Raw genomic sequence first — 72,089 nt, forward strand, 5'->3', positions numbered from 1 at the left:
ATTGTTTAACTTTCCTATTCATTGCACTCAAGGTGTTTGTTGATTTGCTCAAGTGAAAGCTTTTGCCTTTCTTCCTTTATTGCTTAATTCTCCCTTGGAATGAAAGTTTTTTGGGGGTCTTGATGTGTGTCTAGGAGGGGTGGGAGACTTAATGAAAATTAGTAGCCACCTTTAAGATAGCCAAGACATTGGTTCTTCATCTTTGGTTAATCTCTCACCATTGACCCTTTTTGATCTTCATGTTTGCCCCTAAACCATATTGATGACCCCGAAGGCCCTAGCTTTTAATTAACCGTATTCATTATCATCAACTTGTTTGTATTTTGCTCTAGTGATTATAACCAAAACCCTTTCTTTTAAATTTTGATTAAACTTGACTCCTAATTGAACTTCGTAGCAACCCCCACCATCCTTGAGTTCGACCCCGACTAAATACTACGCTTTTTCGGGTTTTATAAATAGTTTTGGTATAGGAAGTAGACGACAAATTTCCGACTATCAACACCACTCGAGAAGACATGCCTCGCTCTTGTGTGGGCAACGAAGAATCTACGCCATTACATGCTTAGCTACTCCGTCAAAATATACTCCAAAATGGATCCCGTCAAATACCTCTTCGAGAAACTCGTCCTCAACGGACGCCTAGCAAGATGGACTTTGATGCTCTTAGAGTTCGATCTCAAGTATGTGCCTCTGAAAGTTATAAAAGGGCGCGCCGTCGCCGAGTTCTTCGCAGAAAATCCCATTAATGATACACAAACAATAGACACCTGGTCATTTCCGGACGAGGATATACTCCAAACAGATGTAGACTCCTGAGACCTCTATTTTGATGGAGCGTCGGACTTAAAAGGATTCGGAATAGGAGTGTTGCTCATTTCTCCTGAAGGCGAGCATACACCACTCTCTGTCAAACTAGACTTTGAGGTGACAAATAATGCGGCAGAATATGAGGCTTGCCTCATTGGACTACAAGCAGAAGTAGGTCTAGGCATCGAGAATATTCGGGTACATGGAGATTCATCTTTGATCATCAACCAAATTACGGGATCTTGAAAAATTCGGAGTGAAAGCCTAGCCCCCTATCAAGCCAGGATAGACCAAGTTGCCCAATTCTTCGATCAAGTAACCTACCTACACTTACCTCGAGAAGAGAATCAATTTGCAGATGCTCTTGCAAAACTTGCATCTTTGATTAATATGCCGGATAATATGGTAGAAATGCCTTTATGCATCGAACGACGGTTAGAACCGGCTTATGTGCACCAAATTACAGATGAAGAAGAAAACCCAGAGGAACCTTGGTTCCAAGCAATCCTGAACTTCAAACTCAACGACACCTATCCACCGGATATGGACAAGAGGGGAAAACGTGCTATACGCCTACTAGCTTCCCAATACGTCCTCATGCAAGGAGAATTATGTAAAAGAACGCCTCTTGGCGTAATCCTGCATTGCCTTGATTATTCACAGGCACAGAAAGTAATGGAAGAAGTCCACAATGGATAATGTGTCCCTCACACGAGTGGACCAATGATGGCAAAGAAAATCACACGTTTAGGATACTATTGGACCACAATGGAATCCGATTGCATCAAGTATGTCAGACATTGTCATAACTGCCAAATTTTCGAGAATGTGCAACATGTCCCTCCTTCATTACTCTACACCATGACATCTCCTTGGCCTTTTTCTGCTTGGGGAATTGACATCATCGGAAAGATCACCCCAGCCAGAACATGAGGTCACTGTTTCATTTTGGTGGATATCGACTATTTCACCAAATGGGTAGAAGCGGCTTCTTATACTAGGCTCACAGCCAAGAACGTAGCAAAATTCATACAAACCAATATCATCTGTCGATGCGGTTGCCCACATGCGATCATCAGTGACAATGGATCCCATTTCCAGGCTGAGACTGAGCAATTGTTAGCCAAGTACAAGATCAAACATCACCATTCCTCGCCATATAGACCACAAACTAATGGTGCAGTAGAGGCGGCAAACAAAAACGTTGTCACAATCCTCAAGAAAATGATTGACAACTATCGAGATTGGCCAAGCAAGATACCATTTGCCTTATGGGGATATCGCACATCTGTTAGGACGCCTATTGGGGCCACCCCTTTCTATTTGACTTACGGCATAGAAGTCGTGCAACCAGTCGAGCTCGAAATACCATCCTTGCGTATTTTACTCGAAAGTCAAATCCCAGAAGCCGATTGGAAGAGGGATAGGTATGAAGAACTCATCCTCCTGGATGAACGTAGATTGCGCGCATTTCATAATATGCAAATGTATCAGGCACGTATCAAACGAGCCTTCAACAAAAGGGTTAAGCCAAGGAACATCAAAGAAGGAGACTTGGTTCTCAAATCAGTTAGAGCTCTTTTACCTGTCGATCCGCGAGGAAAGTTTAAACCCAACTGGGCCGGACCGTTTCTGGTCAAATCCATACTCCCGAGGGGTGCAGTTAGGATCACAGACTTAGATGGGAATGAATTTGCCAACCCAACAAACCTCGACCAACTAAAACGTTACTATGCATAGAAACAAAACGCGCCTCGCATAACCTCACGTGTCGCTCCTGTGGCACGGAATATAAACAGCCCCTGGCCAGCTGAAATAAGCTAATGTCACCTTGCTCTTGCATTTTGACAAATCGTCATCCTCATATCATCAAATAAACTGTATTGTGCTTTAAGAGTAAGTAAAGATCATGCTTATTTTCTAGTTCGTTACAAGCTCTTGCTTAGAACAATTATTCTTTTACATTTACTTGAACTACGCGCAAGGGTTTGATTTAATTTTTTAAAATGAATACGTAAGCAATCCTTCAGAGGATACAACCCATTTATCTTTTGAATGTAAATAGAAGGACATTTGCATATGCATTTGAAATTCGGCAAGAATAATAAAAGAAAATTACAACGGTTCATAACCATTTAACCTTTTATTTCATTTCTTTCCATAATAATAATAATATTCCGTATAATAAATAAATGCTAAAATAAATAGGCTAAAATTCTAAAAACCCCACCATAATAATAATAATAATAATAATAATAATAATAATAATAATAATAATAATAATAATAATAATAATAATAATAATAATAATAATAATAATAATAATAATAATAATAATAATAATAATAATAATAATAATAATAATAATAATAATAATAATAATAATAATAATAATAATAATAATAATAATAATAATAATAATAATAATAATAATAATAATAATAATAATAATAATAATAATAATAATAATAATAATAATAATAATAATAATAATAATAATAATAATAATAATAATAATAATAATAATAATAAATAATATCAAAGACTTAGGCTATTTTTCCATTTTCCCTTTGTCTTTGTCATTCTTATCATATTTCTTGTCTCGACCACGAGCCGGACGCTCCTGCGCTATCTCAGACCTAATCACCAACGGTCTCTCTCGTGGTGTAGCCTTGCCATTCTTATCCACCACCTTTTCCATGGCAGGAGAAGTCTTCGGTTTCTTCGATGGATGAACAACTCGAAATCCGGCTTCTTCCTCTCCCTCGGTCAAGTGCTTCTCTTTCTCTTTCTCTACATCACGAACCTTGTAGTCAACAGGCTCGCGTTTATTTAGTCTCTCGCATTCCTCAGGAGTAGTAGCTTTCCTCCACTGTAGGTAGGAATTTGATATCCATAGTCCACTAACAGAAGAGTTTAGGAACCACATGTTTCTTTGAGCCCATTTGAGGACCCACTCTCTTCGGCTCTCAGTAGTAAGCGCCATGGCAGTCTGAGGAACAGTATTAAGCTTCGGAATCGTCTGCTTCAATCCAACCTGCCTCATCAGCCTCTCTGGGAAGATGCATATCATGAATTCCAAGTCGGGAATGTGCACCGATCGGGTAGGATCCAAGGACGATACTCCAGTAACAGACTTAAGATGCCACCATGGTACGATCCATCTAATCAAGGGACCATCCTCGCTCTTCAACTTGTTCTCCCAGTAGTTGCAGACTCGAGTAAAGTCCACCATGTAAAGTCTAGTCCTCATTGCAATTGAGCGAGCATGATAAGCAGGAACATTAACTGGGGGCTCGATCAATCGAAGGCGCTCCATAAGCCAAACCTACCAAAAGCAGGTATTAGTATTCGAAAATAAAAAAACAAACAAAAAAAAAAGGAAGAAAGAAAAGTGTGTTCTTTTACCTGCAAAATGATGGGACTTTCCAAATAAGGAAGGTCGCGGTTGGCTTTCCTGTTATCTAACCCCAACAGGATCTCTCCTAAACATAGGCAAGCTGGGCTCCTGCGCAGCTCCATCTGCTCAACTAGGCTCAAATAGCGAGGGTCACCTCTCATATCATCATCAACATGCCCTTTGATACGTGCATTTTATATAGTCTTTTTAGCCTATTTTATGCACGTATTTCTATGCTTTTATCGTGGTTTTATGCTACGAAATGCCCCGAATATGCTACTTTGGGTTATTATGTCTTATTTGCAGGTATGGACCCGAAAGGAGTGAAATCAAGCTATTTACCGTCCATTTTTGCATGCATTTGGAGGAAGAGATGATTTGGAGCGGAATTATAGCTGTCTTGGGATGCGTGAAGGTGTTTTGGGAGCTAAAGGGACAAGTCAAGGCAAACTAACGAGAATTACAAGTCTTGATGTCAAGATCCACTCGATCGAGTGCTTTTCTAGTCGATCGAGTGGTTTAGGAGTCAATAATCAGTCGATCGAGCTCTATTCTAAGTCGATCGACCAGTCCCTTATGAGTAATCAGTCGATCGAGCACTATACATGGTCGATCGAGCTGTTTTCTGGCTGAGTTTGCTCGATCGAGTGATTTATCTACTCGATCGAGTGGATTATCTTGTGATTTTGGGCTTTTTAGGTTTAATTCCGTCATTAGGTTTAACCTTTACTCCTAATTTCTTATAAATAGGAGTAAGGGTTGTCATTTGTAATCCAAGAATCTGGGGGATCAACATACGTTACTTTCCCCTGTCACTTTCTCTGTTATTTGTTCTTTCATTTAGGATCATTTATATCGGTAATTTCTTCCCTCTTTTTTCTCTCTTTTATTTAATGTTTATTATTCCTCTCCCTCTTTATTTATTGTTCTTGTTTATTTCATGAGTAGCTAAATCCCCTTAGTATGTTAGGATTAGGGAAGCCGTGGTGGTAGCGATGCTTTAAGCGTATTAAATAGATTAGCCTTGCGATAGGAATTGTATTAGGCAATTTAATTGTTATCCGGTCGAATGAATGCATGCAGGAGACCAATAATTCTAGTTAACCCCGACCTAGATCGAAAGATTGGAAGGGAAGGCTTGCTTAATTACAATAGGGTATTGCAGTGAGGGCGAAAGTTAAGCTGTTTACGCTCTAGGGCGGTTTAAGGACCGAAAGGTGACGACCATAGCTCTTCTTATCAATAGTCTAATCGCCTTAGTATTCCCGATAGTATAAGATCGATAGCGCCACGGTGGACCGACTCCTAGCATACTCCCTTTTCTTTTGTTAATTTCTCTTTTTTATTTCTCTTGCTTTAGTCTTTAGTTTAGTTAGCACAAACCTTTCAAACCCCAAAGAGTGACATTAGACAGGATAAATAGACAAATAGATAGTACACCGCCTCCCTGTGGAGATCGACCCTACTTATCGCTGACTTCTGTTAGTTATATTTAGGTATTTATTTTTGGTGTAGAAACGACCGCATCAAATTTTGGCGCTGTTGCCGGGGAGGCAATCTATTTATTTATTTGTTTAATTTTATCTGTTTTTAGCCTCAGGGGATTTTTCCCTTGAGGCTGTTTTAATCTTTTGTTTAGTCTTTGTTTTGATAGGCCTTACAGGGTACTACCTAGACAGTTCTAGGTGAAAGACAGTCAAAGGGAAGGCTTGAGTACCTTTGACCCATCACCGATGTCCCATTATATGGAACAGTCGGTGATCCGCTACGGGAGATGTGGTTCTGCGAGCACAATGCACGTTTTTGTAGTTGTGCCGCCACATCCGCCCTATCAATGGCCACCGCAACAAGATTCCCCCGATATACAAGAAGAAGACCTTGCGGAGCTGAAATTCTTGATGGAGGCACTTGCATTCCAAGTGCAAGAATATGTCTCGCGATTTGATGAGCTCGAGTCTGCAGTTGCTCAATTAGCGGTGAGCTGGAGAGAGAAGAGATCGCGGAGTCGACATATTTAATGAGAATGCTTGTGTCACAAATGCAAGAGAGTGATAGGGATATGGATACTCGAATCCTTGCGCTGAAGTCACAAATAGCTCAGTTAACAGCTGAGATGCAAGAAGAAGAGGTTTATCTTGCTGAGAGCGGTTTTTCTCCTAAGGAAACCGTGTTGCCCAATGATGAGGATGACTTCTATGACTCGGACGACGAGTTCCTATCATATTTCACTACCCCACGCGAAGATTTCAGCGCTGTACAGGAGGAATCACTCGATCGAGTGACAATTATTGGTCGATCGAGTGATTTTCCAGAAGACAGTCCTCGATCGAGTAATATCCCTTCTCGATCGAGTGACATGCAGGAGGATAGTTCTCGATCGAGTGATGTTTGTACTCGATCGAGTGAAATGCGGGAAGAAATTGGTCGATCGAGTAATAATTCGATCGATCGATCGATTTGGCCATTGGGAGCTGTAATTCGTCATTTGGGCTTGATTTAGATGACGACTTTGACGATGATAACGGTTATGGTGAATCCCCCTTATTCAAAGCCGAGTTAGATGCACTTGAGGCTGAGATTTACGGGACAAATTCCACTGAGGATGACAAGGAGGTAGCTGAGTCGGTAGTCACTCCTAGCACGGAAGAGGTAATGAATTCTTTTATCTATGATTCCGTCATTGAGAGTGATCAACTTGAGGTATTGAACGATAATTTATTTATTGTTTGTTTTAATAGTAAATTGCCTCAGTTGACTTTTGCTGCGCATCCCAATGCTTTACCCCTTCCCAGTAGGTCGTACAATTTAACGATTTTTCACCATCCTTATCATTGTAAATTCGTTAATCTGAAATGGAGCCCTACTTATTTGACAATTGCTCCCTCGCTCCTATATTTTGTGGATAAATTTAGGAGCGCCCATAGGAAATTTGTTAGACTTAAATGTTTACATATCTTTATTTCCTACTTTGCTATTCCACTATGGTGCTACTTATCTTTGTTGTGTAGCACATGCGCGCCTATTTGTGATTCTGCGCGCTTTGAGCTGTTTTGATTGTAACTAATTATAAAGGCTCGAAGAAAAAAAAAAAAAGGTCGAGCTGGGACCTGACTGAAGCTAGCGCTACCCGGGAGGCAACCCGGCGATCCTATTTTTGGATTTTATTTCATTTAAGTTGTAATAAATGGTTTTATACCATAAAACTTTCTCAGTATGCTTGTTTTGGTTAGTTGCGGGCTGTTTCAATTGCATTTTGCAGGAATTCATCGAGCATCACTCGATCGAGTGGTTTTGCCTACTCGATCGATCACCTTTGCTGAAGAGTCCACTCGATCGAGTGATTAATCACTCGATCGACCACCTGCAGGATGAGAAACCCCTCGATCGACTTGTACCCTCTTCGATCGAGCAGTTTTAGATGGCCATGTCACTCGATCAGCCACTATCCCTTGCTATCGAGTGCCATTGACTTGCATTAGCTTCCTGAGACGGTTTTCCGGGCCCTTAGCAACCTCCCATTTCATGGTCGGTTTGGGGAGGTCCCCTCATTCGCGCATTTTGTGAGTTTTCCGCTTTTACTCTCTTTCTCCTTCAGTTTGCATTTCCTTTCCATGTTTTGGTACAATGAGGGCATTGTACGGTTTGGTTTGGGGAGGTTATGCATCCATATCTGTGTCTGCATTTTGTTTTAATTGCATTTCAGTTATCACGTTTAATTTTCTATTTGCATGGTTTTTTATTTCATAAAAATTCAAAAAAATTCCATAAAAATTGAAAAATTGTCAAAAAATTCAAAAAAATTTCACGTTTATTTTAGCATATAGGTTGAGTCGGAACGGTAGATTTCCATGATGATATTGCACTGCAACTGTCTTTTTGCTTAAGCCTTGCATTGAACTGTTATCTTTTGGCTTTGTCTTTTGCATAATCTACGAGTTAATGTTTAATTTAGCTGAACATATAGACTTGACCTGAAATTTTGGCAACCTACTTATAATTTCTAAGATTTAGAGCCTTATAAGCTGGTGTCATTTATGACCAGTTTCATGTAGGATTGTGAGTAGTATACTCCTTGCATAACATGTTCATCAATTTGCACGTCTATGAAATTCAATTGCTTTTTGCCGTCATACATTCGGGTTAGTGGTTGGTGTCACATGCAGGGAGGTGCTTACATTTCCCTTTCTTTCATTTTTACCCATAAACTCCACATTAGCCAAATTTGCCAGTTGACCCTTTAGCTACATCCAAATTCAGCCTGCCTTGTCAAGCTAGTTTAGGTTGTTCTGCGGTATATATTTCATCGCATCAAATTGTATCAAATATTGGCGCATATTCTATTGAATCGGAGTTGGTAATCTATGAAGAAAGGGAGGATGTTGAGAAAAAAGAATTCAAAAAAAAAAACGTGATGAAAAAAAAAGAATAAAAAAGAGAATTCGAAAAATAAGAAAAAGAAACCGAAAAATAAAGAAAGAAATAAATAAAAGAAATATGAAAAAAATGTTTGGTGAAACGGTTCCTGCTCCTATGTTCTATCTTACATCATATGAGGAGTATGTTCAGTTTGGTTTGGTGAGTTTTATGCCAAATGAAGGGCATTGTGCTTATTCTATAATTGCGTAAGAATGGATGTTGATATATGGTTTTGTTTAGGTACTAGCTTGATCACCTATACCTCCACATTCCCATAAATGTTTTGCCTTTTCGTACCCATTGCCTCACTTTACCATATTTTTGTAAGCCCTCGGCTGTGACGGACCTTGGTTGGTTGGAATGTATGTATGGTAGTTAGAATTGTCTATCATATTAGTTGCATGCATGTTTATGTGGGTCGTAGTTTAGGTGAGCGACTATTTTTCTTTCTCTCTTACATATATATGTTCACCCTTTGCTTCATGAGAGAAAGAGTGACCCGTGAGAGTCCATTATTAAAGGTCTTGCAAGGTCGACGGTTCAGCTACTTTTATAAACATCTTACAACTCGTTTGCATTTGACTGTCTTGCTTTAAGTGTTAGTTTGCTTGCATTAAATTGGCTTAAGTGGACATTTGTAGCTAGCTCTGAGTTATCTTTTTCCGTTCCATTAGCGTATAGTTTTGAGTTTACTCGAGGACGAGTAAAGGTTTGGTTTGGGGAGATTTGATACGTGCATTTTATATAGTCTTTTTAGCCTATTTTATGCACGTATTTCTATGCTTTTATCGTGGTTTTATGCTACGAAATGCCCCGAATATGCTACTTTGGGTTATTATGTCTTATTTGCAGGTATGGACCCGAAAGGAGTGAAATCAAGCTATTTACCGTCCATTTTTGCATGCATTTGGAGGAAGAGATGATTTGGAGCGGAATTATAGCTGTCTTGGGATGCGTGAAGGTGTTTTGGGAGCTAAAGGGACAAGTCAAGGCAAACTAACGAGAATTACAAGCTGTTGATGTCAAGATCCACTCGATCGAGTGCTTTTCTAGTCGATCGAGTGGTTTAGGAGTCAATAATCAGTCGATCGAGCTCTATTCTAAGTCGATCGACCAGTCCCTTATGAGTAATCAGTCGATCGAGCACTATACATGGTCGATCGAGCTGTTTTCTGGCTGAGTTTGCTCGATCGAGTGATTTATCTACTCGATCGAGTGGATTATGCTGACGGGCTGGGCTTTTTAGGTTTAATTCCGTCATTAGGTTTAACCTTTACTCCTAATTTCTTATAAATAGGAGTAAGGGTTGTCATTTGTAATCCAAGAATCCGGGGGATCAACATACGTTACTTTCCCCTGTCACTTTCTCTGTTACTTCTGTTCTTTCATTTCCGGATCATTTATATCAGTAATTTCTTCCCTCTTTTCTCTCTTTTATTTAATGTTTATTATTCCCTCTCCCTCTTTATTTATTGTTCTTGTTTATTTCATGAGTAGCTAAATCCCCTTAGTATGTTAGGATTAGGGAAGCCGTGGTAGCGATGCTTTAACTGTATTAAATAGATTAGCCTTGCGATAGGAATTGTATTAGGCAATTTAATTGTTATCCGGTCGAATGAATGCATGCAGGAGACCAATAATTCTAGTTAACCCCGACCTAGATCGAAAGATTGGAAGGGAAGGCTTGCTTAATTACAATAGGGTATTGCAGTGAGGGCGAAAGTTAAGCTGTTTACGCTCTAGGGCGGTTTAAGGACCGAAAGGTGACGACCATAGCTCTTCTTATCAATAGTCTAATCGCCTTAGTATTCCCGATAGTATAAGATCTGATAGCTGCCACGGTGGACCGACTCCTAGCATACTCCCTTTTCTTCTGTTAATTTCTCTTTTTTATTTCTCTTGCTTTAGTCTTTAGTTTAGTTAGCACAAACCTTTCAAACCCCCAGTAGTGACATTAGACAGATAAATAGACAAATAGATAGTACACCGCCTCCCTGTGGAGATCGACCCTACTTATCGCTGACTTCTGTTAGTTATATTTAGGTATTTATTTTTGGTGTAGAAACGACCGCATCACCCTTGAAGGACGTAAACATGCAGTAGGCAAAACCCGAATGCCCTCCGCCTCGCAACATAGGAGATAGTAGGATCTGCTCTATTTATGAATCGATCAATGAAATCCAGCATTCGGACTCCTTTTGAGATCACAAGACGGTCAACCTCAGCTCTTGTCAATTCAAGCAAATCCCTAAACTTGTTTTTATACCCTTGAGAAGTAGAGGGTATAGCAGGCAAATGTTCCGGGTCCCAACCACCAATTGCAGCAATTTCTTCAGGGAATGGGCAGATATCGCCTCTAGGAAAGGCAAATACGTGATAATTCGGGTCCCAATACTCAAGACAAGCATCCAAGAACGGTTTAACAACCTTAATTAGCTTCAAGCTCAAAATTGATCCAACGTTGTAGGCACCCATATCATGTTTCTCTACATTTGAGAACTCGTTTGTCCATTCTTTGAGACGGATTTCTAAAGTATTCATGATGTATGAACAATTAGAGAGTTTTATGTAATAAGAAGTAGAAAGACGGAAGAATTATGTGAATAAAACCTCCATCGACGTCTATATTTATACTAAAAGTTGTTTCCTAAAATCCGTCAGGACAAACACACTTAGGAAAGGGCGCAGCACTTGCTGCGCCTCTTCAAAGAGACGCAGCTCCTGCTGCGCCTCTTCCTCAGCTGTATTTCTGTGATTTTCCGCGTTGAATATTTCCTAAACCCTTAAAGCATAATTTCCTATTCGCATGGGTTATTATTTTTGGTAATTTCGTCGAATTACTATATTTCGAATTTCCCAATCTTACGGGCACGCATTTCGAGGCGACATCGAAATTTTCGTCATTTCAGCACACTTACCCATTTCTTTTTTAATTTTCTTTTTTGGGGAATCATTTCACCAATTTAATTATTTATTTTCAAACTTAGCCATTTCTTTTTAAATTTTCTTTTTTGGGGAATCATTTCACTCCCGTTTCCCGTCACATTTCAAACTTATATGTTTCCACTTTCATTTTTTAGGGGGTAACCCTCCCTACTGTCCGGTCATTTTCGATAATTTTTTTGCATTTTCTCGAGTCTTTGTCTTGCGCTAATTTAGGCCATGTGTACAAATATGTGTTTTATGTGCAATTTCTATGTAAATGTCGGCAGCATGACGGCATAAACCGTTATCTACTAAACCTGTTCAAAGCTAACCTGCAGGTACAAACAACCCAACAGCAAAGGCACTCAGGCCATCATATATACAACCAAAACGAATATGTACACCAAACTGGGGGTTCGAGCCCGAAATAAAGTCCGAAAGTGCAAAATGAAGGTTCCAAAATGTACAAAAGTCTGTGAAGTACAGCCAACAACAAAAACGACAAAGAGCAACAAACTAATGTTGGTCGCCGCCCAACTCGGTAACTCTCGCTTCGAGAGCAGCGATCTCGGCGTCGCGGACCTCAAGCTCCCTCAGCAGGCGAGCCGTCTCCTCTCGGAACTGAGCTTGCTCTCGCTTTAAGTCACGCTCCCTCTGCAAACAACAAGAATTGGCTCGTGTCAATCATTTCAAACATAAAGAAAGTTAGAAAATTCAAAAATGAAGTAAACGAAAGGTTCATACCTGACGTCCTCGACCGCCAGCAAGTGCCTCGATGGCAGTAGCCCGTAGCCGGTTGGCTACCCTCCACAAAGCCACAAACCGGGATGGTGCAACCTACATTTCAATAACCAAGGATTCTCAATAATTGGATAAGTTTAAACAAGTGTATTCTTATACAAAAGCTGATTAAATTGGGGAGCATACCCTCCGAATCAGATGCTGCCACTCGGCTAGACCAGCATCTCTCACCGCCGCGTCAAAGTCGCGAAGCTCGGAGATCGTCGTCATCCCCGTCGCATCAGTGTACTCGAGGGTCTCGGAGTACACTGGGGGCTCGATGCCCGCCACCTCAACCTCCTGCAAAGTTCAAATGGTTTTCATTAATTGATGATCGTTCGTCATGTTTTCAAGACAATCGAAAGAAGAATAAAGCACTTACCACAACTGGCCAGTACGCCAACCTCCGGTAAAGGAACGCCGAGTAGTCCTCACCAGAAAGAAGGAGGGCGTCGCCACTGACGTCTGCCAAGTCTGCCTCCCTCTCAGCATCGGAAGGCTCCCTGAACATCGTCCGAGGAGGATCGATGGGGACCGTCAGGACATCACGAGAGCACTGACGAGTCAAACGCTCGCCCAAGTACCACACGGGACCCATCGACGTCCTCAGCAGCAACCGACTCGAGCTCCTGGGTCGAAAGACCTCAGCCACAAAAGGAGGGACGCCAGTGTAGTCCGCTTAAGGCCTGGGCACCCGCTATGAAAAGCAAATAAGAGGTCATTCTTATGATTAGTTTTAAAAGAAAGCAATGAAGAAGCAAGCAAAGAAGGATGAGTCGAATGTACTCACGCCCTCCAACTGCATAGCGTTCACGTCCCGTCGACAGACGTCGTGAAACGAACGCTGGCTCTTCGTGCGACACATCACCCAATCCCTCACAACGGGATAGGCTCTCTCCACTGGCTCTGTCCTCTTGGGCGCGAGACTTGGGAAGTAGGAGTACACCAACGCCTGCAAGACAAGGTAATCAATAACGATCCTTCGTGATTCGATAAGAAAAGGAAATGATCTTTCATGATACGAAATGAAGGTTCGTACCTCCAACAACAGTCCAGGGCCAACAGTGGCAGGAGAAGTCCCCTTCTCTATCAACTCCGGACGAACCATAGCCCTCATAGAGCGAATGAGGACCGCAAAACCAGCAGTGACCCAATCCCAACGGCCTAGGCCACTCAGGTCAGAACGGAAGGGAAGAAGCTTCGTCGACAGCCTCTCTCCCTTGTCTCCGAGGTAGATCGAAGACAAGAACCACCAGAGCCACAAACGAGCTCTCTGATCGGCAGTGCAAGGAGGAGGAGCCGTCTCCCTCCCATCGATCACCACCATCGCCGGTCTCTTCCCAACAAAGTAGTCCCGGACATAGGAACTAGGCACCAACCCGGGAACCGCGGCAGCCTTCGGCATCAGGTTCCAACCGATCAAGCTCCTAGCCTCAGCCGAGTCTACCCTCATGGCTGTCTCCGGCCACACCACAGCCTCAGTCCCGCACGGCAAGCCAGAAATTATGCCGTAATCCTCCAACGTGACCCCAACCTCGCTAAAAGGCTTGTTGAAGAGTCTATCACACCCGAAATACTCGGGGGGGGGGGTGAATTGAGTATTTAAAAATTATGCCTACTTTTTATTTTATATCAAGGTAATTAATTACTTAAAGTTTATTGATTAAACTTTAACTAATTAACTAATTGATTATTAACGTAATGAAATGATCGAAACGAAAGATGCAAGGACACACGATATTTGAAGTGGTTCAGCTTCACACGTCGAAGCCTACGTCCACTATTCTCGATTAATAACTTTAGTACCTTACTCCGGATTATAAAATTATCAACCCAACTCGTATAGTTAACACTAACTATAACTCGATTTGAATATCACTAGATATTCGATTTGACTATCTTAAGTTACTAAGAAAGCACTTGATTGTTTTTCTAAGTGTTCACACAATTGAACGAGTAAGAAACAATATGAAGTACTATTATCTTATGACGTAATCTTAAGAAAGATAAGCAATTTAAAGAGCACGACTTTTCGCAATATTTTCAAAAACAAAACAGTAAGACAATTAAGATTTAAACTCAAATATGTTTTGCAAGGATTGTTGTATTTCGAAAAGCTTAGTTACATGAGGAATGATCAAGTGTATTTATAGTATAAGAGAGAACTAGGGTTTGCACGAAACCCTAGGTGTCGTGAGATAGGCGGCAAGGATTACAAGAGATAAAACTTTATCTCTTTTCTAATTTAATCCAAGATATTATAGTTTAGGTAAATAAGATAAAAGTAAATCTTATTTGTTTTCTAAAACTATATCTTTTAAGATGTTTGGATAAGTAAACAAATCAAATCATATATTACAAAGATAGAAAAATATCTTATATAAATATAAGCTAGATTTGATTAGATAGGTTACTTATGCACAACAACTTCACACGCCCCAACGGTATTCAGCTCATGACCGAAACCCTAGGCCCTTACTCATCTTGGATAAAATCTATCTTCTTGAATTAGGGTTAGGTTAAATAAACTAGCAAACCCTAGGTAGCATGACGACCCATAAGTCGTTTTACTAACCAATAGAGATATGCAAGTTACCTACTATAACAACCCATATTTCAACTCTACTATATACACAAATGATTTCGAAATATGTTTAAAGAATTTTATCCTTTGAAAAATGATTTTAAAACTATTAAAATCGTGCTATTAAAATGCTACCTAAAGTTATAGTAGAAACAGCTATAACTTTAAGTTTGGTAAGTAAAGTTATAGGTGAAATAGCTATAACTTTACCTTCCCAATATTCTTAACTTAAGATACCGTCATTAGATGAAGACCTGTACTAACTAATCTTCCTGGAGATCTTCAGTAAAGGATCTTCTCTTTATCTTGACCAAAAGCTCTTCATCTTGAGCTTTGTTAAAGACTTGATCTAGCCTTTTGCTTGAATGATCATCATACTTGAAACTTGTTACAGTTGCTTATGGTGCTTTAAGAATCTTCAGTGTTATAGCTCAAGCTGCTATAACATTACTTGAATGATGCCTCACAAATCTTTAATATTATAGCTAGGAATGCTATAACATTATTTGCTAACTTGTAAACCTAAGTTAATCTGACAAAGACTAAATAAAAGATTACGAGCAAGAGTTTATACAACACGAGGCACACACTTGTCATTATCAAAACATAATCATATATCTATATGGTTCAACACTTGTGAAAAGTAGAGGTCGTGTCCCAAAACCGATCAAGGAAAGCTCGAACAAAGCTAAGGTTAGCCCGAATCTTCCTTCCCTTGATGTCCCTCCAAGCTCGTACCAAGGCACCAAACGCTCCCAGCTCATAGATGGCCCGCTCCTCTGGCGACAACTTCCCGTAAGACTCCATCATCGTCGTGTAGCCCGAGAAAGACCTGATGTTCCCGGCCTCCTATTTTGATTTGAAGCAAGAGCTATATTTAGCTCGAATGAAAGAGAAAAGGAATAGCGAGTAAGAATAAAAGAAGATAAATGAAAAATGATGAGTTCAAGTTACCAAGCTCTTCACCGTCTTGTAGAACAAGTGACCCTCCGCAGCCCAGATGAGGTGTCTGTTGTCCCAGCTCTCAGCCCACTCGGGCGCTCCCCTCAGCTGGTGACCACCTTATCCGACGTTGGCCCGCCTCGGGGCCTCCTCCTCAACAACCTCCTCCTCGACGACCTCGTCCTCAGCAGCTGCCACTGCAGCAGTGAAAGCCTGCTCTAACGCCTCCTCAAGCGTAGGAGAAGGGTCAAGAGCCGTGTCCACGTCCATGGGACCCCTCCCTAACGTAGAAGCCTCATCACCTGCAAGAGTAAAGTGAATTTAGGCCGCGTCAAGTGACGACAAGCTTTAATTAGGGGATTTTCGAGCTTTCAAAGCTCCGAAATTGCTCTTTTCTCGCCATCTTTGGCCCCTTTCACAAAAACCCGACCGCTCATATGGTGATATGGGTCAAGTCAAGTCTAAATTGGAGCCTAGTCATGGGTTCGAGTCAGAATTTCGACAGCATTTCGTTATAACGATGACTATGCCCTAGAAAAGTGTCCTGAAAAAGCCGTCACAAATCAAAATTACGAAATGGGTAGGAAGTTTACCCATCATACAAGGATTCCAAATATCAAGTTTCATCGCAAATGGGCAATCCTAAGGCTATTTTTCGAAGCAATTTACGGTTCAGCTGTGAGACCGTCTCAATTTCACTCAAATGCTTAAAACTCAATGAAAATTCGAAATGAACATATGGTTATGATCCTTATATTGCCAATTATCCATCTGCCAAGTCAATTTTGCAAGGCAAAATCATTCGGGGGAAAATCCCCAAATTTTTGACATTTTTAGGGTTGGAAACCCTAATTTGTCGATCCAAATTGATCAAATACGAAAGATTAATGCAAAGATAATACACATACCGCGATTAGTCATGGCAAATGCAAGCTTTTTGATCAAATTTTGGCGAGAAATGGTTGAAATTTGAGAGAGTATTTGATGAATTTGTGTTTCGAAATTATGAATAAAACCCGTGTTTTATCGAGTTTTTACCCAGACATAGCCACGCTCAGGAAAAGACGCAGCAGGTGCTGCGCCTCTTCCAAGAGACGCAGCTTTTCCTAAGTTTCCCTCCAAATTAATTTTCGAAGATTCGTTATAAGTTCGTTATTTGTGGGCCCATTTTTGGTGCGCCTCTTCCTCAATGCCATATACCATATATTTGGTCCGTTTGATGTTATCCTTCGCCCGGACCCGCATTTTCAAGCCAACTGCGAACTGTTGCAGTATGTTATCAAGACCTCGCTTGCCACAACGAGCGAGTACCCTCTGACAGGTGTTTCGATGCACCTCTATTATGTTCCCCCAACGAGAGTTCTGGACAGACAATTGTCCCTCTCAACACGTGGAGGTCAGTCTCGATTATGTTCCCCCAGCGAGAGTTCCAGACATCCAATTATCCCTCTCAACACGTGGAGATCAACATCGACCTCAAGTTTTGTCGAAGTTTGTTTGAAAACCGACCCGAGCAGATTTCCCCAGCAGTTCCTGCCGACGTCCTGCCGCATCTTCGATTTCACGTTTTGCCTTCCTTTGGAGTCTCAAGGAATCTCAGGTATGATCTCTTCTTATGGCTGGCAAGCCTCCTTATGTAGTCTAATAGACTTTAAGCGACCCTCCCCGATAGTCGACATACTCTAAAATGTTCCCGACGACAGGTCCTTGGCTCAAACCCCTTGAGCCGCCTCGCGTCGCCATAGTCGTCAGGTTGTAATCTTCGATTGACCTGATGGCTATACTTTGACTTTCGCCTTGTCTAAGCCTCAGTCAAAGTGGGGGCTCTGTAGATACCTCATTTCTGCACCTCTCGCAAGCCACCCGGTGATGATTGGGCCGCATGTTTGGTACGCGGAACAATTTATGACAGTTCGTAAGTTTATCGTCAAGTGATAGCTCAAACACTTGTGTCTACCCCATAGTTGTCATCTACGCACCGATACGGTCGTTTTGGCAGTAATTAGAGTACATTTGGAGTCCGGGTCAAAAACCGTCTTCATTTTCTAATAACCGTTTTAAAATGCCGAGTTAGAATATTCTGGAATATTCCGGATACTTCTATTCCATATTTTCAGTCTTTTAATCTCTTTGGCAAATTATATCCCGAAATATTATATAAAATATTAAGGAAATTGAGATCAAACCGCAATTCCATAATAGAAACGCGGAAATCTTTCTTCCGCAAGAGGAAACCACTTGGGAAAGGACGCAGCAGGTGCTGCGCCTCTTCCAAGAGACGCAGTAGCTGCTGTGCCTCTTCCCCAGTCCCTTTCTGCGTATTTTCAAATCTTTTCGAGATTCACTTCCAAAGTTTCTCCGAAACCCTAATGCCTCCGTGTGATTAGTATAAATAGAGACCTTCGGTCCTCATATTTCTCACGCGAGTGTCCGCCCTTCTCTTCTCCCTTTGCATTCTAAGACCACGCTCTTGCTTTTTGGCGTCTACGTGCTTGAACTTTCGACCACGTAAGCTCGGATCCTTCCGAGTACCAGCCTCGTTTTGCATGACCGACCAATTTGACCAACTCCACATCAATCAACTTAATCAACTTTGTTTAATTTCCTCTTAGAGGGCACTTTCGTCGTACATTCGAGTCGAGCATCACTAAACGTTAACTTAGTCAATCTCGTTTCGTCAAACATGTAAGTCTGAGGGTGTAAATCTCTATTTTATTATTGTTCTTTATTTTTGTAATCATTCTTGTAAGGTTTACGTCGAAAACACATTCAAAACCGATTTATAAAACCTTGTTTCAAAACCTTTTTACCGATTAACAGGAGACAAACGTCGAGAAAGGACGCATCAACTGCTGCGTCTCTTCAAAGGGACGCAACACCTGCTGCGCCTCTTCCTGAGGCTGCCGCAGTTCCTGTTTCCTTTCTTCTTCCTTCGTCTTTTGTTTGTCTGTTCGTTTTCGTCTTTGTTTTCAATTGTTCATGTTTCATTAACACGATATTTTTAGCATAATAATTTAACATGTAAATCATTAATCATTAATAAATTATCATCATTAAAATCTCGACTTAAATCCCTTATAATCCATATTTGCGGGTTTTCGTCAATAAAATCAATTCGGGTTTTTAGAGGTTTGATTCATCAATATTGAGTCTCTGGAATTCATCATTGATATATTTGCATCTGTATTTCATCGTTGCCATCATTAGTTCGTCATTAATAGCCTAATTAATTTGATTAGTTTGTTTAATTTGTATCATTAATCCCATAATTAATCTTGTAAATAATTCGTTCTAATTAGTTTTATCCATGTTTTACTGTTTTTATGACTCAATCACATGTAAATAATATGTAAATAACTTCTATCCGAGTCAATTATCAATAATCAAGCATTAAAATCACCCACGAAGATTAACAATTTGCAATTTTCACGACCGGAACCGAACTCAGAATGACGCGGCGTTTTGCTGCGCCTCTTCCAAAGGACGCAGCTCTGCTGCGCCTGTTCCGGGTTGAGTTCTGTCTATGAACTCCCGTTTCTGCCTTGACCTAGTTTATTAATTACGTTTTAATTAACCATTAATCGTATTATCACTGATAATCTGTTCGTTAATTTTTTTTCTTTTCTTTTCTCAGACCATCCGTTTTAAATGTATTTTCGACGTAAATCAATTAATCAATTGTAATTGTTTTAATTTTAATTATTGCATCTATTTATTTTATCGTATTGGATGATTTATTACTTGTTTTCACGTGTAATCAACCCTAAATCATATTTTGACCTAATGCATGTTAAATTACGTGTCTACCGACTTAGTTAATTCTCACATGCTAGGATTAATCTAATGGATGTTGCATTGCATGCATATAACCTTCAACATATCGAGTATAGACGATTTTCCCTAATCATTAGTAGAGGACGCTATCTAGGCGGGCGGGATTAGGTGTTCGATCAAAAGAGCTTCCTAATACGTACCCTCACCTCTTACTCCAGATCTCTGTGAACATCCGTGTTCATTGGCATCCACGAGAGTCATTCTAGACATAGAATGCTAAGGGTAACGAGTTCTTGGTGTTCATGTCACTACTTTGTGTCTTGACATGACACGAGGTATTCGAACAGTTTCCAATTTTCCACAATAAATTGGTGGCGACTCCACAAATGCAAAAGCTTGCTCGCTTTCTACCCGAGCAACTCCCATGGGCCCGCGTCCACAGTAGAGGACCGCAGCCGTGCCCACCTAAGCCCCGCTTATCTCATCCAAGCGATAACCCATGTTCATTAATGTGCACATCCCCTTCTGTGGCGGGTTCCACAGAGGGCGAATCAAGGGCGTGAAGCCACTCCCGCAAGTGACTCCACTCAGCCGAGGACGCACCTCTAGAACCACAGACAATTACACAATCAATTATGCAACAACAACTCCAACACAAAACCAACATGTTATAGATCAACAATAACACAACCACCACCAACAATTATGTAACCGAGTAGAGAAACCCTACCTGGAATAAGCAATCACGAGATCGTCACAAAGCAGCTAATCAAAATCGTTCTTCAACGCAATCACCTCCTATCAAACATACAATCGTACAATCACCATCTAACAAACACAATACTCCCAAAACCCCCAATTTACCCAATTAGGGTTTCAACCAAAATAAACAAAATGGTATAAACATCATACAAGGATCTTACCCACGACACGACGAACTCAACGGCATAAAGAACACGACGATCCAACAACCTTAGCCCTTGGGATTTGATAGAAATGCGAAGAACAAAAGCAATGTAACTTGTTTTCTCTCTTTAAAGGTTTTTAGAAAAGATAAAAGTGATTAAGAAAGTGACGGAAAGCTTTAAATACCAATCACGTGTTACTAACAAAACCCGGCTAAAACAACCCGCAGAACCAACTTACTACTTACTCGATCGAGTGACCCTTACTCGATCGAGTCCCCAACTTACTCGATCGAGTACCCTTCAGTAGAACACTGTTTCGTAAACCAAACATACTTACTCGACAGAGAAAGCCCCACTCGATATAGTACTCAAAGACATAGAAAACCGTAGTATTACAGATTGAGTCAAATTGATGTTTGAAAGTTGTATTTGCTGGTGATAGTACCCATGGTAGCCTGAATTGTGGAGCTTGTCGGGCTGCTGCAAATTCGAGTCGAGGTGAGTGGTGCGGTGACGATGCTGCTACTTGTGGTGGCGCAGGTCTGGACTCGTTGTTCTACTGGAGGAAGAATGGTCCATTATATAGATGAACAGAATAAGGAGATATGAAATGCTACAAGTGAACATGAATTTGAGTGGGTTGACTTTGGTACAATTGAACTTTGTTAATTTGTTAAGCATGTACGAGTAATTCCTCATGATTCGTCTTGACTCCTACTAATCCGCTTGCTCTACTCTTAATCTACTCGGCCTTATTCAATTTGGTACCTACAAAATTAAAATGACAAAGAGCAATAACAAATTCACGAAATATAACCAATATTTATATTATTTATAACTAAGCTACTAATTAGTAATTAAACTAATAAAATGAGCTATTTAATCATATAAACACACAAAATCGAGTTAAATATAAGATAAAAGCATGGGTAAATCGACATTAAATTACTACTTATCAGAAACGCGCCCCCAAGCCTCCATGCATCATCACAACTAAGCACACCTGTCAAGCAACTGCTCCCCACATGACTGAAAATATCATGTGTTGAAAACATAAAAGGGTCAGTTTCAACATTAAAATTGATCACATAAGAGCCCAAATAGAAATCATCACTAAATAATGCACAATATAATCCATCATATGTCAAAGCTTACCCACATGACTCTACCACTCACTCCACCATCCACACACTCGATGACGGCATCGCAACACCGTCACCACCCCGCTGGATCGCAACCCGAGGTACCCGCATTGCAACACGAACCTATTAACCCGGACCATTAATGTACACATCCTCCTTGGGGGTGGGTCCCTCCAAGGAGCGATCTCAAGGCACAAGGTCAATGTCCCACAAATATCTCCTTGCTAATCAACACCCCTCCACCACATCCAAATTCCAATCCTCCCCAATCCAACAATACACACACAATATAGATAACCTCACAATCATATTTAACAATCAAGTAAACTCAACTCATGCCATAATCACCACTGTTACCACAATTCACCTTAATCATGCCTTAATTACCATTAATATTAAGAACACCCAATTAATGTAACATCCACCAAAATACATGCAAGCAAGTATAATATTGAAAGCGAGTAGGAAAATCCTACCTCTACCAAAGTCTCCACAAAGGCAAGTAAGAACAAGTAAGGAAAGTCAAAACTCCTCCTCTATGAAGTCCCCACCTACAATTAGTAGAGTATAATGTATTACAACATGTACTAAAATAATAAATTGTGGTTGCATTAAATATTACTACCATTAATTACCATAACTATCATTAATTACCCATAATTCCACCCAATTACCAAAACCTCCAAATCCTAGGGTTTGAGTGTCTTAAATGAAAGTGTGGAAAATATAAAAGTAAAAGTATGAGATTACTCACCAAGTGATTAGAAATAAGAATATGTAAACAATTCTCTAAGATTCTTCCAAACAAAGTGTAGATCTAAATTTTGAAGATGAAGGGTTGTAGAGAGAAGTGGGAGAGGTTTAGAGAGATGTTTTAGGGTTTAGAAATGAAGGAAACACTGTTCATAGGCCTTATATATCAAGCCCAACACAAAAATCTAGGCCCGCGTAGAAAACTGGGTTCAACCCGTTCACTCGGTCGAGTGGCCAGGGCACTCGATTGAGTGGCCTACACTCGGTCGAGTGTACATCTCACTCGGCTGAGTGTGACTAACCAGACCTAGATTTCACAACTCACTCTATCAGCTCTACTCGATCGAGTAGAGGGGCACTCGGCCGAGTGTTCCCTCACACTCGACCGATTGGGTTACTTAGAAGGGAGGGGTATTACACCTTGTGGTAGTACTCCACCATCATTGGCTAATTTAAGTTTGTAACTGTGATTGCTCATCTAGATACCTGATTTAATATATTACAGAGTAGTTCGAAGGTAGGGCGCCTATTTTTGCCATGTTAAAATATTAAGACTCACTAAGAGAATTCAAGGGAGTAAAGTATGAATCAATTTAAGGATCGTAAGCCAATTCACTTACATCAGAGGTCATCGTTTTGCTTTCTTTGCAAACTCTTTTTTACATGTAATATCATTACTCTGTATTTCTTTTTATTATATAGAGTGACTAATATAAATTTACTCTTATAGTTCAATTTCGGATACAACTAGTTATGAATATCTTTTATTATTACTAACAAACCCCACGCAAGGTATCGAAAGTTTGATACAAATAGGTTCTATGCTCGAGATGACAATTGAATTAGAGTGTATAAATATCTAATATTCCTACCAAAGAAGAGGCAAAGTACTCCACTTGAACATTGAACTTGAAGATGTACTACGTACATAACTGTCTTAATTGATACCTAGTTCATAATCATAGGGTGAATTTACATCTTACCCAACAAAGAGAAACTAAGAACCTACTTAAATGCAAACCTCGTCTATATACACATTAGTTTATTTAATAAACATTAACCACCCAATTTATATTCCACCATTATATTCCATTTAGTCGAGGCTATAAAGCCACCCTCACTAAAATAGCTTGTCACACGAGTCATCTAGTAAAATTGCTCTCAATGATATTATTACTTGTTTGTTTTGTTTCGTACATTGGCCATGAACTCTTCCGGTTTGATTTAATCGCAATTGTTCTGTTCTCCATATACACGATTAACAGTTTATCACCAGTGCTCTTTCTTCGCATATTCTCTTGTTTCGTTTTACCACGCACTGTTAATCTTATTCTTAGTACAAAGACAACTTCACAGTTCACAAACGACGACATCCTTCTTTAGCGAGAGTGCTCTGCTTCGTCCTTGGTTATGACCTCCGCTACCATTTGGAATTGACGATTTAACACGATAAGCAAAAACAATGATAACAATATCATATTTTCGTAAAAAGTCATATGAAAACATAACAAAATTCACAACAACATTAGGCCATACAAAATATGAAGTTGTTATACTTGGATTTGAATGATTGATGATGTCGGTGTGGTGGACATGAGTACTTAGATTAAGCTGTGATCATTATTCATTAATGTCAACATCACAAAAGTGAAGTTTCTACATACTCTACTTTACTATTTGTATATCAATTTATAATTAGTCCAGCAAATAATTTAGCCATAGTCGAACCCGTCGAACAACAAAACAAACATAAACAACTTGGTGAGAAAAATAGTCGAACCCGTCGAACAACAAAACAAAAACATAAACAACTCGGTGAGAAAAGCGACACTAAACAAAAGTTAATTAGAGAGTAGTGATAAGAGATCTCACCAACCACCCAGCAAAAACATTAGAGAGTTAATTTTTCTACGATTTACGTGGCAGAAGTGCAGAACACCTCAAATATATCTCCAAAGGTTTGTCAATTTACGGGAAAATAGCATATGAATTGAGCATGGTTATGTTTTGATATTTATGTATATAAGATCGAGCCTTGTCAATTTGTCATGAGTCTTAACTCTTAAAGCACTGAGTTGGTTAAGAAAAACCTGAGATGTTGACTTTTAAAATATACTATTCGCCTATTCGGTGATTATTTTGAAATCCGATATTAACTCGAGTTTGAACGAGGGTCAATTTCCGTTACAAACTATATTATTACCCAATTTCTAAAGAAACAAACAATTGTGCAAAGTATATTCTAGTACACAAGAATTCATGTAATATTAAAACAAAAAATAGCAACGTTTTTTGTAGTGCACACTCCACAACGGTTTTTCTGTATATAACTAAAATACTAAATACTAAATTAATTAGTGTGAAACAACAAATTTTTCCAAGAAGTTGAAAAACAATGGCAACATCATGCTCCTGCTCACACCGGTGGCATGTTCCAATCTACTTAACAATATTAATCTTCCTCACCGCTGTTGCAATCTCCACGACTTCACCTTCCAACCACCCTCCACCACTACCACCACCTCTGCCACCGCTTCCGATACCGTAACACACTCACTCATCTCCACTGTCGCCACAACCATCCTTCCGATACTGCTTCCGGGTTTGTGGGTTCGTCGAATTGGATCTTGGATCGGGTTGTTAGGTATCATGTTGTCGGTCGAAGGTATAGTTACTTTGAGTTAACTAACTGCATTGCCTGCAAAGACTGTACTGTTAATATTGTTACCAGGAAATGTTGTTGAGGTTACTGTGAATGTTAATGTTTCTTATGGTTTGGTTGCTAGATGAGCTCCTAAAGAGCAGTTCTCTTGGAAAACAACCCTTATACATAGGACATTTATTCCGGCAACAAATTTAGCACAGTTACAAAGATATTGTTTTAAGGTGTCCTAGAACCCATGTAGTTCCGAACACTAAAAAAGGATCGATGTATCTCCACAAGAATACACAGCAGAGAGAATATTTTCAAATTACACATACAAAAGGTTGGTATCGAACTATGTTACTTAAACCCGATTAGAAAAATCCGGTTTGTGTCCAATAATTACACTCGGCTGTTTTGTGGAAAAAAATCCCACGTTTTTTGGTTTAAATTGAGTATAGTCATTACCGTCATCATCATTTTATCATCAAATAAGATTGCAACTTTATAACAATATAAATTCCCAAATGGACCACTAAAACAACAACAACAACAACAACAACAACAACAACAACAACATCATAGCCTTAATCTAAAAATGATTTGGGGTCGGCTGACATGAATCATCCTTTAGAACCGTCCATGGGTGAACGCACACCTCAAAATGCGAATAGAAAAAGGAAAATGAAAAACAAAAGTGAGAGCGAAAATGTAATGCAAAGTCAAGGTAAACTTACAGGTTTTAAAATCGAATTCCGGATTTCTTTTATAAAAACTTAAAAAAGTTAAATCGAGAGAAAAGATTAAATGATTTTGAAATGCACTGAACCACTAAAAGATTGCATCTTTTCGGTTAAAATGCACTGAACCACAATAGCATTACCCTAAAACCTCCCGAGTCTTATCCTCCCACCTCGACACGACAGGAGTTCAGATGTACGCAGTCTTACAATTGACGACATTTCAATTATCACAGGTTGACCCACATGAATAACTATATTCAGCTTTATTCAAATATAACTATAGGATACCCCAAAGGTAAAATAAGCAGACTTCCTCACTAATTCATAAGCAAAACCTTCCATTTGAACCAAATAAAAAATGACAATGATCATCAGCATAAAACAATTATCCCAGTGCCTCAATGGCTCCCGTAAATAGCAGGGCAAGAGGGTCGAATGTACGCAGCCTTACCTTGTATTAGCAAAGAGACCGTTCTGAATGCTCATCAACAAAAAGGCAAAAAAACAGTGATCAATGATCACCCATCAGCCCACATACAAAAACAATTAAAAAAACCAAAATTATTTATGTTGTAAATTGACCTTCAAAAGAGCCGTATCCTCACCTTGGTAAGAGTTTGCCTGCAGTCACAGTGATTCCATAAGATTGGAAATTAGAGAAAATCAGTTCTACAAAACCAAATAGTTTGGTGAAAATAATGCACACCACAAATTATTTCAGATCATTGTAAGCTACATGTAACTTTGAATGTTATGCACCGGGAATGTCAAATATCTTCCAAGAATAAATTGTCTAAATTGCTTAATGAAATTTATTTAGTTCATTTAATCATTTTCAATGGAGCCAATGATCCCACTATTCTTTCGCCCACATACAAAAACAATTAAAAAAACCAAAATTGGTAGGAGGGCAAACTCTTACCGAGATCTGTAATCAGAGAACTCTCTAGGATGAAGACATACGGCATAAATAATTCAACATCGTCGTCGTGGCCCTATGCTTTGTCGTTGATCGAAACTGTTGGTAGCAGAAGATGAAGAAGTTTGAGTTGGTGAAGATCAACTTTCTTCAATTGATGATCATTACTTATTAGCACCCCCAAAACAAAAAAAAACACGAAAAATCAACACGAAAAAACATCAGTTCCCCAAAAAGAACAAGGACCCTAATTCTTCAATATAAATAGAAAAGCACAATAACCTTAAATCTTTAACGTGACAAAAATTGACCATGGCCACCGGCGTCTGTTCATCTCAGGCAAGAGTAGAGCTGTAAGAGACGGCGATCTCGAAATCTAGTCAATAACTGGTGGTTTTCCGGGATAGTGATTGAGAAATGCTAAAAGTGGTGTTTGGTTGTGCAAAGAGAAAATTAAAGGGAAGAATACATAGAAGCTTATTAGAGAGGGGACAAGAAAAAACCAAGGGGTTAGTAGGAAAATCAAAACGCATCGTATAAACTTGCGGAAACCCACAATGTAGCTCACGAGTAAGAGTAGAAGGAGGCAGCCGGACATGGAAGCTGGATTGAGGCGCAAAGGTGGAGACTGGAGCTGTAGCCGTGGAGGTGAAGCTGAAGGGAGATCGAGAATCATGAAGTTTGTGGGAGGATAATTGAGAGGTGAGAGGCACATAAGAGGGGAAAGTAGAAATAATGAAAGGGTTGTTCAAAGCGTTGCGTTTTGAATAGAAAGCTAGCTAAGTGATGTTCTCAGTTACTGTTCATTAGGAACAGTAACTATCCTTGCTCACATTTTGTATAAGGTGTATAGATTACTTATAAAATATTGGTACCTTATAATTGTTGACATTTCTCATCTTCTCATCGTTGTATTTATGAAACTGAAAATTAGTTAAGCGAATTGAGTTACGAGTAAAGTATATTTTAATATATTTAGTTTTCAATCTTTTTTGTTACGAAACTAATAAAAACGATATACAGTTTTGTTTTTATACGCAGTACGGGTTAACTCAATATCTAGATTTAGTAATTTATTATTTTATATCTATTTTATTTTATTTTATTTTAATTAAAATATTATAGTTTAGAGTATAATGAAAATAATATAACTTGATAAAACGTTTAATCTTAATGAAAATATAATAAATGAATTAAATTATACTCCCTCCTATTCTCTATTTTATTCCACATTAGTTTTAGGCAAATATTTAGTGGAATGGTAATATGTGGAGGAACATGAAAGTAGGAGAAATAATGTGGGGTTACATGTGATATTAACCACAAATGATAGACAAATAAGGAAAGTGGAAATGTGGAAGATGTTAGTGAATATGACTATATGAGGGAGTAATTATTAGTTTCCTTATTTAGTGAATGAACATAATTATCATTACTTTCCTTTTTTTGAGAATATGCATTTTGGCGGAAAAATGGTAGAAATCACCTATTCTTTTAGTAAATAGGGGATTACATTTAAAATTTATCTTAACAAGGCAAGAGTAATAACCTTGATTGCAAGACTATTAGATAACCTGCAAAACGATGAATTTTTTTTACGTAAATATCACAATACTCCATATAATAGAAACTATATAAACATCAAAATTAGTATGGACAAAAATCATACTCCCTCCTATTCTAAATAACTCTCCCTATTTCCTTTTTCGTCTATTCACAATACTCTCCCTATTTCCTTATTTGGCAAACTTTTATACTTATTTTAATCACCCCACCCCACAACAATACCCCACAATACTCATATTTTATCTTATTTTAATCACTTTACCCCACAACAATTCTTATTTTAATCACACAATACCTTCCCTCTCTCCAATCTCCTACCCCACTCCAATACTTTATCATATAATACTTCCCTCCCTTAATTCCCGTGCCCTCCATGAAAGGGGAGGGTTATGTAGAATAGGAGGGAGTATGTTTTTAATAATAACACTCATTATAGGGGAAGGGGAATGAAAGCGAGTATAGTTATGTGAGGTCAAGATAATTTTAAGGGAAAATGCACGTGGTGCCCTTGAAGTTTCGATTTTTGCCCGAAATACCCAATTTTATGTTCCGGAAATCTTTAAGAGGCTATAATTCGTGTCTACGAGTTCAGAAAATGATAATTTTTTTTATCAAATCGATTATCTTTTCGAGAATTACGATTTGAAAAAAAAAATTATCGTATTTGGATCCCGTGGCTAGGAGTTTTTGTACGTCAAAGTTTTTTTTACCGAACAAACTTTGAGTGACCATATCTCTTGCTCACGAATTCCAAACTCGACAATTTTTTTTTTCAAGTCGTAGTTCTCGAAAAGATAATCAGTTTGAAAAAAGAAACCTTCACTTTCTGAGCTCGTAAACACGAATTATAGTCTCTTAAAGTTCTCTGGATAAAAAAATTGGGTATTTCGGGCAAAACATCAAAGTTGAAGGGCACCGCGTGCATTTTCCCTAATTTTTAATTTGGGAGATGATTAAGTTCATATTTATATATTTTACTGATCGACATGTAAGGGTAGTCTCGTACTCCAACTAAAAGAATTTATACCTAAAATGTAAACCTTATGTGATTCTTATCTTTTTGATTTTTTTATATTTTATAATTGATTGAGTTTGTATAATTTAATCAAATTGCTTGTATTTGACTTGCATAAGGTGTCCGTCTGTGTTGATGAACATGGATATATGATACAATTATTAAATTCTTTATTAGTTGTTCTTTAGTTGATAAAGTTTTATTTTGTATTTAATTCATATAAGTTATCTTCTTATTTAATATTTACTTTAGTGTTTCACAAAAGTTGGAGACTCTGTAATCGCTCAAAAAAAGTTTGCTTTAATAATATAGATAGATAGATAGATTTTAGATTCTTATGTATTCTCTGTGAATGCTGTGCTGTAGTCTCTATAATCGCCGAAAAGAAGGCTTCTATTATAATATAGATAGATTGATTGATTGATTTGACTTATATTTCTTACAAGACTAATTGCTTATTTTGTAGTACTTCCTCCATTCAACCCCACTTTACCACTTTGCTATTTCACGTTTGTCAACGCATGACGCGGTAAGTATCGTTAGGTTCGTATTTGCAAAAACTGTAAAAGTTAGATATTTGTAATGGAGCTGTACAGACAAATCAAACAAGATCCTACATGAATATATATTTTCACTTATGTATTGAGAAAAAATTGAAATTAAATGCTCAGTAAATCTTTTACAAAAATAAAAAGTGATAGAGTGAAATTGAAAGGAGGAATTGCAAATTATAGAAGCGTGTTGCGTAAAAGTAGGCAAGTAGGAAATGAAAAAGTGAGGTTAGGAAAAGGAAGATGGAAGCGGGTTGAACGGCAACAAATCCGTGAGGGATGTAGCCTACACTACACGGCTACACCGTCGTCCTGATCGAAATCACCAAATGTAGTGAATGAATACGACTAATTAATTGACTAAATATGGAATCCAGTCAATCTCTGAATTCTCTCCTCTAACCTCGACTACTACTACCAACCATCCCTTTCTCTCTTTCCTTCTCAATCTATCTCTCTATCTCTCTCCATACACTTGTTATCTATCTCCCTTCTACTCTCCTACTCGGCAGTCGGCAGTCGGCACTCCACTCCGCTCGCTCTACTAAATGCCCTCCACCATCACCAGTACCACTAAGCAATACACAATAAATAAATAAATGGTTTTCAAAGGAAGATTTTTCTCTTCTAAGAAATCATCATCCACAACACCTTCAGACTCATCAAGTCCAGATGGTTCTTCCAACAGCAGCCCCCGTTTTAGATCTCATAAATCATCACCTAAACATCAACTCAACAACAACAAAGACCAAACAACAACAACCACCCCACCTTCCTCCTCTAAGAACAAGGACCCTACTGCATCGGTATCCCCCATTTTGGCTTCGTCTTTAGGTCTCAATAAAATCAAGACCAGATCTGGGCCCTTGCCTCAGGAAAGCTTTTACGGCTACAAGTCCACCTCTGAAAAGGATAAAGGGATTGCTGTGGGCTCAAGTAATTTGTCTAGGAACAGTTTGCCTTTGCCTGCCTCCAAGGGTGGTAGTTGGTTGGAGAATGTTGCTCAGAGTAGCAGTAATTCAGATACTTCTATGTCTACTGGAACCACCTCTCCATCCTCTTCTGATACTCATGCTCTTCCTAATGTTGCTCAGCCACCTCGCTCTCGCCTCTCTTCTTCTGGAGGTATGCTTTTTCATTCTACAACTCCCATCTGCTGCTGCTAATTAGGTTTTCTGTTTTTTATCAATTCCCCCATGTCCCATTGCCTGAATCATGTTAAAATGCGCCCTTACACCTCCATCTTACCTTTCCCTTCCCAATTTCCCATCTCAAGAGAATAGAGGGGGGAGGGGAGATGTAGGCAACCTTAATTCCAATGACCCAGAATGAAGTAACCTCCATAAGGGCAGCCCTTAATGCAAATATGCAACATTCTTCCTATTTCCTCTTAAGTTTTGCTGGGGTTGAACTCGCTTGCAATATCAAATTAATGTCTGTAACAATATAATTCGTTAACTTACTAAAAAGTACGGAGTAAGATATAAAAGTTTGGTGACATCAAATAGAATCTGCTGACTCAATTTTATGCATGCGTTTTTTTGTGGGTTTAGTGGACATGAGGCAACCTTTTTCTTATCCTCTTTTTATTAAAAAACTCCTTAATCGGGCAAGACTTTTTCAGAGCGTTTTTCTGTATGTGTCGGCAAGGATGGTGCAATGTGTGCCGATGGGGTTCCAAGCTATTTTAGTATCAAAGAAAGAATAACAACAAAGTCTTAGTCCTAGAATGACATGGGGTCCGTCATATATAGATTAATCATATGTTGAATTAATAAAACTTCAATAGCAGTTGATGACTGCTGACATTATACACCTGCGGAAGTCTAAAACATTAAATGAGAGGCCAAGAGGAACAGAGTAAACTTTTTCCTCCCATCATTTAGTTCATGTTGAAGCCAGGTAACAGGTGATTTAGTGACTTGAAGGGCCCTCTTTCTACAGCTAAATGTTACTTCTGCATACAGGGAACTTAAATGCATCATGGGAACAATCAGAGGGCATAAGAAGCCCGGCTATTTGTATTCCAGAGGGACAGGTTCTTCGTTTAGTCCTCCACATAATTAAATTTGTAGTGATTTTGGTATTAGTATCATTTGTATGTTCTTCTCCTCTCATAGTATTATTCTTGTCTCCTTTTTCTTTTTATATATAAAATCTATCTAGGCGGCATTTGATTGTGAAACCCCAAAGGAGTCTGAATCCCCAAGATTCCAAGCTATTCTCCGTGCTACGAGTGGACTAAGGAAAAGAAATCCTGCAGACATGAAAAGTTTCTCCCACGAATTAAATTCCAAGGGAGTACGACCTTACCCATTTTGGAAACCCAGAGGCTTAAATAACCTGGAGGTTTGTATACACTCTCTTGTCCCTTTGTCACTGTATTTCTTATGCTCGTGTCTCTGAAAATTATTATTGCATTCCATCTAGGAGGTGTTGGGCATGATACGGGGACGCTTTGAGAAAGCTAAGGAAGAAGTAGACTCCGATTTAGCCGTTTTTGCAGCTGATCTACTTGGTGTTTTAGAAAAGAATGCAGAAAGTCACCCTGAATGGCAGGAAACTATTGAGGATTTGTTAATCCTAGCGAGGAGATGTGCCATGACATCAGCTAACGAGTTTTGGCTCCAATGTGAGGGCATAGTTCAGGAATTGGACGATCGGCGCCAGGAGTTGCCACCTGGAACTCTTAAGCAGCTTCATACAAGGATGCTCTTCATGCTCACTAGATGTACCAGATTGTTGCAGTTCCATAAGGAAAGTGGATTTGCTGATGATGGACATGCGCTTCATTTACGTAAGTCCACAGTCATACAGTCTGCTGAAAAGAGAATTCCTCCTGCTAAAGATAAAGAGAGGAAGAGTGGGGGTATTGGGAAGCCTTCAAGGGGAGAATCAGCCCAAAAATCTTTTAGCCAAGATCAACGTGGGCTTAGTGTGCATTCTACCAATATTTTCTCTCCAATAGTTACTACCACAAAAAGCACAGAGTTGTCGTCTAGGAGGGAGCGAATTGCTTCTTGGAAGAAACTCCCATCTCCTGTTATAAAAATTAAACAGGAAGCTTCTCTTGAAAGTGACCAGACTGAAAATAAATTAGAGGATCTGAAAATTGTCAACAAAACGATAAACTTAGACTTTGAGCCATCTTTAATTAAGGTACGAGAAGTCCCATCTTCAAAAGATTCAGTTGGGCATTTACCCTCTTCAGAGCATCAGCACAAACCGTCCGTGGGTAGGGGTGAGCAGTTAATTGTTCCAGAGGAGAGTTCCATAATTTGTCGCATATGTGAAGAAGAGGTTCCCACTTTGCATGTGGAGGATCATTCAAGAATTTGTGCAATTGCTGACAGCTGCGATCAGAAGGGTTTGAGTGTCAATGAGCGTCTTTTAAGAGTAGCTGAAACTTTAGAAAAGATGATGGAGACACCTATTCCGAAGGATTTTCAAGCTGTAGTTGGGAGTCCGGATGCTGGAAAAGTATCAAATTCGAGTGTTACTGAAGAATCTGACGTGATTTCCCCAAAACTTAGTGATTGGTCTCGCAGAGGTTCAGAGGACATGTTAGACTGTTTTCCTGAAGCAGATAACTCTGCATTTATGGATGATTTAAAAGGATTAGCATCCATGTCTTGTAAGACTCGTTTTGGTCCAAAGTCCGAGCAAGGAATGACAACATCATCGGCTGGTAGTATGACTCCTAGGTCTCCTTTTACACCAAGAACCAACCGAATAGATTTGCTTCTCTCGGGTAAAGGTGGTTTTCCTGAACACGAAGATTATCCCCAGGTATGACCATTTATTGGATTGTCTTTTTACCCATGTTGGTTTTGGATCAAATTGTCATACTTAAGTTCCATTTTCAATGGAGCCGAAGATAAAGAGGAAATAAAGCAAAATGACCCATAAACTGTGCGCGCAAGGCCGCAAGCGCAATCCTTAATTCAATTTTCATCAAGGGGCATACGTAAACTTTATCTTTGTGTTTTAACAGATGGGTGAAGGTTTCATATTTCCAACCCTATACTCTTCCGTATCCGGAACTTGTTGAGGCACTACTATTCTATGAATTTACAAATTAACTCGACAAAGTAGAGTTTGTAAATCCCACCATCCATTAATGGCAGAATAAGCGAACAAATTGCACTTTATTAAAAGAAAATGCCTACCCATAATGTATTAATGTATCATGTTCCTGGCTGATTCTAAACTGCTTTTTCATAATATCCTTCATGGCAAATTTGACCATGAAATTCATGCAAAAGTTTTAGTTTTAATTTTGTCACTTTCATTTCCAAGCTAATAAACATTGTAAGTCAGAACTTTGACCACAAAATTACACATTTTCCAATCTTTTGGTCTGAGGGAGTATATTCATATATATTTGGCTTTAAATTTAAAAAACATTTTTGGGTGACAGATGGTTGAACTAGCAGATATTGCTCGATGTTCAGCAAGTGCGCTATCAGAGGATGATCGGTCAATCAATTATCTGCTCACATGCCTTGAAGATTTAGGAGTCGTCATAGGCCGCCGGAAATTTGACGCCCTCACTATAGAAACTTTTGGAGCACGTATTGAGAAATTGATTCGGTTAGTGTGCCTATCTTCGTGTATATGTTAAGATTTGCAAAGGACAGTATAGTTTCTGCTGATAAAATTTATAAGAGCAATGTTTGCAGCTTCTGTAAAGTATTTTGTGTGCTGAAACATGTTCCTTTTATTTTCTTCTGTTTTGTTTATTGATCTCATTTAACATATTTTATACCTTTTCTACTTTTTGTTTATTATCCCATTGAACATAATTAGGGAGAAATACCTGCAGCTATTGGAATTGGTTGACAATGAAAAGATTGATCTTGCAAGCACTGTTATCGATGAAGACACTCCTATGGAAGATGATGTGGTGCGTAGTTTGCGTACCAGTCCAATTCACTCAGCCAAAGATCGCACATCAATAGATGACTTCGAGATAATTAAACCTATAAGTCGTGGGGCTTTTGGGAGGGTTTTTTTGGCTAAGAAACGAACAACAGGAGATCTTTTTGCAATAAAGGTACTCTTCATTTCCCCATTTTGCTATGCGTATTGTGAATGATCTGGTAATTAGGGATCAAATGCTCAGGCTATTTGTGGTTAAGTCATTTCTCTAACTCGTTTCCGTATTAATGTGTTAGTGTATCTTGTATTTTATTTGTGGATTATGACCAGTCTGTAAATCCATGCATGATAAAGGTTTGTAATATGTGCAGGTGCTAAAAAAGGCAGATATGATCCGCAAGAATGCTGTAGAGAGTATCCTTGCAGAACGTGATATTCTAATTTCTGTCCGCAACCCTTTTGTGGTGAGCAGTCCTATTTAGTTGGTTGTCCACTAGCTTGCTGTAAAATTCTCTTGTTAACGTCAGATTGATTTATTTCAGGTGCGGTTTTTCTATTCTTTTACTTGTCGTGAAAACTTGTATCTAGTTATGGAATATTTGAATGGAGGAGATTTGTATTCGCTGTTGAGAAATTTAGGATGCTTGGATGAAGATGTTGCACGTGTGTATATCGCAGAAGTAGTAAGTGTTTCTATCAATTCAACTGCTTTGATTATATCTTCATTTAAACTGATCCTTTGTTATGGGTGATTCTAGATTTCTCTTATGATCTGTTTGGTAACAAGGATTTCATTTGAGAATTATTCGACCCAAATACATTGTTTGGGAAACCATTTGAATTTCTACCGAATTTACCGGATTCTCTTAAAAAGCCATAGTTGAAATCATTGCTCAGACCATCAAATTCACAATGCTCACTGCCCCACTCCCATTCTCCCGCAGTGCATCATTCTATTCCTCTTCTTTATCTAACAAACAATTTTCATGCTGTTGCTCTCTCCTTGTTTCAATATTAGAGTGATGAATCGCTTGAAATTGACAAAGGTTAAAATCTTTAAGCTCCGAGCGGTTTTGATGAACAAATTTGAGGCTTTTTTTGAGTTGTACTATATAGTCATCTCTTCCATGTAGTCTCGCTTTATTTAATTCAACTATATATTTAATTCTCATGTTTTCTTTCAAATAATTTTGTGTTTTTTTAATATTAAATATTTTTCACTGATGTAGTCATCTATTGAACTTTGATGACGACATCCAAATTTTACAATTGAAATTATCAAGCATCCCAAGCATTGGATTTGAGATTCCCTATTTTAACTCAAGGATTTGAAATCAAATTACAGTTTCCAAACACTCAAACGCTCCCTTAATATCTTCTAAATTACTGCAGGTTCTTGCGCTGGAATATCTGCATTCGCTCCATGTGGTTCATCGTGATCTTAAGCCAGATAATCTGTTAATTGCCCATGATGGTCATATTAAGGTAAGTTATTAGATGACATGTGTCTAATCTGTGAATTAGAATAATGGAACTCTTTGCACTAATTAGTCTCGTTCGTGGTGTGAGAAGCTTCACAACAAGTTTCTACAAGACGTGGAAGATATAGCAGAAAAGAAAATGAAATAGTTCAATTATTTGTTTGCCCATTTGCAAAAGAGTTGGGCATTGTTTGGTTGCCTGTTGGAAAACAACTCCATAGGAATATCGAAATCATGGGAATTATGTTCCCTTTTGAAATTCATGTGAATTTACAAAATGCGTTTGGTTGTCCACCTATGAATTCAATTACAACGGAGTTTGCAATTACCTAGGGGAAGCTAGGTAATCCAACCAACTCCTCCATTACGGAGGAGTTGGGAAATCATGTGATTTGTAAATTCCCACATTTTCTCAGAAAAAGGGGCAACCAAACAACCCTTCAATTTTGCAATTCATGGGATTTTTCATTTCCTACACTTTGAAAAGGGTAACCAAACGAGGCCTTAGTCTCATAATTAGCCTGGAAGTGTTCTATTATTTGGTTAAAATCTGGTTCTTATGCATGTGGCGTCTTTCTATCTTGTTGTCTTCACGTTTTGATCACATTTAAGGATTGTTTGGATGAAAGGAATTAGATGGAAAGAGAGGCGAAGGGGAAGGAGAGAACAAATTCTCTTGTTAGGTTAGCAAGTAGGTATGAGGGAAACGGAGAGGGAGGGAATGCAGGGATCCATTTTTCCTCTTCCAAGACAAATCAAAATCCCTCCATCATAGGGAGGATGTGGAGGAAAATTCCCTTAGTTTTTTGTGCCATTTCCCCTCCTCTCCTCTCCCCTTCCCTTTTCTCCACCCCCCTCCGCTCCGCTTCCCTCATCAAATAGTGCCTAAACACATCTGTACTGTTGATCAGTTGTAGACTTGATGAGACCTTGGTTCTCGTATTTTACCCCAAATGAGGATACATAATGATCCCGGTCCCGTCGACTACCTTACTGTTGTCTTCAGATAGAGACATCCAAACTTTGGTGATCTAAACTGATTTCGATCCTTCTTGAAACATGAATGTTGGAAACTTATTGTTTGGAAATTATAAATCTACCTTTCTAATTTAAATGAATTGTTTTTTTTTTCAGTTGACAGATTTTGGGCTTTCAAAAGTTGGTCTCATCAACAGCACAGATGATTTATCTGGCCCTGCAGTTAGTGGGACATCCTTGTTTGAAGAAGATCAACCACAATTATCTGCCTCAGAGAAGCAGCAAGAAAGAAGGCAGAAGCGTTCTGCAGTTGGAACTCCCGACTATTTGGCCCCTGAGATACTTTTGGGAACCGGACATGGTTTGTCTATTTTGAGCTCTACTCGATCATAATCTTATTTGTTCCTTACCTCCTTTTGTTTGCCTTTAATACCGTTTACATTTATTCTGTTTCTGAAAGTACTTAAAGGCAACAATCTATATCCTTAAGAAATAATTTCAGTGTAATTTAAAACTTATGTTATATGAATATATTCTGCAAAAAGTAGAGTGCTTTCCAAATATGGTGTTGAGAGTTAAAATAATTCTCATTTCAGGCTGGTTATTATAACTTAATTCTTAATATAGTGTTCATGTAAATGTTTAGCAAAACATCTAAATTGGAATAACATTACTTTTTATTGAATATATTCTTCTATTTTATATAATTCTCTTTATCTTATGGTCCATTAATCAATTTCTTATAATGTTGTCATAATGAAAAATGATTGATTATGTATTAGCGTGCTATAAAATACCCATGCGTTTCAATTGACAAATTATTTTTGGCAGGAAAAGTTGTGCAAAATATATATTAGGTTTGTTTTAAATTAATTTTGAAGATGGTAAAAAAAAAAAATCAAAATAGACATAAGAATAGTTAATAAAAAAGGGTTAGGTACTATCACAATCTTTTTATCTATTTAGCCAAATCAAAAATAATGTATGATATTAATAGTTATGAAACTATGTATAATACAATCTTAATACCAAATAAGTTTGAAATGATTACCATAAAATAATAAATAATGTAGAAGATATAAAAAAAGGAAAGAAAAAAAGTATAATAAAGTATTGTTATTTGATCCCATAGAAATTGTTATTTACAACACCATTTAAAAAAACAAATCACCAATGAATTTTTGTAAATAAAAGTAAAGCATTCCAATATAAAGGTTTAATTACAACTGATTCCCAATATGTTGTTTATGTTGGTCGAGAAGTTAATACAAACCTACATGAACACTATATTGGGAATTCCGTTATAATGCAGCCTAAAATGAGAATTGTTTTAACTTCCAACACCATATTCGGAAATCACTGGACACAAGTGCTTAATAGACATGGCTATTGTGTGAAAAATATCATTTTTTAGCGTAAAATGAAACGAGCTACCTTAACATAGCCTTGAACTAGAAGAAAACATAATCATAATATTTTCCTCTAAATGATTTCCATTACAACGAAGGAAAACTTCTTCATAAAGAAACAAAAAAGGGACTATGTAAATACCATGTGAATTGAAAAAACTTTACGCTGTCTCAGAAAGAGCAAAATAGTTGAGGTTTTGCCATACTAGTTGGAGATTTGGAGGATTGACTCTACTTTTGTTAAATCTTTTTTAAAAGAAAACTAGCAAAACGGAAGGAAAATAAAAACAATTAAGGTTTATTACATTAATCCTCTCTGTCTAAAGCAGCCTTCGCTAATGGATTTGAGATATATGTGAATCAATCCTAGCTAGACTCCTGTTGCTTCATTTGTTTTCTCAAGTTATCTGCTTTGAAGACCTCAGTCATGTGATATCATTGATCTTCTTCAGGAGCGACTGCTGATTGGTGGTCTGTTGGGGTTATTTTATTTGAGCTTATTGTTGGCATCCCTCCGTTTAACGCTGAACATCCACAAGTAAGTTTCTTGCTTATTTCTTCACGCTCTTTCTATGTTGTTATCTTTACTGTGGGCGGCGCTTCTGTTGCAAGATTAGATTTTTTTTCCTTTTTTTTTTCTGCCGACTAGGAGTATCCGTACGAGCTGTTGGGAAAGTTTCCTTTGGGGTTGTGAAGGCGTATTAATGGATAGACCCTCCCAAGTTTGGTTTCTTTCATTTGCAAGAGCTACAAAACAAATCGTTGATCACTTGTTTAAGAGATGAGACCCCTTGCCACTCAAACTAAGTTTGGTACTGTTACTGGATTAGTGCTGCTATGTAATGCTCTATAACATGTGGTCATTAAAGTTAAAGTTCAATGTGATTTCATGACAAACAGTAATATAGAAATTTTTTCTCTGTTAAGTATTATGAAATTTATCATTGGGGGTTTGTCATTGTATTGTTGACTAGGATATCTTAGGCGGTGAATTTATGCATATTTAGGATATGTGCTATTGGTTTTCTGATAAATCCATATTGCATACACCTCTAGCTCTAATATCCGGAGATTTTAACTTTTTTTTTTATTGCATGTAGATAATTTTTGACAATATTCTCAACCGCAACATTCCCTGGCCTCACGTACCAGAAGAAATGAGCTACGAAGCGGAGGATCTTATCGACAAGTAAGAAAATGATATATTGGTTTATTTGATGTTAATAAAAGATCAACATATGATTAACCATTTGGCGTATGTAACTTGCACGTGAAATTTGTGAAGTTGGTCTTATAATTTTATGACACCGATGTTCCTTTTCTTTAGCTAAGCACCGAGTTCTTTAGCTTGGGCTGGAGCTAGCCTTAATTCAAGGCTCAAGTATTGAGACATATCTTCTCTGCTTTTGAAAACCATGTTTCAGCTAATAGTTTTCGCTATTTATCACGTCCACCTTAAGCATACACACTCTGAGTCCTTGACACAGTTACTTTTAGGCCAAAAATTTGGGCTCAGGCAGCTCTGCGTATTCTCATCTCAAGGCCGGGCTCTTGAGATCTGCTATCCCAGAATTCCAGCCTGCTAGTGATTATTTTCCATTTGATTTTTTTGATACCTAAGCCAGTGCTGTACAGATAATTTTTGGGAAGTTGAGATGAAGGACTCTCTTGTTTACTGTTAGTTTGCTTTCTAATTTTCTATATTGATATCCAAGTAGATATAGCGTTTAGCACACTTTCCCAACTTTAAATTGATTGACATTATTAATGGAATGGAAAAACTGATGAATAACTTGTTTTGAAATTTGTTCCAGTTCATGAATGCAAGGAAAGAATTTGAAGGGAACCTTTAAGATTTTAACATTAGATACATTATATGTTTTTTGTAAATAAAGGTGCTAAAGATGTACTTTTGGTTATGGTTATTTCTGTGAGAAAGCCACTATCTCTCCCCTCGCGAATATAATACCTTTGCTTTGAGAGACTTTTTTTTTTGTTAGCATACGCAAGTGACATCGGAAGTCCAAGTCTAACTCTCCACTACACGAAACATAAACTATAGGTAGGCAAATAGAAAGACTCCACGGGGTCACAGGGAGTGGAATTTACCAGTGGTGCTGGACGAGTAGCTGGTAGTCACAGAAAGAAGGCCTGCAACAATTTTTTCAAATTTTGAGGATAGATGAATATATATACCTCTTTTGTATGCTTTTGGAGTAAAGGTGAATGAAGAAAAGATGAACGAGCTGTTGGCGAATCATTATTAAAGTATGGATTAGCTTCAATATGAAAGAAGAAACATTGATTAAAGTGTCTAGGGAGTTGAGAGACACGGAGAACGTGGGAGAGGAAGGACTTTCAGATTAGTAACTACAGAATAGACAACAAATAAACAAACACAATGAGGTCCTTCTAGATGTCAGGACTTATCACTCTTCATTTGACCATGACAGCATGACCTATGATATTAATTCTCGATTTTAGTCACAGTCACGATATTCGGTATAGAGGTCTAACCTTGTTAAATACTCGCATTTCGGAGTCACAACCTTGATTTAATGCTATGCCATAATCTGGCAATAATTATTTTGCATAAAATTCCTTATTTTCAGATTGTTGATTGAAGATCCTAATCAAAGGTTGGGAGCTGGGGGAGCTGCAGAGGTGCTACTCTATTTCCTTCAGGCTTTGTATTAGCTGTTTTTAACCTTATGTATTCATGAAACTAAATCAGTTAAAAGTTATCCAGGTGAAGGCACACCCGTATTTTAGAGACATTAACTGGGACACACTTGCTAGGCAAAAGGTGAAATCACAAAGCCTTTTCTAACAACTTTTGATTGAGTATCCGTGTTTGTACTTTATTTGATTGATGTGGTACCCACAGGCGGCGTTTGTACCTGCTTCCGAGAGTGCACATGATACAAGCTACTTCACTTGCCGTTACCCATGGAATCAATCAGAGGATCATGTCAACACAGCTAGTGAATTTGAGGATACCAGTGATGATGGCACAGCTAGTGGAAGCAGCTGCTCTTTGAGCGATAAACCAGATGAGATGGTATAGTATCTCAATAAATGCTTGTTTGTTATGCCTTCATTCTCTTAAATTTCTGCTCCTAGCGGGTTTTAATATGATATTTATTTTTTACCAGGGAGATGAATGTGTCAGACTGGCCGCTGGATTTGAAAATTCTTCTGCAGTCAATTACTCTTTCAGTAATTTTTCATTCAAGGTATTTGGTACTTCGTTTTATCTAGTTTGGTACAATGTTATCTATGCCGCTTTAATGTTCACTAGCAGCCAAAAGAGGCACATCCTTGCCATTTGTAACCCTCCTTTTTCTCCTTTCTTGATAAGCAAATAGCATGGCTGCCCCTTTTTTTTTTTTACAACTGATTAATCACGAGAATGTAGTTGTCTAGTAGTGACGGTCTTTACAGAATCATAGTAATGACTGCCTTTTCCAAATGCATATGTCGGATCATGGACTTTGATCTTAATCTAGTACCAACTTACTACTAAAGTTCTAATGAACTCTGATTTTGAAGGCGTACTGTGGGAGTGTCTATTGTCTCAGCATCTTTAATTGCCGCAGAGGGGCATTGAGGTGTGGCACACACTAGCTACAGTGTATTTGTGAGTTGTGAGTTCATGTTATTATACTGAGGGAGATGATGGGGATTTTCTGGCTGCCAATTTATGTGCAAATAGGGATTGAAATGAGGCTTAGTATGTGAATCCGCTTCAGTGAAAGGTGCTAATAAGAATTTAGCCTCCCGTTGTTCGATGAATGGAATTGTTTCCATAGTCAACAAGAACAGTACAATGAAGTAGGATAGGACGTCCTTACAACAACAACAACAACAACAACAACATCAGAGCCTTAATCCCAAAATGATTTGGGGTCGGCTGACATGAATCATCTTTTCGAACCGTCCATGGGTGCACGCACGCCTCAAAATGCGAATAAAAAAGGGAAGATGAAAAACAAAAAGGAAGAACGAAAATGTAATTGAAAGTCAATGTGAACTTAGGGGTTTTAAAATCGAATTCCGTCTTTCTTTTATAAAAACTTAAAATTTAAATCGAGAGAAAAGATTAAAACGATTTTTAAAAACCGAAATAGAGTGAAGGATCCGGAATGAACCAGATGAAATCTATAAGGAAGTGGTTGGTGAAAAAGTGTAATAAAGGAGAGAAAAATAAATAAATCAAAGTTTAGGACGTCCTTACACGTGTACAATTACATGTCACCCACATATCTTAATCAGTACTCAAGTAGTAAAAATAGGGTTATTCTTTGCAGCAATCAGTGCGTTTGCCTTGCCTATAAGTTATAACGAGGATGGTAACTCATCCTAGGAGGTTATCTTGTGGATAAGACATCCAAACTATGAAATTTAATGAGCACGGTTACTATATCTAGTCCTCCTTATTCCCGCCTTAGCTCACATAGCATGTAATGGCTGTTTAGCCACTATACTCTAAGACGGCTGTAGGTGCGAAATCGCTAGATGACCCAGTGTCCCCATTTCTATGCATGACACCATTATTTTTCTGAGATTGAAAATTAATAATTGTGTGGAGGAATTAGCGTAGATTGTTGAAGTTGTTGGGGTTTAAGGCTACAGAGGCATGTCATAAAAGATTGGGAAAGCGTCGGAGTTAGATATCTGGAGTTATAAATGAGTTGATTGCGGTATTCCAGTCTTGGAAAAAGGGGTAGATATCCTGTCAAATTGTTTCAGTTTAGATTGGAAAGTTAAGGACATGCTCATTAGAGGAAAGGGCTGAGATACAGGTAAATTTTCATTTCAGTTGAATAATGTTTGGACATCAAAGATTTTAGTTTCCTCTGTAAAAAGCATGGGCCCAAATTGCCTCTTTTGGATTAACACACTTTCTGGTAAGTACAATTCCAAGAGGCTATAAGGAAGTCTTTCTGTCTTACGTACTCCCTTCACATCTTATTGTTTCTCCCATATGCTTTACACACTGTTCTTAAGAAAATGGGTTAGGGAGCTCCTTATTTGCACAAATCCTTTTTGTATTGAAGTACTGATCATAAGAGGCAACCACCACAACCACAATAAGCCACTGCTGTCACCCTCCCACCAAAAGCTGCCACCACCATCACCACCTCCACTACCACCATCACCACCTCCACTCTCATCCAAACTCGCTTGACCAACCAATGTCAAAATTCACCTGACCAGTGACCACATCATCACTACACTCTCACCACCCGCAACCATACTAACAAGTAGCAAAGCTGTTGCCGTGCTAACTATCACGTCGTTATAAACGACGACCACCATTGAAGTGTAGGAGGTTGGAGACACCACTGTGGTAGTTTTCAAAAATTACCCATGTGCCCTTGTATATCTGAGTTTGAATCTGAGTTGAAGAGAAAATTTACTGGTTCTTGGAAGCACCGGCTGAGAGAATCTTTCATTTATCCTCCAACCTTGTAGTTTAGGTTAGCTGCCTTCCCCTTCTCAGTTCTCAGTCGTGCCTCCCCCCTTCTGCATTTGAAATTCTCACTCCAACCCCAACCACTACCCAAAAACTCCAGAAACTCTCCTAATTCTGCTCAGTCTTGGAGAATTCTTACGAATACACGCCTCATAGGTTCTAAGTTTCTGTATAGGGGGATGTCCTTAGACAATCATTTCCTCGTTGCTGGAACCATCACATGCTTGAAAAGATGGATCATTGGCATGGTGCCAGTTGCGTATCAGAAGCATGATGGGTAGCGAGTGCAACATTAAAGCTTGGATAACTAACTGGATTAGATTGTTGATGGGGTTTGTAGATAATATGTGGAATCTTTACTTTTCTGCATCTTAAATCTACTTGCAATGCAGCGGTATTTAAGGGTTTGCACGCGCAATGTAGTGGAACCATTAGGATGTACAAGGCTAGTTTTGCTGATGCTTGTAGGGTTTGGGAAGATAATTATGTACTAAGGAACTAGGTACTGAGTTTGACAACTGTCTAAGAGACCATTCAGATTATATACTCTTTTATCTGATTGTCATCCTTTCATCCTCATTGGTAGGCATGGTAGTTGCCTATGGTTAGGAATAAAGTTGATTATATATTTACTCATTCATGTGGTTTTTATATTCGCATCCCGTTGCTTGTCAACTCCTGGCAAAAAGGAAAAAAAGAATGTATTACTATATATTTATACAGTCTTTTCGAGTAGTGTTTTGGTCAACTTCTCATTTATTTTCCCATACTGATCCTAAATTAATGTCGGGGTTCCCCAAATCTCCATCTAGGGCATGGTGCTAACTATCGGTGGTGACACCGATTGGGGATCCAGTTATCATGGTTTTAGAGGTTACCATGACCACATTCTACCTCATTTTGACCCGATATTAGCCGTATTTACCGAGATTAGAGTCTTTAGACTGCCACAACTGATACGGTAACAATGACCAAAACCTAGATGTAATACTATGGCTTTTCTTGTGTTACTTGGACTCTGTGAGAAGTATCCAACACAAACACGCGTGAGTATTGAGCTCTCCTTTTTGGAAAATCTTCATGCTGTTAGCTTAAGATGAAATGTCCCAAGTGTCTTACCCATATGCAAGTGTCGAGTAATATGAAAAAACGGCGTAACATAGGTATATATCCACGCATATGGGTTGGGGATAATTTCTGTGATGTGGTATGAACAGTACAGTTAGTTAGGTACATAGAACTTCTTCCACTGCACCATCCAAGGCTGGGCTAGTAGTCCTAACTGGTGAAAATTTTGTCAGAGATCGTCGTCAATGGGGTACATAGAACCGAGTGCTTTTTTTTTTTCTGGGAAAGTATCACAGTTGCTTTCTTTCTGTTGACACTTGTTTGTATTGGATTCATGAAGCTAGCCCAAGTGTTTCTTTCTATACTATACTAGTATGATCTCTCATTGATGTGAAGTTGAGCGGTAACATTTTACCAGTAAAGCTGTTAAACCTTTACTTATGTCTCCTTTTAATTGTGCAGAATCTATCTCAACTCGCGTTGATAAACTATGATTTACTATCGAAAGGTTGGAAAGATGATCCACCACAGAATTCAAATGTATAGCACTCATCCTCCAGCGGCCGGGGGTGCATCATATCTTGGCTGTACAACCTGTAAATGTGTTATTTTGTCTTGTTCGTCTCCTTATGAATAACAGCTTCATGAACAAAATTGTATCCGGCTAATATATAAAAAAGAGCTTTAGAGACCCCTTCTGACTTGGTGCGACCTATATATTTGCTTCTTTGCTATGACACAATAGGTCGTCCATGTCTCCAGATATTCTAATCCTAATTCGGGTCTCTATGAGAGTATGGGAAGACAAAAATCATGCATTTTAAGTTCACATGGAACAATCCGTGTGAATTGTGCAAAATGAAAATTTTCATGAGTTGTAGTTGTAGCTATATAAATTGTGCAAATTAAAATTTCTCTCTAAAACCCCCCTTTCCCCTCTAAAGAAAAAACCCTAATTTTTCTGGTGATCCGCTGCCTCCCCTTACCAGTCACTTCCCCTCCTTTCTCCCCCTACCCAGCGCCGGAGATGGGGTCTCTCCTTGACCCATCTCCGGTGATTGTCCATGCATCCTCTCTATGGCGGTCCCCAATGCCTGATCTCGCTTCCCTTTTTTTCTGATCGTCTTCTGCCCTGACCGGTGGTTTGGTAAGGTGTTTCGTGTGGTTGTTCCTAAGGTCGTTCCGTTCCGCGTTCCCCTGTCCTGTCATCGAAAGTTTCGCACGCGCTCCGGGGTGTTTTCCCTCACCCTCGTCCCTTCCCCCTTCTGGGTGGTGTTTTGTACGGTCGTCTGACCTCTTTTATTCAAGCTTTATCATGGTTTGTTCGGTCGTCGAACTTCTCTGTACATGTTTTGTACTCCCTGGTATGTTCCGGAGTATTGTTCGGTCGTCGGTGGTCGATGAGCATAGCTCATCTGGGTGGTGTTTTCTGTTAAGTGGTGGTGGTTTTGGGACGATCTGGTGTTTTCCCTCCCCCTCGGCCCTTCCCCCACCAGATTGGTCCCATTTTCCGGTCTTCTCTTGTCGGTCTGATGTGTGTTTGGTTGGTTGGGTTGCATGTGTGCCGATGGTCCTGGGGGGTTCGTTTGGAATTTGGAGTCTCGGTGGTGTTGTGATTGTTGGGTGGGCCGTGTCTTTGTGGATGGGTGGTCGCATCCGGCTGCTCCTTGGCTGGAGTGAGGTCTTATTTGTTGGGGACTTTTTCTTTCTGTTGAGGTGTGTTGGGTAGGGTGGATTTGGGTTTTCGGTGGTGACGTTGGTTGGGATAGAGGTGGTGGTCTTCTCGTACTTGAATGGTGATGCTCTTCCTTTTACTGTCTTGTCTTTATCTTCTAATAATCTCCTTATATAGGAGTCTTAATCGTCTCTTTTGTGGTAAGCCAAGTCCTTTAAGTGGTGATGGTGTTGAGGTGCTTGTGTCTATGGGGGTTCGGGTTACTCATTGTATGGTGGTTTTCACGGTCCGTTTGTCGTATGATCAATGGGTGCGGTTTCTAAGGTGCAGGAGATTTATCTCCGCCGAGGGCAGACTCAGTCTTGCTACTCATCTTTTCTTTCTACGTTCTTTTCGCAAGAGCGTAAGTGTACCTTGTCATTGTCATCCCGTTGTTTGTATGTTTCGACGGTTTTTGGAGGCATACCGTGATTATGAAGTTGACATCAACGTTCGTGATCAAGCTGCCGTCTACTGCCTTTCTACCATCGTTTATCTTGCTTATCTTAATGTTGTAGTTGCTCTTTTAATTAAAGGATATGTAATCTCTATGTATGGCTTTGTAGTGTTAGATCTAGATGTGAAGTGTCTGATGCTACATAGTCGAATAGCTTACTTTGTATTGTTTACAATAATGTAAGTTATTCACCTTCTGTAAAAAAAAAAAAATATATATATATATATATATATATATAAATTGTTCACATTTTGGAAGATTGGTATTTTTAAATATGTTCCTACTTTCTATGTTTTTGGCTGGTCATCAATTCTTATAATCCAGCTTTTGGGGGGGAATCTCCTGATGTAGAATTAAGTTGAATTAGAGTAAAATTGTCACGGAATTTATTTGTTGTAAATTAGTGATGTTTGGGCGTGAATTTGAACGAATAATAGAACCGCATAGGACTTGTGTTAATCCTCAACCTTGTCAGGAATCAAGTGTAAAACGAATGTGGAAATTTGCAAGCAGAGTCTGATACTATTCCTGATATCAATATGAATGTGGGAGATTGCCTTCAGTACCCCGAAGGAGATTGCCTAGCTGTCGGTAGGGGATACTCCTGATTAACAGCAAAAAAAATAAAAAAAATACAAATGTGGAAGAAGAGGTTGAGAATTATATAGATATAGATTTGTCAGCTAACCTAGATGGTGCTTCCCATACCCAAGTGAATAATGATGAAGTGCCTAAAAAGGTTATTACTTTACCGACCCTGGGTCCCCATTGATGATGTTGGATTCAAACAATGAAAAGTTATACATCACAACGTAGAAGGTTCGGGAAACAATACTGGTATACAAACCTGAAGACATAAACGTTGTTGGAAGTTGCTGCAAAAACAATTTTGTGAAGTTTAAGGGCAGGATGTGTTTCTCGACAAGTATAAGGGAACCAAAGCTATAGGTCTAAAAAGGAAAACTTTTTCTGATCATGATCTTATTTGTTTACTAGAGGAAGATATAGGGTCAAGGGAGAAGGCTGGAATCTTTTTAATTAATAAGAAAAGATTGTGTAAGGGTGTGGCACTAAAGGTCCTTGAGGATGAAGTGTTTTCTCCCGCTATCCTAAATGTATCGGGGGCCTTGTTTATTTCTTCTACTATGATCAACGATTCTACTATAAGCTGTTGTTTAGACGAGATGGGAGGCTGGTCGGATGACCACTTGTATTTTGTCTCTAGTAATCAGTCCATTTCTTCGTTTTACCAAGGTGTTGCGGAGGTTGACCAATCTCAACCTCCTCTAGCTCAATGAAAGGTATTTGTTGGAATTGTAGGGGCCTTAATGATTCGCTCTCCCCTATAATTCCTAAACTAAGAGCGATGTTTAGTACTTCGTATTGTTTATTATGATTTTATTTCTTAATTGAGACTAAATGCATGTCGAGTTTAGTTGATCCAATATTTCAATCCTTTGGGTTTGTTAAAATTTTTGGAGTTGATGCAGTTGGTGTTATGGATAAAAATACCATTTATCACTCATGACGTGGCACCATATTATTGGCAAAAAAAAGTGACAAAGGAGTGGCCACGTGGAACGCAACCGTTGGTAGAAAAGAGGAGAGAAGGATCGCTGAGGTGGCGCTTTGTGGACCACAAGATCAAATAGCAACAAACACAATATGGGCCAAAGGAGAAACCCACGTGCAAAAAAGAATAAGGACTCAGTCAACAAACAAACTCCTATTTTATAGAAGATTGACCTGATATTCCGCAACAGACGCAGATGCAGCTTCGAAAACCCTAAGCTTTGGTTCCAACAACTATAAAAAGACGAGGAGAGTAACACTCAAGGCATTCAAGAGCAAACTCGGGCAACACTTCATTCCTCAAATTCCATCAATAATTAGTGACAATTATCTAGCAACATAGCATTTGTATTTCCTTACTTGGGCATCTTACATCGATTATAGTGCAAAGTTGGCGGGATTCCGACTCCCCCCGCGGTTGTTCCCACATCGGGTTTTCCGCGTCACCAAAAATCCCTCGTGTCATTCTTTTCGCTTGTCTTTCTTTCGTTATTCTCATCACTGCGTTTAAATCGTAATTGGCATTAGGATATTCACTATCACTCACATAATTAATTCGTAACCGGTAAATTTTTACCAAAACAGTTTGGCGCCCACCGTGGAGCATAGTGATCATTTTCTATAGCCAAACCTCACAAGACCGAACCAGCCGTCACCATGTCTGGAACGGCCGAGTAACCCCTCCAAAGCCGAGCACGTCGCCCCGTTCTTCCGGAGCGGGACTTACTTCGCATCCGCAGGATCGGCCGATGCATCCCGGCGTCAGCCCGCAGACAATCCCCGTCAGCATGTCGACCAGAGCCATGCCCCAGCCTCAGAAGCCACCGCAGATTCCAAAGGCAGTAGGTGCACCCAGTCAGTCCAAATCCAGTAGGGAAAGCAGCCCCAGCAGAGGTGAAGCCGTATCCAGAAGCCCGACCCAAGAAAGCTCAGGCGCAGAAGTTCTCCGAAGCAGAGGATCTCCAGCGCTTGATCCGATGCAGGTGATGATTCAGGGGACGGACACTCTGCGTCGGGCCGTTGAGGATCTCAGGAAGGACAACCAGAACCTGATTGCTCAGATCGTGACAGCAGTCCAGACCAAGCCAGCATCAGCGCCAAAGGCTCCTACCAGAACCAGCGGTGGAGGGTCGGGTCGATCAATTCCATCAGAACTAGTCACCAGACTGGATCTGGCAGGAACAACACCCAGCGAACCAATTGAGCCCAGAGGATTGGGATGCCTATCATTTGATAGTCCACCTAGTCTGCAGCAGACAACAGGTAACGCTTTGTTTAGCACCCCTTCAGGATCTGACCTTCCACCCTTTTCAGGTACCCCCGCACACCAGACACCAGGATGGCAATCTGGACCTGTCCTCAATGCAGCAATTCCATCCTGCAACCAGTTCACCAGTGGAGCCTGGATCGGAGGATTACAAAGCAGACACCAGGATGGCACTGGATCCATAATCGTCTGCAACACCAAGAACGATCACCCAAAGACCAGGCCAATTTTCTGGAGCACCCTGGTTAGGAGGTACACCTGCTGGTTCCTTTCCGCCTGTTTCTAACCCTCTTGCAGGAGCAGGTAATTCGCTGGAGTAGCAATACCAGGAGCTGAGGGAGCTGATGTATAGGATACCAGGCGTAGCCCGTCCGCCGGAGAAAGCGACAGAGAGACGACACGCAGACTCACCTTTCGTGGATGATATAGCCCTAGTCGGTGTTCCTAAAGGATGTGTGCCGCCAGCTATGACACTCTATGACGGAACCACAGATCCACTTGACCATATCAACCACTACAAGCAGAAAATGATGGTGATAACCGCAACTGGATCTCTAAAGGAAGCTTGTATGTGCAAGGGTTTCGGATCAACACTGTCAGGAGCAGCCCTGCAGTGGTTCGTCGGTCTACCTAATAAAAGCATATCCAGCTTCGCCGACCTAGTCAATGCCTTCAACAATAGTTCACAAACAGCAGAAAGCCGGAGAAGGCACGGTGACTCTACCGGATAGTGCAAGGGTTTGAGGAATCTACCCGTGATTACTTGAACAGGTTCAACAAGGAGAAGGTGTCAATTCCGAGGTGCGATATAGCAACCGCTATACAAGCCTTCCGCCGAGGACTGCACCAGGATTCACAGCTATACAAGGACCTAACCATGCATCCATGCACTACCTTTGAGGAGGTACAATCAAAGGCAATTGCTGTCATGAGGCTGGAAGAAGACTCTGCACTTATAAGAGGCACTTATGATTCAGATCCAGTATCCAGAAAGGCTCCAGCAGAAAAAAAGAGTGAAAGACCCAAACCCTACAGCAGGTTCGTGAATAAAGTTTCTGGAAATTCTGAAGGAAAGGGCGAAGCAGATCTGCCTCCGAAAGTAAGTGAGTATGGTTTCACTACCAATCTTGCAGGACTATAAGCCTTGAAAGAGCTGGGACGCAGAGTCAGATGGCCAAAACTTACAGAAGGAAACCCCAGCAGCAGAGACACAGGCAAGAAGTGTGAGTTCCACGGCAGCAACACCCACAACGCCGATGAATGCCACTCCCTCAGAAAGGAAGTCAAATTCCACTATGACCAAGGAAACCTGGATCACCTCCTACCCAGAAACACAACCAGAGTAAATTCAGCGAATCAGGTTCTGCCATCCCCTCCTCCTCATTGCACTAGAACTGTGAATGTTATTACAGGTGGATCGGAGCTATGTGGGTTGACCTATTCAGCAGCTAAGAGGCACGCAACCAGAACTAAAGGAGACAGACCAGAAAGCTCCTGCAGGGTTAACCACCAGAACTTGCCGTCAGTCACCTTTGACGAAACAGGCGCAGGGTCTGCTCCAGAACAGCACCACGATGCCCTAATCATCACGCTTCCCAAAGGAAATTGCAAGGTGAAGAAGATCCTGGTGGATACCGGAAGCTCCGTCAACTTGATCATGATGGAGACACTCAAAGGAATGGGATTCACCGAAAAAGATCTAGCAAAGAAGGCAATCCCTTTGGTTGGTTTCAGTGGCGAAACAAAGCATTCCCTAGGAGAAATCATCATCCCAACCTACGCCGGGGGTGTAAACAAATAGGTAAGGTATCTGGTTATTGATGGACCCTCTACTTACAATGTGATCCTTGGCAGGCCCTGGATCCACGAGATGAAAGCAATTCCCTCAACGTACCACCAATGCCTGAAGTTTCCAACACCTTGGGGGGGTGCAAGAGATACGTGGGGACCAAGAAGAAGCTAAGGATTGCTACAAGGTGGCTCTGAAGCCAACAACCGGTTCGCCCGCATAGCAATTACAGAGCCAGCGCATCCAGGACGAGTACATTGAGCCTCAAAGCAGCAGAGCCGGGACGAAGTCATCTGGGGACGCGCCGCATCCGTAACGAATCGTTCTCATTGGATCTCGAATGCATGGTAAAATTCGTGAAGAACTCGTTTGGTTATTGAGAACTAACATAGACTGCTTTGCTTGGTCACATGATGATATGATAGGGATAGACCCAAGTGTGATAACTCACAAGCTAAGTGTGGATCCAAGCTATAAACCCGTGCAGCAGAAAAGAAGAAAATTTGCTTCTGAAAGAAACCAGGTCATAAACAAAGAGGTAGATAACCTGTTTGCTGCAGGAAAAATTCGAGAGGTAAAATATCCAGAATGGTTATCTAATGTGGTGGTGGTTCCGAAGAAGAACGACAAGTGGAGGGTCTGCGTCGATTTTACGGATTTAAATAAAGCTTGCCCAAAGGATCCATTTCCGCTACCACACATAGATGCCATGGTGGATGTCACTGCAGGGCACGAGATGCTGACATTCCTAGATGCCTGGAGCGGATATAACCAGATAAAAATGCACCCCACTGACCAGGAAAAGACGACATTCAGATCTGAGAGAGGTATTTATTGTTATAATGTCATGCCTTTTGGACTGAAAAATGCAGGATCTACCTATCAGAGGCTGGTCAACATGATGTTTAAAGAGCAAATAGGCCAAACTATGGAAGTATACATAGACGATATGGTCGTCAAATCGAAGCAGGCTTCACAGCACCACCAGCACCTGGAAGAAACTTTCAATACCCTCAGAAAATACAAAATGAAGCTGAATCCTACGAAGTGCACCTTTGGAGTATCCAGTGGAAAATTTCTGGGGTATATGGTGACCCATAGGGGGATAAAGGCCAGCACCGAACAAATCAAAGCAATTCTGCAGCTGGAGTCACCACAGAAACCGAAAGACGTCCAGCGCCTGACTGGAAGAGTGGCAGCCTTAAACAGATTCATATCCAGATCCTCGGACAAGTGCAGACTGTTTTATGATGTACTTAGAAAAAGCCAGAGATTCGAGTGGACGGAGGAACATGAGAAAGCATTTCAGGAGCTGAAGCGTTATCTCAGCACCCCACCTCTCCTGTAGAAGCCAGAGCCAGGAGAACCACTGTTCCTGTATCTGTCAGTCAAAGAAGCAGCAGTCAGTGCAGTACTAGTACGAGAGCAGGAAGGGTCACAACATCCAGTATATTACATCAGTAAGTCTCTCCTTCCAGCAGAGACCAGGTACACGTCACTAGAAAAACTTATCCTTGCACTAGTTACTGCATCCCATAAATTGCGTCCCTACTTCGAGTCTCATACAATTTATGTGATAACTAATTATCCTCTTAAAACTATCATGAGAAAACCAGAATTGTCAGGAAGAATGGCTAAATGGTCTGTGCACTTGAGCGGTTACGATTTGAAGTTTGAACCCCGTACGACCATAAAGTCTCAGGCTCTGGCAGACTTTGTGTCTGACTTCTGCCCAACACCGGCACCCGGGCCGAACAGACATTTCGAAACTGGAAGAAGATAAAGGAGAGCAAGTATGGGAGCTACATGTGGACGGAGCCTCCAACGCCAAAGGAGAAGGAGTAGGACTGGTCCTCAAATCACCCCAGGGAGACCTCATAGTCCAGGCCGTACGATGTGAATTCAAAGCCACAAACAACAAAGCCGAATATGAGGCACTGATCCTGGGTCTGAAGCTGGCTCTGGATCTGAAAATCAGACACCTTCAGGTTTGCAGTGATTCTAAGCTTATAGTTAACCATGTTAATGATTGCTATGAGGCCATGAACCCCAGGATGATGGCATATCTAGACGTAGCCAAGGAGCTGAAAATCAGATTTGTCACGTTCAACATCAAGCAAATCCCCAGGGACCAGAATGCAGAAGCAGACGCACTAGCCACCCTGGGGGCAACCTTCAAGGCAGGAAATATCTCCACAATACCAATTGTCCACGTGCTGGAGCCAGCAACACTAAAATCTCAGCAGGAAGCAGAAATGTTGTGCAGCACCAGCAATGAAGAAAATACTCTAGACTGGAGGAAACCATACATAGACTGGCTGCAGAACGATATCTTGCCAGCAAATAAAAAGGAGGTAAGGAGCTTCAGAATGAGAGCATCCATATTCATACTAATCGATGATGTTTTATTCAGGAAATCCCTCGCTGGACCCTACCTCAGATGCCTGGATCGGGAAGAGTCTCAGGCTGTATTGCATGCTCTCCACAGTGGAGAATGTGGAAACCATGTAGGGGGCAGGAGCCTGTCCAACAAGGCACTGAGGCAGGGATACTTCTGGCCCACAATGCGCAAAGATGCCATGGAATTCGCAAAAAGATGTGACGCTTGTCAGAGGCACGCCCACGTTAGCCACCAGCCAGCAGAGCCTCTGCACCAGGTTATCTCACCATGGCCCTTCATGAAGTGGGGAATGGACATAGTGGGACCACTGCCCAGAGCACCAGGAAACAAAGTCTATATGCTCGCCATGACGGACTACTTCTCAAAATGGATATAAGCAGAGTCATTCTCCCAGGTTACAGAAACCCAGGTGATATCTTTCATTAAACGCAATATCATATGCAGGTTTGACATTCCATCTGAGATTATATGTGATAATGGGTCCCAATTCATTGGAAATAAGACAGAAGCTTTTTGTGCTAGGTGGAATATCTCGTTGCAAAAATCTACTCCCAGGAACCCCCAGTCCAACGGACAAGCTAAATCCAGCAATAAGATTATCGTTGAAAACTTGAAAAAGAAACTAGAGGAGATTGGGGGCAAGTGGGCAGAAGAGCTACCTCTGGTTCTCTGGGCTGACAGAACCACACCAAAGGTTGCAACGGGACAAACTCCTTCACTGGTGTTCGGAGCGTAAGCGGTCATCCAATCCGAAGTTAGGGTCCCAACCCACAGATATGGATGCATAACAGAAGATCGGAACCAGGTGGAAATGACAAGCAGTCTGGACACGATAGATGAACTCAGAACCAGCGCCCAGATCAGGATGGCTTCCTACCGACAGACTGTGGCTAGAAGTTATAACAAGAATGTAAAGGTAAGAACCCTGCAAGTGGGAGATCTGGTCCTAAGGAAAGTCTTCCAGAATACCAAGAACCAGCAAGCAGGAAAATTCGCCTACAACTGGGAGGGGCCATACCAAGTAGAGAGCGCAGTTGGAAATGTAGCTTACCGACTCATGACTTTGGAAGGGCAAATGGTTCCCAGATCCTGGAATATCACCCACTTGAAAAAATATTTCACTTAAGTCACCAAAGACGGTCAACAATCGGGTACTCGGCCTAGAGATCTGACTCACCAGTTCTAGATATTGCCTTACATATTTTCTGGCCCTGAATAATTCCTGTCTATAAGTATTTTTATGTCTCCAAATATTTTTCTGGCTCTAAAATATTTTCCTACTCCTAAAGTATTTTTCTATTCCTAAATATTTTTCTGGATCTGAATATCCTCTTATTCTGAATGTTTTTATGGTTCTAAACGTTATTGATGAATTCAACATTTCTGGTTTTAAAATAGCCTTGTTCGTATTTTAATTCTAACAAATTTTAAGTTGCAAAAACCACTTTGAGTGTTTTACTCTTTTTATTTTTTCAAATAAGCCAAGTGAATAAAATGCAAAACTAATCTGGCAGAGCCTGTATTCATTACAGAAGGCGTGTGTCGTGGCTAAGCACGTACAACCGGGACAACCAGCCTCCCGCGATGCATTAACACCCACGCAAGCCTGGCTCCTCTGGACGAGTGGGCATACTAGACCCCTTAGCCAGCAATCCAACAACGATGGCCAAACAAACGACGTGCATGCACACATCAAAGCACCAGAAACGGTACGACACAAAGAGATATCCACTAGAAAATGCTAAAGTTGCAAAAGCAAAATACGTATGGCACCAGAACTAGACCAAAATACATAAACTGTTCAAAATAAAACTAATATGTTATGCCCCGCAGGGCCAGAAACTAACTAAACATGACAAAAGACTTTCAGATGCAGAAAAAGCTAATCTATATCAATATGCTCCACAGCTTCAGAAGCAGCTGCCTGAGTGTCAGGAGCAGGAGAAGTCACCTCTCCCTCAGCATCTAGATCGTCAGCGGAAGCAGCACCAGGTTCCACTAAGCCAGCTAGCACATCCCGGTTTAGACCATCAGGGAAGCAGCAACAAGCTTCCCCTCTTCAGCTCCTAGGTCCCAAGCCGAATGCTCTCCCTTCTGGAACGCCTTTATGCACTTGATCTTCGTTTCCAAAGCAACATAGGACAGAGCATTCACCAAAGTCTCTTTCAACTCCTGCACATCAGAAGCCTTCTCTTCCTGGATCTGGGAAACACGAGTCTCCGCGTCAGAAGCACGTTTCTCAGTATCTGAAGCGCGTTTCTCCACCTCAGAGGTACGTCCCTCAGCTTCTGAGGCGCGCTTTTCAGCATCAACAGCCTTCTTTTCAAGATCGCTGACCTTCTTCTCAAAGACGAGAAATCCGCCCTTCAAAGAAGCAGAAAGATCGCTCCAGTAAACTCGCTTCGAGCGACCTCCTCCTCCAACAAAGAAACTCGGGACTTGTCCAGATCAGCCTGAATCTTAAGCCTACCCTCATTGGCTTCTTTCGCCAGCTTCTGAAATTTGGCATTTTCTGCTTCCAGAAGAGGAACTTTCCTCCTCAGAAACAAGGACATCTGAAAAGACTGCCAAACCAGAACGAAGTGTCAAAAAAAAAAAAGAGAGAGAGATTATTTTTGAGACAGTCAACATGTGTTACCTCAAAAGAATGCTCCGCTGCACGATCCACCAGATCACGCAAAGCCCTTGTCCCCAGCGCAGGCTCGGGGGCAGGAAACAACAACTGATCCATCAGGCCCAGGTTACGCTCAGATTTGGCCTTGCCAAAATCGTCTGGAAGTGTAAGTACAATAGCCCCAGAAGCAGAAGCAGATTTGGAACCAGAGGCAGCCCTAGAAGCAGGAGTAACCCCAGAAGCAGGGGTAGCTCCAGAAGCAGGGATGGCTTCAGACGTTGGGATCGTACCAGAAGCCGACGTGGCTGGGACAGAAGCAGGAATAGGTTTGGGAACCGGAGGATCCCCAGAAGCAGATAACCCATGCCCAGGTAGCGGAGGCCTCACAGCTAGAGGTGTGGCTTCAATAGGAGTCTGCTCCTTAGCCCGGCTCACAGCAGCAGATCTTCTCTTGGGACGAGGTCCAGAACCAGAGGCAGGGGTAGACTTTCTTTTCTCAGCAGGCTTGGGGGCAACCGCGACTTGCTCCTTTACTTTCTGAGCCAGAACATCGTCCAGTGAAATTCTAGATTTTGCAGAGCCTGGAAGCAGCAAAGATCAAGTCAGAACCAGATAAATCAAATATTCAGAAGCAGAACCCAGTCAAAAAGGAAGAACAACGCACCAGTCGACATTGATTCTTTTTCCTCAGCGGCTGTTTTCTTCACCGCAGCAGCAGAATCTTGAACCAGATTGGGGAAGGTCCTATTCTCAGGAGGTGGACCAAATAATTTGGAAAGAGAAGCAGTTTTATCAGAGGACAAAGGCAAGGGGCACAAATCTGCACAAAAAAACAAGTAAGGAAATATAAGCATCAAAGAAAAATACACAGGAATAAGGGCATGCAAATACCGTCTGTTGATCACCAGACACTGACAATGTAGTCAGTAGGAGCAGGAAGAGTATCAATTTTCACGAAAATAAAGCGGGAAAACCACTTGCTGTCATCCGGCTTCACGGGGAAGATAATGCAATTCTTTTCCCCGTCACGAACCCGAATGGTCACTTGACCCCGACTAAGGGACCTGACCGAAAACAAGTGTGCAAGGTCCGGGAGACCGATCTCATAACCAAAACGGTTATTCATAGAATTAATCGCAAGCAAAGTTCGCCAAGTGTATGGAGCTACTTGGCAAATAGCCAAGTGATTCAAGTTCAGGAATTCTTGAATCAAAGGAGGAAAAGGAAACCTCAGACCCAGACGGAAAGCATATTCATATAGACATATCCACCCCGCCCTCACAGAGTCGGCTTTTTGGCCCGGGGTTGGAATGTAAAACACCACATCATCGGAGAAACCAAATGTTTCCCTGATATGAGCAAGATCCTCCGGGGTAAAATCGGAGTCACATGAGTGTTTGGCAGAAAGCACACCGCCGGAAGGGAAGAGATCAGATGGCATCACCGGATCCGAGGCCGAGGTCGAAGAAGCAGATTTTTGTGACATTGTACACAAAGAAAGAAAAGAAAGAAAGCAGAGAAGGGAAAGAAGTAAGGAAGAAGATGGAATACCTGTAACGGCCGAAAAAGAGAAATAATTTTGTTGATTGATGGAGGGGAAGTTAGGAAAGAGGGAGTGATGATGAAAAAGTTGGGAAAGGTGAAAGGAGTGGGGATACCGAGGGGTTATTATAAGGGAGGGAGTTGTGGGTGAGTGGGAAGTTAAGACGGCGGTTGAGGAGGCATAAAGTGGGAGAGTTACCAAGATTGAGCCAACTGCTAACACTTCGTCAGTTCTCCGCATCGCAAACAGAAATTCCCGCCTAAAATCATTTGAGACGGAAATTTGGGGGCAATTGTTATGGATAAAAATACCATTTATCACTCATGACGTGGCACCATATTATTGGCAGAAAAAAGTGACAAAGGAGTGGCCACGTGGAACGCAACCGTTGGTAGAAAAGAGGAGAGAAGGATCGCTGAGGTGGCGCTTTGTGGACCACAAGATCAAATAGCAACAAACACAATATGGGCCAAAGGAGAAACCCACGTGCAAAAGAGAATAAGGACTCAGTCAACAAACAAACTCCTATTTTATAGAAGATTGACCTGATATTCCGCAACAGACGCAGAGGCAGCTTCGAAAACCCTAAGCTTTGGTTCCAACAACTATAAAAAGACGAGGAGAGTAACACTCAAGGCATTCAAGAGCAAACTCGGGCAACACTTCATTCCTCAAATTCCATCAATAATTAGTGACAATTATCTAGCAACATAGCATTTGTATTTCCTTACTTGGGCATCTTACATCGATTATAGTGCAAAGTTGGCGGGATTCCGACTCCCCCCGCGGTTGTTCCCACATCGGGTTTTTCGCGTCACCAAAAATCCCTCGTGTCATTCTTTTCGCTTGTCTTTCTTTCGTTATTCTCATCACTGCGTTTAAATCGTAATTGGCATTAGGATATTCACTATCACTCACATAACTAATTCGTAACCGGTAAATTTTTACCAAAACAGTTGGTTATAGTGGAGGCCTTTGGTTTGGGTCGAGGGCAAATTCTTCGTTTAAATGTATTGTCTCTTGTTCAAACTTCATAATCTTAAAAGTGAAGCAAAGTGGACTTTTATGGTATTTGTGTCTTATGTACGGTGAGCCAATTACCCATAAGCGTAAGGATTTATGGAATGCGTTAGGCGGCTGGATTGGTAATTTAGACGAGCCTTATGCTTTACTGGGTGATTTCAATCAGGTTGACTTTAGTCATAATAAGTTGCAGTAACTCTCCTATAGAACCGTTGTATACCATAGGACGAGCCTAATAGGAGAAATAGCCCACTAAGAATAATAATGAGAACAAAAACAAAACTAAACCCAGGGGACTCTCTGACCTTCCTCTTATGTTTCATTAACATCTTTAACCTCATCGTTGTGGACTTCATCCCCGCCACTTCTCAGTAGTCAATCCCTGCCCATCACCCATGTGATCACCGAAACACCACCTTTGTGGTCGTCACCTTCGCTCTATGCACGATCCCATCAACCTCCTATATATTGAAGAACGAAGACGACATGTCGACAACGATTTGCCCTTTCCCCTCTGAGCCACGGTGGTGATGGTTACTAGTAACCAGGTTTGAAATATAATTGTTTTAACTTGATTACCCATTTATTTATCATAAAAACTTTCGAGTTTTCAAATTTAATGTTACAGGTTTTCTATTTGAAAACAATTACTCCGCCTATGCTTTTCAATTTACTTCGTTTCAAAATTATATTATGGATTTCTCATGTTTTTACATTAAGAACTTTGAATTTTAAGTTGAAAATTATTGATTTCAAATTACTTTAAAATCACTACTATATGGAGTATTTAACTCGAATTTTAATCGACTTATAAATCTAAAGTTTTAACTTCAAAACTCCTAATTTTAGTTTGAAGACTTCAAGTTTTTATTTATTTTTACCAGTTACAATATTGTTTTATATTCATCTTAAGTTTTTAGATATTACCTACCAGATTTAGTTTGAAAAAGGAATGTTTTAACTAAGAATGCTTATTTGGGGGAGGAGTTACGAGGATATCGTCGTCTAAGGTTGGACTTGATATCACATATGAGCTTGTGATTTTACATGGTGTTAAGGCTGGAAAATCCTACTGGGAGGGCAAACAGAAGAGAGATTGAGACCTGAAAGAACTGAAGAGCAAGTAGATCGTGGCCTCGTGGGATGGAGTGATGGAGTTGGTTTCATGTGACCTTATTATTATTATTATTATTATTATTATTATTATTATTATTATTATTATTATTATTATTATTATTATTATTATTATTATATTGGGCTTTTAGTAAATGGGTTGGTCTTATACTAAGAGACCGTCTCATACAACAATTTGTGAATAAGTGGGGAGGTAAGAAGGGGAGAATTGATGGGGCGGAATGGTTTAATTCTTGGAAATCTGATCTTATGATTATGGACATTCCTTCTAAAGGTCCCAAATTTACATGGTGCAATAATCGGGATGGCAACAAAAGAGTCTATGAACGTCTTCATAAAGCTTATGGTTCTTGTGACTGGAATACTATATTTCCAAACTCGGGTGTCCATAATTTTCTGATTCAACTCTTAGACCACGCGCCTATTGTTTTCGACACCAACCTTGTCAAAGGTAAAGGACTTCAGCCCTATAAATTAGAAGCCCGAAATCTCGATTATAAGGAATTTATCGATTTTATTTGTTCCAAATGGAAACTTAATTGCATAGGGTCAGCAGCTTTTTCCTTAACAAGGAAACTTTCTATGATTTGAAACAAATTGCGAGAATGGTCTCTGTCAAACAAGAAGGAATGGTCTATAAAATGGCCCGAGTTTGATAATCAACTTGAAGAGGCTTTAGAGGGTATTTTTGAGGGAGGAGACAACCAAGCTTTTGATGATATTCATGGGAGATTATTGGAGTTTTCTAAAGCATCTACATCTTAATGGAAACAAAGAGCTAAACTTAAGTGGTCAGTGGATGGGGATACTTGCACTAAGTGTTTTCTTCAATTGATTTAAGGGAAAAGCGGGAAGTAATTTTATTACCGGAATTAAGCAAAATGATGGTGAATGGGTTTTTGACAAAGCAAATATTGAGATGGCTTTTTTTAACCACTTCCAAAACATATTATGTAAAAAGGAGAATTTTGATGAATATTTGCTTCATCATGAGCATTTTTTGACGTCGTGAAACCCAAGCTAAATGTTGATGAGATTGACTATATAAGTAAACCTTTCTTTCTGAAGGAAGTTTGTGCTGCTATTTTTCAGTTGGGGCCTACCAAATCACCTGGCTCGGATGAAATTTCGACAATTTTCTTTCAAAAATACTGGCATATTGTTAAAGTATGATGTTATTGCAGCAGTTCTTTCAGCTCTCAATTCGGGTAATATTCTTAAAGAGATGAATAGAAATTTTATTGTGCTTATTCCGAAAGTAAGTAATCCAGAAATAGTAGAGAATTATAGGCCTATCAGTTTATGCAATGTCATTATGAAAATTATTATGAAGTGCATTTCTAATAGACTGAAGAAAGTCATGAATACTTTGGTCGGAGATTATCAGAATGCATTTGTCCCGGGAAGGTATATTGGAGATAATCTTCTAATAGTACATGAGATTATTCATAATATTTCTAACTGGATGGCGGGGAAAAAAAAAGATAGATTTGCTTTTAAGGCCGATATGAGTAAAGCTTATGATAGGGTTAGATGGCATTTTTTTAAAGCTACAATGATTAAAATGGGTTTTCATGATCATCTTATTAATCTTATTATGAACTGTGTTACATCAGTTTCATATGAAATCCTTCTTAATGGTTCACCATTGAAGCAGTTCAAGCCGAATTGTGGGCTCAGACAAGGCGATCCAATTTCTCCGTATCTATTTGTTCTTTGTACTAAAGTACTATATCTAAATTTTATTAAATCGAAAGAAGGAAGGTTAATTCGTGGAATTAGCGTCTGTAGAGATGGGCCTTCAATTTCGCATTTACTTTTTGCTGATGACTCACTTTTTTTTGGAGGGAACTCATGAAGCATGTAATAATCTTGCTTATATTTTAGATGATTTTTGTAGTTGTTCTGGGCAACAAATCAACCATGACAAATCTGCTATTCTTGTTAGCCCGAATACCACACTAGGTTTAGCATCTAAGTGCTTCAAAAAAGTTCAAGGTTTCAGCAATCTTGGGACCTATTTGGGATTACCAACTGATTTTGGGAAATCCAATGAGGTGTTTAATGATATTATTGAGCATATTCGGAAGCGTGTTTCTTCTTGGAATGAGCTTCTTCTTTCTACAGCAGGTAGATTAACTCTTATTAATTCGATCTTATCAGCTCTCTCTGTTTATTTTCTATCGGTATTCAAACTACCGGAAGATGTGACAAGGAAGATTGACTCTATGTTGTCGCATTTCTGGTGGGCGGGATCGAGGAATAAGTCGGTTATTCATTGGTGTAGTAAGTTGTTTCTCAGCCAACCTAAAAGTGAGGGAGGGCCCGGTATTCGCAATACTGGATGTTTCAATCAAACTTTAGTTGCTAAGCAAGCTTGGAAGATTTTAGTTAAGCCTAAGTCCCTATTTGCAAGATTTTTTGGAACCAAGTATGGCCTTGGTATTCATAATCATGATATTATGGCACTAAAGCCACCTAATAACGTTTTTTGGGGATGAAATGGAATTGCGTGGGGGATCAAGTTGCTTAATACGAATTTAGCATGGGAAATTGGGATTAATTCTTCCATTAATATTTGGGCTAAGAATTGGGTTAATGGAAATTGTTAAGAACCCACCCCAGAGTTATTAGAGTTATTAACTGTGACCAATTTGATGTTTAAAAATCTTGAGGTGCAATATTTAATGATGATTCAAAATACTTGGAATGTTCCCATCCTTAGAAATTGTTTTGTGGAACCTTTGGGCATCTAGGATTTTAGCCATTCCTATTAGCTTGTTTAGTGCTGCTGACTCAATTTATTGGTCTAAGATAAGTTCTGGGGTATATAGTGTGAAAAGTGGCTATGGGGTGGTTAAGGTTATGTTTGATGAAGCTTCTACCTCAAAGGAAAGTCACGACTTCAAGATGGCTGTAAAATTTTCGTTAAAAAACTATTTGTGGCACTTACCAGGGCCTGAGATGTGGAAAATATTACTCCCTTTTATTTCATATGATGTTCCCCTTTCTCTATTATATGTGAGGAGTATTTTATTGAAAATGGAACAACATATGAAATAGGAGGGAGTAGTTTGAAATTTGTTTTACTAATACCCTACCTATAGGAAAAGAATTCCGTCGAAGGGTAGTTGACTCTCACATTAAGCCGTGGAAACTCTAGACCATCTATTTCGTGATTGTCACTTTTCTTGTCATATGTGGGCAGAGAGTTCATTAGGTATCCATGCTACGATGGGTAACGAGATCAGTATTAAGAATTGGATCATTAACTGGATTAATCTCTTCTTAAAGGACAACGACACGACTAATGGCGTGTCTGTCTTTTAAGGAGTTATTTGGACTATCTGGTGTTCTCGTAATAAGGCCGTGTTTAGGCATATTCCTCCCAGCCCGACCGGTGCAATTAAAAAACTTAATTGTACGGTGATCAATGTAGTCGAAGGGTTTAGGAATTCATCTAAGGGTCTCCATGGTGCCAGAGATGAAGATTCAGATACTGCTTTTCTTAAGGAAAGTCATAATATTTCCCTAATAGGTTCTAATTTTAATTGTCTTCCAATGAGGATTAAGGTGGATGTTGCTTGGCGATCTGACTTAAAAGTAGGGATTGGATGGGTTGTTTATAGTGATAGAGGAGATATCATTCATCAAGACAAGATATCACTTTTTGCACAATCATCTTTACAGGCAAAAGCTCTTGGTTTAAGACAAGTTCTAAGTTGGGCTAAGGGAGCTGGGTATCTCCACATTTCAGTCTTCATGGATTGCCTCAAAGTTATTTTGCAGATTCTTGGACTTGAAGCACGAAGCCAAGACATCAAGATTGTCTTAGATGACATCCTTTCACCATCATCTTATTTTCACTGTTTTACAATATGCTTTATCCCCCGTAGCCTTAATTCTAGTGCACATAACCTAGCTAGCAAGGTTAGGGATCTGAAGTAGCATAGTGTCTTTTACAACTGTCAAAAAACAAAGTGTAACACGAATTTAACCTTGCAAGGATGAATCTACAATTAAACTTGCAAATTTAATCAAAGTTGTTTGCAAACGATAAGTAAATTTATTACTCAATCGCGAAATAACATGCTTTATATATTAATTAATAGGAATAATCCAAACTATTACTCATCTTCTCGTAATAATCCAAACTTTAGTTTAACTCAAAATAAACCACCCTAATACTCGTCTCTTCTCATAATGTACTTGGGCTACTTTTCACTGTAAAATCGGGTAATGTATCAGTCATTCCCATTTTTTTTAATTGAGCTTCTTTCCTAATTCCTCCTACTCCATTAATGACCTTTATGACAAACCATCACCATTACACCACTTCTTGCCTAGTCAACCACCATCCCAAAGACCACCGAACTAGGACTACGCAAAACCACCATCACTTCCTTTTCTTAATTGTCCTCCGCAACACATCGATTGATTTCATCACATCGGCTCCTACCCTGCAGCCGCCACCATCGAAGTTGTCGCCAACATCGCTTTATCATCTACGTCGATGTCGACTTTCTCACTTTGTGGTGGTGCATTTATATCCACAATTGCATCAAAATAGAGTTCTTGATTATTAACCACTGTCACTACTACCGCAAAATCAAATCTATTAGTAGATAATATGATAAGTGCAATATTATTTACTAATAAAATTGTTTTAAATTTTGCACTTGTAATTGAAGGTGTTATGTGGGTGTGTATGAATTTGGAGATTAGTGATAGATAAATGGAATTATATTGCTATCGCGACATTGATTATGTCTGTCCTGTCATGTTATTAATTTAGTTTTACGAGGACAAGAGGAGTCGAGGGAATGCCAGATGAGGGATTCGTGGGAAAACCCGTTAAGGAGGTCGCTATTTTGGTGGTAGTGGTGGAGGGTGGATGCAGTGGTGGTGTGTTCGGATGGAGACATGCGTGGACTGGTTAGGGTGGAGGCGTAGCGGAGGAGGGCGACGGAGATGGTGGCGGGGAGGGTGTAGGGGTGGTGATGAGGGGGAAGGTGGAGGTGGCGGCAGGTAGGGTGTTTTTGTGTTTGGTGAGGGGTAATAAAGGAGTACAGAGGTTGAAGAAGATGGATTAGTATCATTATTGTTATTATAATGATTTTTCCTATTTTTTTTCCTTCTTTTAAAGGTGTGACCTGATTAAGAGGTAGTCGGTTACTGGGTGTGTTTAAAGAACAGGAGGCTAATAGTGTGGTTTATTTTGAGTTAAATTGAAGTTCGGATTATTACGAGAAGATGGGCAATAGTTTGGATTATTCCTATCAATTAACCCTATATATAATAAATGACCAATCTCCCTTTTTGTAGCTCATACGGAATGACCCTAATAACTTTTAGGTTGGTTTCCATGACTCACTAGAAGATAATACTTTCTTAAACTGATTAGGAAATACAACTTATGTTATCTAGAATTAGGAAATAACGCTTACCTAAAGTGATTAGGAAACAAATAACAACTAAATAACAATCTGACTCTATTTAAGAAACTAACAATAAAACTTGATTTAGGAAACTACTCCTGCCAGCCGTGATCTAGACTTGTCCTCATGAGCCATGGTCTTCGTTTCCTTCCCAAGTGACCATACTTACTTAGAGCAAATCTTGAAACCTTCGATGATATTGGACATATCCCGACTAGTTAATACTTCATTTCACTATTCTCTAATGCTCCGGCATCATTCTCCCCTTCGTTTTGAGAATTTAACCTCAAGCGAGATATGGTGACAAGTCCCTGACATTAAAAGCCTATGTTGACCATAAGAACACTTGATCCAGTCGAGGTGCGAGACAATGAGTTTAGGTGTGCGAACTTCGGGGACGAAGTTCATTTTGAGCGAAAAATATTGTAATACCCCATATTATCATAGGGGAGACTCGGTCGAGTGATAGGGCCACTCGACCGAGTGGTTTGGCTGGGGAGTTCCTGGAAGAAGTTTTCCACTCGGTCGAGTGACCGAGTCACTCGGTCGAATCGAGTTGGTCTGGGAGTTTGCCCGGTTTTTTTTTGTCTAAACTTAGTCTTTTGGGCCTCATATAATATAGCCTATATGCATTCTATATCGCGCTTTTCACATAGAAACTCACTCTAAGACACATCTTACTCCTTATTAGTGAATAGTTTACATCTCTTATGAGAGATTTGAGGATTTAGCAAGGTAAAACTACTTTTAATCAACCTTTTGGATAAGCTTCACTAATCTTCCATTAAATTCTTAGATTTAGTTATCCTCTTTTTCCCTAATCACCTTTATAGAGACCAAACCCTAACATTTAGAAATTTTTGGGGAAATTGCTTGTAATTGTTTAGTTGATTAAGAATACTGTTTGATATAGGTACTATTATGTTTGTTAAGAGTCGACTTTGTAGAGGGGCATTTTTTATTGTCGACTTGTTGAACAATTGCCTCAAAGGTAAAGACTTTCTTCACTCAATGTTTGGGATTCTTGTGTTTATGTGCTTTACTTGAGTTATTGGTGTTTTGTAAGAAGAGTCTTGATGTCTTGTGGTGGATTAAAGTTGTTGTGCATTATGGATGCATTATTGGTAAAGTTCTTATGGTAAAGATGGTATTGGCATTAGACCTTGTTGTTGTGGAAACCGGTACGGGTAACCAGGCCCTTTAGGCGCCATCGTACATGAAGGGCCACCCGTTGAGTCTCCCCTTTTGGGCCCGCCACAAGGAAAATGTGCACATTTACGATCCGAAGAGTGTATGTGGTCAGGCACGTTCGCCGAGTGATTTGAGTACCACTTGTTGCCTTGTGATTATTAGCACGCTTGTTAGGGCCGCCTTGTGATTAGTAGCAACGCCCGACTCCATTTGTCTTGTGTATCTTTGTGGGTATACATCCGTATAATACCCTTTAAATTTAGGACTATAACGTAAATTTAAACATGTGATTATTGTCATAAAACATAAATACAATAGAAACGATAAGGAACAAGAAATAACCTCGGGTCCTTTGATGCACGGCGTAAAGAACAGAAATCAAACGAGATTCCCTCCTAATTGTTGCACCCAAGACCTTGTCCGAGAAATGCCCTTGTGCTAGAACGTGTTCTCCGATTGCCTTGCAATATTGGGAGAACTTGTTGTGAGGTTTTCGAGATGTGAGATCTGAGTTTCAGAGAGAAAGTGTCTCCAAAACCCTAGTTTTCTGTAAAATGAAATGTCTAGGTCAAAAGGAGAGAATCGCTCTCCTTTTGTTGAGCTCGGCCAAACCGTGGGTTTGCTTAGGGAGGGAGTGGGCTTTCCACTTCCTCCTTATTAAACTCGTGGTCCGACTCATCTCGCTAAATGTATATGACGCGGTCTGATTATAAACTGTTATCGGTTATCGGAAATTTAGGCATCAGCTAATAATACGGGTTAGCTGAATTATTAATACGTGTCCGACAAAAACAGTATTGTATAATTTATTCAATATACATTAATTAAATATAAAACGCTTATATTTAATTTTACGAATTAACTGGTTAATTCGCCTTAGCTCATGATATTTAATCCGTATTAAATATAATATCTCAACATCACATATTTGACTAATTACTAGTCAAATAACTCGGACTAACTGGTTAGTCAATTTTGGCATCTACATGACAGTATTTTCATACCGTCACATCTCTCGAACGTATCCTATAGGTGTGACTTTTAGGGACCAGTTGATCACCGCCATCTGTATGACAATAACGTCAAACTTATCTAGCAAGCCAACCGTTATTGATAAACGTGGATCAACTGATAATAATACCAAAAGTATGCCCTTTGATCCTTTTAGAGGTTTATAAGTCCTTGCACTAACTGTTAAGGACACTAACCCCAACAAGCTCCCACTTGTCCGTACAAGTGTATGTGCAATGACGTTATCCGCACTAATTGGAGGACACAAGCTCCAACAACTCCCACTTGTCCGTACAAGTGTATGTGCGATAACCGATTCTCATATTCATTTAAAATTTCTCCCACTCAATGTAAAACAATTTGCAGATCCGGATCCGCAAAGGTCGTATTTTACAATCGATCTGTATCTAGAGTGGTTTCCCCGACTAGAGAGTAACTTAACTGATAAAACGAATCCGTATTCGAGCATGGCCATGCATTTCAGTTACAGCTCCTCGAGTGGCCCTGAGAAATATCGAGTACCTGATAAAGGCTGAAAATTTCCTTCAACTCGACTCCTTCCGATCTAAGCACAGCATGAAATGACCCAGAAAAAATCTACTTGGCCCCCTGTTACGGATGACCGTGAGAAAGAAACCAAAGTCACCCAAAATCTGCCGTAGTCTCAAGAGACAGTCGATAGTCAAAGAATCGACTCTTAGGATCACCATGGAAGTCCTATCCACGACCGGGCAACGAATGTTATAAAACATTTAGGACTCCACGTCGATGTCACAATGGTGTCCTACGAGATATCCGTATAACTTGCCTCTGTGATTGGTCAGTCAACCGGTTGACTTATGGCTCGTTGAACCCACCATCAACCAACGTCACAAAATAATTGCCAGAGTTATCAGCTCATGTGGGCAATTAAGGACTAAAAATATAATGTTTGTTGATTCACTTTGTGGTGTTCAAAATTGTCGTACAATTCCACATGAAAAACAAAATATATATATAAAATATCAAAACGATGATGTCGTATAGAGTACAAAGGAGAATGAATCTGATCCATAAAAGAGTACTACAACTCAGGAACACGTTTGATTCCCATGGAATTTACGTGCCCTTCATGCTTATCTTGTCGTAATGCTTTAGTGAGAGGATCTGCTATGTTATTATCCGTAGCAATCTTTTCTATCACTACTTCCTTTTGCTCCACGTAATCCCGGATTAGATGAGCTTTCCGTTGTACATGTCTAGACTTGTTGCTAGACTTTGGCTCCTTAGCTTGGAAGATGGCACCACTATTGTCGCAATAGATGGTGATCGGGTCATTCGAACTAGGCACTACAGATAGCCCATGTAAGAATTGACGCATCCATATCGCTTCCTTTGTAGCTTCAGACGCGGCATAGTACTCGGACTCGTCGTAGAATCTCTGTAAGCAGTTTGTTTCGAACTCTTCCGGTGATCGCAGCGCCATTAAGAGTAAAAACGAATCCGGATCGAGATTTCGAGTCATCTCGATCCGTTTGGAAGCTAGCATCTGCAGAATCGGTTGCGCATAGCTTTTGAGAGCCTCCATAAGTCAATGCCCAATCTTTAGTCCTCCGGAGGTACTTAAGAATGTTCTTGACCCACCAATGTGATTCACCCGGATCTTTGTTGGAATCGACTTGTCATACTCAATGCATATGCCACGTCCGGACGTGTGCATATCATGGCATACATGATTGATCCTATAGCCGAAGCATAAGGAATCCGTGTCATGCGCTGTTTTTCTTCCGGTGTCTCTGGTGCCTGAGACTTGCTCAAATGCACCCCTGGAGCCATAGGAAGAAACCCCTTCTTGGAGTTAGTCATGCTTAATCTCTCTAGGACTTTGTCTATGTAAGACTCCCGATCGAGAGATAACATCCGTCGTGATCTATCTCGATAGATACGGATGCCTAGAATTCTTTGTGCCTCTCCCGGATCTTTCATCTGGAAATGGTTTTTCAACCATACTTTCACCGAAGTTAAGAGAGGTATGTCATTCCCAATCAGGAGTATGTCGTCAACATACAATATTAGGAAGACAATCTTGCTCCCACTCGACTTGATATATAGACATGGTTCCTCGACCGATCGAGTAAATCCATTGTCTTTTATCACTTGGTCGAAGCGATGATTCCAACTCCGAGATGCTTGCTTAAGTCCATAAATGGAACGCTTAAGCTTGCACACTTTCTTAGGATGTTCAGGATCGATGAAACCTTCGGGTTGTACCATGTACAACTCTTCCTCCAAAAAGCCGTTTAAGAAGGCGGTTTTCACGTCCATTTGCCAAATTTCATAATCATGAAAAGCGGCAATCGCTAAGATAATTCGAATGGAACGCAGCATGACTACGGGTGCAAAAATCTCATCGTAGTGCAAACCTGGCACTTGGGTGAAACCTTTAGCAACTAGTCGTGCTTTGTAGATATCTTGTTGACCTTCCACAGAATGCTTTATCTTGTAAAGCCATTTGCATTGAAGGGGACGAACCTTAGCAGGTAAGTCAACAAGATCCCACACGTTGTTCTCATACATGGAGTCCATCTCGGATTGCATGGCCTCAAGCCATAGCTTTGAGTCAGAACTAGTCATGGCACCTTTATAGGTTGCGGGTTCACTACTCGTTAAGAGTAGAATGTCATCTATGTCATGTTCCTCGACTATACCAATGTATCTGTCCGGAGGAATAGAGACTCTTCCCGACCTCCTAGGTTCCTCAGGAATATTCACCGCAGCCGGGATTGAAGGAACAGGTTCCTCCAATGGTTGCTCGGTGTTTGGTTCTGGAATCTCCGACAGGTCGAAGGTTCTATCACTCTTTGCATTCTCGAGAAATTCCTTCTCTAAGAATGTCGCACTAGCCGCAACAAAAACGCGTTGTTCGGTTGGCGAATAGAAGTAATGACCAAGCGTTCCTTTAGGATAACCTATAAAGTATGTCTTGACCGATCGCGGGCCGAGCTTATCCTCGTGTCTCCACTTGACATAAGCCTCGCAGCCCCAAACCCGTATAAAGGACAAGTTAGGGACCGTTCCCTTCCATAGTTCATATGGAGTCTTGTCAATGACTTTAGACGGACTTTGTTAAGTATTAGAGCGGCCGACATAAGAGCATAACCCCATAATGAATCAGGTAAAACCGTGTGACTCATCATGGATCGAACCATATCAAGTAGTGTTCGATTTCTCCGTTCGACACACCATTCAACCGAGGTGTTCCGGTGGAGTTAATCGTAGGGCAATCCCACAGTCCTTTAGGTGTTGATCAAACTCGTGAGAAAGATACTCGCCACCACGATCCGAACGCAGTGTTTTTATCTTTCTACCCAATAGGTTCTGTACCCTATTTTGGTATTCCTTGAATTTCTCAAAGGATTCACTTTTGTGCTTCATTAAGTAGACATAGCCATATCTACTTAAGTCGTCCGTGAAAGTGATGAAATACCTATAGCCTTCTCGTGCGGTGATTGACATAGGACCACATACATCCGTGTGTATGAGCCCTAATAGGTCAGCAGCGCGCATTCCAACACCTTTGAAGGAAATCCGAGTCATCTTACCGATGAGACATGATTCACACGTGCCAAATGATTGAAAATCAAAAGCCGAGATAGCTCCATTCTTGATGAGCTGTTTAACGCGTTTCTCATTAATGTGTCCCATACGGCAGTGCCATAGATACGTTTGATCTTTGTCACCAACCTTTAACTTTTTATTCATTACGTGTAATATTTATTTGTCCGATC

At 40.0% G+C, this 72,089-nt stretch overlaps 1 protein-coding gene across 1 annotated transcript; it reads left to right on the forward strand.

The window, feature by feature from the left end:
* The first annotated feature begins 30,046 nt into the window (after positions 1-30,046).
* On the forward strand, positions 30,047-45,861 carry LOC141600339 (putative serine/threonine protein kinase IREH1). Its single transcript, XM_074420561.1, has 17 exons — positions 30,047-30,997; positions 31,840-31,910; positions 32,039-32,221; positions 32,303-33,661; positions 34,293-34,465; positions 34,682-34,928; positions 35,125-35,217; positions 35,296-35,436; positions 36,146-36,238; positions 37,369-37,573; positions 39,074-39,159; positions 39,722-39,810; positions 41,234-41,285; positions 41,371-41,427; positions 41,509-41,682; positions 41,777-41,857; positions 45,631-45,861. Exons 1-17 carry the CDS (start codon positions 30,472-30,474, stop codon positions 45,712-45,714), a joined length of 3,714 nt encoding a protein of 1,237 aa, XP_074276662.1. The 5' UTR covers positions 30,047-30,471; the 3' UTR covers positions 45,715-45,861.
* The last annotated feature ends 26,228 nt before the right edge of the window (positions 45,862-72,089 follow it).

This window comes from Silene latifolia, chromosome 9, assembly GCF_048544455.1.
Source record: "Silene latifolia isolate original U9 population chromosome 9, ASM4854445v1, whole genome shotgun sequence".
Lineage (NCBI taxonomy): Eukaryota > Viridiplantae > Streptophyta > Magnoliopsida > Caryophyllales > Caryophyllaceae > Silene > Silene latifolia.

Excerpts from the sequence above, each read along its gene's own strand:
- LOC141600339 (XM_074420561.1), top strand. The coding sequence starts at position 30,472 with ATGGTTTTCAAAGGAAGATTTTTCTCTTCTAAGAAATCATCATCCACA. Across the intron at positions 30,998-31,839 it reads TCGCCTCTCTTCTTCTGGAG|GGAACTTAAATGCATCATGG; the intron begins GTATGCTTTTTC and ends TTCTGCATACAG. Across the intron at positions 41,683-41,776 it reads GCGATAAACCAGATGAGATG|GGAGATGAATGTGTCAGACT; the intron begins GTATAGTATCTC and ends ATTTTTTACCAG.